This window comes from Furipterus horrens, unplaced genomic scaffold (genome assembly GCF_987537825.1).
Source record: "Furipterus horrens unplaced genomic scaffold, mFurHor1.1.pri manual_scaffold_17, whole genome shotgun sequence".
NCBI classification, from domain to species: Eukaryota; Metazoa; Chordata; class Mammalia; order Chiroptera; family Furipteridae; genus Furipterus; species Furipterus horrens.
The window spans coordinates 14189420-14250383 of NW_028327187.1; the positions used below are offsets into that span (position 1 = coordinate 14189420).

The window sequence follows — 60964 nt, forward strand, 5'->3', positions numbered from 1 at the left end:
AATCTGGGTGGCAGTATGGAAGCTGAGAGAACTAGTCACAATTTGGATACACTTTGAAAGTTAAGAGAATAAGATTTCCTTGCAAAGTGAATATGAATTATAAGAGACAGAGAAGAATCAAAAATGACTAAAATATTATTAACATTTGTTTTCTGATTTATTTCATGGTTATTCACTTACTTATATTTGTAGCTCTTTGGTCATTTATTTTCTTAGAAAACCATTTGATTGAGATTTTCAAATATAATAGCAAAGACATAATATTCTTTACTTCCTCGAATCTCTAACTGTAATTAGACCCACTTTTTCATTTCTAAAATACGTGATGGGTTTTTCTGTGTTTTATACTCTCAACTGGATTATCAAGGCTGTGACTATTTTAACTCACATCTGTCACACCATGTATAAAAGTTAACTATAACAGAATCTGGAATTCACAACATAATACAGGAAACTCCATCATAGTTATATAGGCACTAAAATTATGTCCTTTGAATGTATCAATTCATTCTAGGAATATTTTTGAACTGACTCATGTCCAGAATTTTGGAAGAGAAAGGCAACAAAAACTAATCTTACATGTACATAGCACTTCGTAGATTATACAACGGACATTACATTATTTTCCTGTTATCTTAATTAGCCCATGACAAAATAATTTTCCTCAATGTTTTACATACAAGGTAGAAACTGAGACTCAAAATTGTAAATTCCTTTGCCTAATATTATTCCAGTGTTTGGCAAAACCTATGTTTTTTCCCCCAATAACATTCTGCTTTCTGTATAAGGAAGTATGTGTATGCTGCTGCTGCTGCTGTGTGTGTGTGCACACATGTAGATGTTTGTAGCTATTTATAGTTTTCTCATGATTTTACCATTAAAATATAGATTGCAATTATGGTTTATAGAACCACAGTAAGGATAGAAATAAAAGGTCTCTGATGCTATATAAAATAATTTTCATGTATTAAAATGTCCTGAAATTTCTACTCTTTTTGTATTAAAAACTTATCTATTATAAAAAGCTTTTGGATATTAAATTCCTCATTAAGTATAATAAAGCTATTTGTCATGAAATCAGATTAATTTTAAATAATTATTTAAACCATTGTACCCCTGTTTTATATGTATTTATTTCCCAATGCACCTGAATGGAGATATTTGTGAGTGAAATAAAAACAACATAAATTATTCAGAAGCATATTAGAGTAAAATATGATCCTCATGACAGAGGATACTGTAAAAGCAAAAAGTGAGAGAAGGAAAGACTTGCTTGATTTTTATCAGTCCTCTGTATACATTTATTCTTACTGAATATAGGAAAATAGTGGCCTCGGCACATGACTGGGTCTCATACACCTACAGTTGTAGTAAAGAATGAAAATAAAAAGTATGTTTTTGAAAAAAAATACCTCTTAAAATGATAGCCTTCTTGTATCTTAAGGCACAGTGTGTTTTCCATGCTTGTATTCAGGTTGTTGCAGTTCAAAATTTCCACATGTGTCTAATTCAGTAGAAATTTTAATTTATTTTTAAGATGTTATATGCCAGACAGATACTGCTTCCTATTCAGACATCACAATAGCATCAAACCATAAAATAATTTTATTGTATTTTGGAAAAGACACATAACATACCTGAGTCTGTGAGTTAGAGAACACATTTTGCAAAGAACAAAGCAATTTACAAAAATTATTTTTGCCAATTAGAGGCTACTTTCAAAATTAAAACACATGATCCTCATTTCACATTGTGCCACATACATCTGGCTTATGGTTAGTTACATATAGAGAGCGAAATGACCTAAAATTCTTTGCATTCCACACAGAGACATCACTGATGTCCTTTTAACTGAAAATCTTTATTTGCTTTGTTTATAAATCTTCAGAACTGTAAACAAGACCTACTCACTTATACATTCAGTAGCTGGAAGCCAGTAGGATGTGTAAACCGGCAAGGGGAGGTTTATCTACGTGATGATGGGCATCATACCACACGAACTGTATTAACTGAGATGACTACTTTGTGTAAGATTATGAATAGGGAATAGCCAGCCTCACCAGTACTGTGTCACTGCTGGAGTGATGATGATGTGTGAGAGTTCTCAGAACTATTTTATTAGGCTAATTTCTACTATCAAAATATTCCTGGAAACACACACATACACAATCACTTTTTTAAAAAAATTCATGCTTAGTTAGTCCTCCCTGTGCTTTTTGCCAATAATTCTACCAGCTGGCCTGTGGGAGATGTTTGCAAAAATGTTTGCATTTCCCTTCTGTCCCCTCCAAACCTTTGTTTCACCACAATAATGAAGGGAACAAATGTTCACATTTTCCAAAGGTTTACCATTTTCAAGAGAAACACAAAAGCTCAACTGAAATGAGTGTTCACTTGCTGGGAGGTAGCCAAATACAAACAGATGTTCAGCTTTTGTAAATTGATGTGGTTTTTTTGTTTTTTGTTTTTTCCTTTCTGAACTTGATGCTACTTAAAAGAACACATTTTGGTTTTAGACATGGATTGATTCCTAGTATCAGAATTCTATGTAATGAAAGGGATAATTAACCAACCATATCCTGGCTTATCCAAAAGGTGGTGCACTTCCTGATGTCTGATATTTTAGGAACAAAATTGTCTGTCTTCCCAAGTGGCTGTAGAAAGAGCAGGCCTTGACAAGAGGTCTAGACCCTATTCCTTTGTCACCAACTCCTTGTGCGACTGTGGATAATAATCTTCTCTCTCTAGGTCTTAGTTTCCTAGGTGTGTAAGGACAGATACTATCTAAGATTATGTAAATCTAAAACCTCCTTTTGTGTTGCAATACTCATGGGGAAAATATTGACAGTTTAATATTCATTAGAACTAAATTCTTAATGGATGGGTTCATGTTTATTCTCTTTATCCACAAGGACAACATCTCAGTTTGTGCCTACCACATATAATAAGTAATTCTGAGATTAAATAAGTTAATAATTAGTACAAATACTAAGTTTTTAGAAGTGATAGCTATAATTTCTGCACAATATTATGTGATATGCCAAGAAATTGGAAGTCATATGGAGAATCATGAGGAGAAGGAATGCTCAAAAAAGTTAAGGTGACAAAAAATGCAGTTAGCCCTGGCTGGTGTGGTTCAGTGGACTGAGTACTAGTCTGCGAAGTAAGGGGTCTCCAGTTCAGTTCCCGGTTGGGGCACATGCCTGGGTTGCAGGCCAGGTCCCCAGTTGTGGGTGTGTGAGAGGCAACCATACATTGATGTTTCTTTCCCTCTCTTTCTTCCTCCCTTCCCCTCTCTCTACAAATAAATAAATAAAAATTTTAAATGCAATTATGTTAGGTGCACTATAATGCAACAATAGTACCTTTGTACCATGATCTAATACCACCGCCATTACTTTCTCACAGTATACATTACAGTAAACATTTCTTTTGGACCTACTGTGTGTCAGGCCTTGACCCACAGGGATGCTGTATGCTGTCTCTAACAAGAGGAGTCCAGAATATCATATTCTATTACTGACTCCAAAAGTTTGCTATTGCTTCCAGAGTAATTCAATGTGCAACCTAGTTATATTTATTGAGATTTTATCTACAAATAAATCTTTTGACACCAAGACTACATAAAACTTATTTAACAAGGGGATCAAGAATGTAGAATAACTGAATTTTATCATTTATAATTAATGTATATTCACTGTACTAAGTATTAATCAGGATGTCCTTTCAGTTTTATTCCAGAACTAATCAGTTGGGCTCAATAAAGATAGACGCAAAATTAGCCCTGACCAGTATGGCTCAGGTGGTCGGACATTGTCCTGCAAAGCAAAAGGTTGCTGTTTCAATTCCTTGTCAGGGCACATGCCTGGTTGCAGGTTTGGTCCCCAGTCAGGGTGCATAAGAGAGACAAACAATTGATGTCTTTCTTTTACAGTGATGTTCTTCTCCTTCTCTTTCTCCCTTCATTTCATCTCTCTAAAAGAAAATTAATAAAAAAAATTTTAAAGATAGGCACAAAATAATATTTTCCCCATATGTCAGTAATACTTTTTTAAAATATATTTTAAAAATGTCATTAATAATAACCTAAGCTCTAAAGTTTAACAAGTGATTTCCTTAATAATAAATATGTGAGAATTACATGAAGAAAGGTATAAAACTGTATTGAAACTATCAGGAAAGCTTAAGGAAACAGGAAAACATATATGATATTGAACCGAAGGTCTCCATATTATAAACCTGTTTATTTGTTTCCAAAATAATTAATACATTTAATGAAACCCCAATGAAAATCATCATAGATGTTTTTAAACTTGACAGTTGAATTAAAAAGATCATCTGGAAGAGCAAATAGGTGAAAACTTGCAAAAATAATATTTCTCACTATCTATTTATATATCAAAATAGGAGAGGAGAAGCATGACTAATATGGGATGCTAGAATGTTATTACAACTGCCTTCCTGACACTGTCACATTGCTCTTTATTCACAGAATACATGAAACAACAGAGAAACTATGAATCGATCTGCAGCTCATGCTGAATTGTTGTTGGCAAGGGTGCACTTTCTTCAAAGACAGATGAAAAGGTAGGGGCCCTTGGTGACCAGCTTCTGTTTTTCCAAGAACCTAGAAATGAGCTGCATGTAATCTTGCTTACCTGTTGCTTTTGGTTTTCAATCACTTTGTAAGAGAGGTAAAAATGAAAATTCATCCTAGAATGTTAATCATTGCTCTTTAACTTATTTTTAAACGATTTCATAGATTTGCTGCCTTATTTAATTAATCTTTTTGTTTGTTTGTTTGTTTGTTTGTTTGGCACTGAACAGACTGTAAGACCCTTACTTTGTCTTTCTCTTATGTCTGAGCCCTGAGATTGCAGACAGTATTTGAAATAAATCCTCTAAACCGATGTCTCTTAGCAGGCAGCAGAGCCACCTGGTGTGGCGGTACAGCCATTTCTTTCACTGCACAGCACTAACTCACTATAAGCTCACTTTTCACATAATCAGTAATAGTCTATATGGTTTGTTGTGTGCTGTACCTATAGATTCACTGTCAGGCCTCTCAGGGGAGAGTTCTCCTCAGTTTGAGCACAAACTGATGTAGCAAATATAAATCTCAATGCAAACATTCAAGTATGCAAAAAAAAATTACCTTTCTTATTTCTTTTAAATTAGCTTAATGCTGACATTGAGGCCACATGTTTCTGGGGTGGTATGAAATTACATTTCAATCATTACTGTGATGCTCTTCCCTACTCAGAATACTAGGAGAATCTGGATGGCTTTAGAGTTTATACAGAAAATAATCATTATAACCACCACCACAACTCAGGTGTATATGAAAATTGTTTGTGCCAGGAATTGTTGTATGTGGTTTCTATATATTAATATGCAGGATTCTAACTCAGGTCTGTTGGGATCTGTTATGGGCCGGATTGTGTCCCCCACCCCCAAATTCATATGTTGGAAGTAGTTTGTTATCTAAAAGGAAAGAAAATCATCCTTTGTGTCAGTCACTACACATTTATGATTTTCCTAGAAGAATGGGCTTATTATTTTATTTTCAAAGATTTTATTTTATTTTTATTTATTTTTATAGAGAGAGGGAGGGAGGGAGAGAGAGATAAACGCTGACATGTGAAACATCAATTGGTTGCCTCTTGTATGTGTCCCAACCAGGAACCAAACACATAACACAGGCATGTGCCCTGACCGGAATCGAACAGGTGACCTTTCGCTTTGTGGGACAACCTCCCACCCACTGAACCACACCGGTCAGGATATAGGCTTTTTTCTTCATTCTGTTTTCTGAACCTTACTGTAAGCCTAGAGAAATGTGAAAACCTTCAACAGGATGTGGTATACAAGATATATCATTCTTGTAATAATTTAGCTCTGAGTAGCTCTTGATTGAAAATTCAATCTATAGATACAGGTGGTATGTAGTTAGGTCATTGTGTGTTCTGCTCAGCAAATTTTAAAAGATACTTTAAGGTATTGCTGATTCACAAATGAGATGTTATTTCTTTGAAGGAGAAAGCTGTATCAGACTGCTGCTAATGTCAGAATAGTGATGGACTATTTTAATTATATATATAAAGACATACCTGATAACAAGTAATAGCTGAGACAAGATGGGATTGAACCATTTACAAGTATATATAAAGCCATCTGAATGGTTCAGACATGTTTTTAAAGATGATTCCCTTCTTTCTATGATTTTTGGGAACAAAAAAGGTTGCAAGATTATGAATTAACTTTCCTATCTGTCAGTACTGTATTACAGAGAGATTTGGAAGGCTCAAAGCAATATTTCATTCTCAGTTCAAAATCCACATCAAGGGCACATTCCCATGCTTCTGTTTCTTATGTGGTCAGTATAACAGTAGAATGTGGCACGCTGTTTTTATGGTGCACTTTCAGATTGTTTCTTGATGAAAAACACTTTGGAATTTGGAAGTTAGAACTGTAAAAAGTTTCCAGGTGTTCTTATAAAGGAACTCATGAACTGATAAGATGTAAATGATCCGTCGGCAGCCGTCCGTCTCGAGAGACGATGGTGTAGCTTCTTAAGAGTCTATCTGCACCGCCGAGAATGGCTGTGCAGTCCGACTCGGGAGTGACACGGTATCTGTCTCCTCCCGTGTTGAATCGACATCTTGCGATGACGCTGAAGCTACAGAGCCTGGGCAGGGTGATATGGAGGGTCTGCTGTTGCCCATGCAGCAGACCCCCCCTCTCTTCGCAGCTGAAGGGTCCAAGGGAAAGACGGAGTCAATACAGCTTGGCTTCAGGTGCGCCGCAGGAGTTGCCGGTGTTGACTACAACGTCAAACCGCCTTAGGGACTCCGGCTCCGGATTTTCTGTCGGGGTTTACTCCCTTAGCCTTTCCCCTGAAGAGGTATGCCGCAAGGCAGCGGAGGTTTTTTTAAGATGTAAATGATATTCTCTCACAATCACAGTAAAAACTACTGTTTCCTTAAATCAGTTTAAGGTAAGCAGCATTTTCTATTTTCAACACCTATAACATTTCTCCCACCTTTAACACCTTGACATTTTTGTCCCTACATATTTGTTACATTAATTGGTTCATTGATTCATTCAACAAATGCCTGTTGAACACCTGTGATATTGCAGGTACTATGCTACATCTTAAGGATTCAGCAGTGAATGTGATAGATACAGGCTCAGCCCTAATGGAGTTGTATCTATGTGGGAGAGACTGGCATTAATTAGTCAAAATAATAAGTACAAAATGACAACAAAGGACAGTAGCATGATGCCAAGTGACATGGGGTTAGCAGAGCTTATGACAGGATAATTTGATGTAAGGACTTAGTAAGGAGTCCCAGAAACTAATGTCACTTTATAAGAAAACTGTTCTTTCACTATTGGGACTTTTTCTGACTTTGTTGAAGAAGACTACATTTTTATATATAAAACTAGTTCCCACACATTGATTATAATATAAAAGTTTTAACTCAGGTGTCAAAATTAAAACATAAGGGTGTTGTAAAAATCATTTTATTGAAGTGTACATACAGAAAAGTGCACGTATAATCAAGTATTTCAATGAACTATCAGAAAGTAAACAGACCTGTGTAACCATCATTTAGATCAAGAAATAAGACATGAGTTCCTCAGAAGCCACCTTCATGCCATCTCTAGCTATGTGTTTTCAAAACAATTTTGTGGGTACTTGTGCCTGGGAAACTCAGCCCACAGATGTTTGATTGCCTTCAGTTTACTTGGGCTATGCACACCCTGCTTGCCTGGTCATTTATGATAACACTCAAGATGATAATAAATTGGTCCCATAAGAGACAGGTGTGATGGACACGTATCTGGGGTAGCCTAAGGCACCATGTCCATGTAGTTGATATGGCAGCCCTCAGACCAACCGATGGCCATTTCTCCTGACTAGACAAGAAAAGATTGTTTCCTTGAAAAACCATGAGCTCTCAGACTGGTTTCATCTATCTTTCTTGGCTGTTGGTATACATTTAACTCTACCTGGAGTGGGGGATATTTGTAATCCTTAACTCCTCTATTTGTCTGAGACTCATCTCTTTATTCCATAGGGCCTTGCTTGGGAAGTTGGAGGCAACATCATAGTGTGCACAACTTTTATTGACTCCCTATGATTTTGTTTTCTGGCTGAAAGCTTACTCATTAGAAGGAAAGCAATGTGCTTCTAGCTCCATCAATGCAACTGGAAAATTAGTCCTTTAGCAGTCTAATACACCTAGTCAGGTATGTCAGGGAAAAATTCTTAAGATATGATACCGTAGCTGAGACCTGAAAGATGAGCAAGAGTTAAGGAGACAAAAAGGGAGAGCCTTTTAGGCCATATTGTTATTTTTCCACTTTATATGAACTTGAACAGAAGCCTCCTGCTTAATTTGAGAAAGAACATTTCTGTAAAATGATCAAATTTGTATTTTGAAGCCAATCAATCTGGCTAAAATATGGAGAACAGAATATCAGTGCTTGAGTGTAGAAGTAGCAATAATAGCTAACAAGTATTAAACACTTACTGAGTGATTTATATATATTAACTAATTTAATAGCCTGTGAATAGATTATATTCTTATCTTCATTCAGCAGATAAGGTCACACCAGTAATAAGTAGCAAAGCCATGATTTGAACCCATGCATATGGACTTCAAAATCCATGTATCTAAAAACACTGGGCAGAACTGGTTTACACTCCTTCACAAGTGTGTGCTGACACTCAACATGTGGGAAGCTAAGGAACTTTCCCCATTAGATAGACTCCTCTATTTTTCTGGTGGATTTGTAGAAAAGGGGATGGGTGAGTATACAAGTATGACTATAAAATTCTTTCCAAGGGAGGAGGACACTGGTATGATGACTATCCTTTGTTCCTTTCTTCTGCATGTTGCCTCAGCTTTCTTTTTCTTATATAGTATGGTACAGTGATCATAGGACCAGGGTTATAATGACAACTGCTGGAAACAGGGATGATTTTTTTAAAATTTTAACTTATTTTCAGAGAGAGGGGGAAGGAGGGAGAAAGAAAGGGAGAGTAACAGAGATTGGTTGCCCCAACTGGGGACCTGGCTCACAACCCAAGCATGTGCCCTGACTGTGAATCGAACTGGTAACCCTTTTGTTCTCAAAGCGGCACTCAATCCACTGAGCCACACCAGCCAGGGGAGATGATTTTTAAATAAGAAACTATGACTATATTTTTATTTTTATTTTTTAATATTTGATTTATTTATTTTTAGAGAGAAGGGAAGGGAGGGAGAAAGAGAGGGAGAGAAATATCAATGTGTGGTTGCCTCTCACGCGTCCCCAGCTGGGGACCCAGCCCACAACCCAGGCATGTGTCCTGACTGGGAATCAAACCTGCGACCCCCTGGTTCACAAGCCAGCACTCAATTCACTGAGCCACACCAGCCAGGGCTATTACTATGTTTTTAAACATTTATGTTAAAAGTCTGAAGGGCTCGATGGAGCAAATTGTGCCTTCACTGAGTCTAGCCAAATTGGAGTTGAAGTGGTCAAAGCAACCCATTAGTTCTGTACCTATGTAACCCTACACTACATGAATGGGAGTTGACTGAGGGGAGATACTTGCTAGTGTCAACATAAGAAACATTGAAACCCGTAGAGAATTTTGTGAGCTTAATTGAGCCAAACTGATGGGAAGCAAAACCGCAAAGAGTTGAGATAATGCTCCAGAGAATGACAGTTTAAGCACCTTATTTTATACATTACAATCAAAGGAGGAGTCATAAGGGAGTTACATGAAATCCACTGATGATAGACTAGGGGGGCAGGAAAAAGCAAAGCGTAGTTGGGGGGCACCTCTGGGGCTGGAGAAAAGGTAAAATGATAAACACATACCTCTTTTACATAAGTGAGTAAAGAAAATAGTTAACAGTCAACAATTAACATCATTACAATAACAATGAGGGGATTTGTGGTCTCAGCTTCAGTGAGGTGGTTGTGCCCAAGGGGTTTGAAAAAGGGAAGTTACCTAGACATTCTAAAGGTGTGTTATCATACATGCAAAAAGACAATAGACAGGCTCAGGTGAGGTAAGGATTGACCTTTGTTAGGGAAAAATACTGGCCTAGGACATGACTACCTGCCATGACCACCCTTTGTGATTTCTTTAGGCCTCTGAGTTTATAAGGCCACTACATAGGCCTCTCCTGAGCTGATCAGGTTAATATGTGGCCCCTTTTCTTTCATACTAGACTAGTATTGCCATCTGTAATAAAGACCAGCACAGTGGCTGAACCTAATGTTCCAGCCAGAGGTGGACATGTTTAGATATCATGGAGAAAAGAAAGAATAATAGCTGAGAGTAAAAAACAAATAACTGAGTTCTGTAATGAGGGAAATCCAGTATTGCATTAGCACCTTGAAAGAGGCTCAGGACAAGCCATGCTATAGTCTCTTAGTTTGGTTACTGACCAGAGTTCTGAAAGAGTTATATTACTGAGACCACTCTTGCTTTTGAAATCTGAATGACCTCTCCCTGAGAGACATTTTCACATGATATGGTGATAGACTGCAATAATTAACAATGACTCAATGGGACTACAGTAATGTGCCATTGTCTTCTAATTGTTAAGATCTTTTTGTTATGAAAGATCCGTGGTCAAAGTGTAGGGGGTGGCCTATGGTATAATAAGAAATATGTTTGGTCTTTGATCCTGGTTCCTGACACACAATAACTAAAACTCTCGGTACTTCCTGAATGACAAAAGTATCCTGTTATTCATAACAAACCCCTTCCATCACACCTAAAATAATATTAGGGAGGTAACTCAGGATGGGTCCCTCAATAGCCTCAGGATTAGACTGGTCATGGGAAAGACCAAATGATTAAATTATTTCAAGTTTCAGCCCCACCCACTGACCTTTTGGAAAATGAGGAGGGAGGTCTGGTGTTGAACTCTACAAAAACACACAGTGAGACTCAGAGCTTTCCAGGTTGATGACCACATTGAGGTATTGGGAAGTAACACCCTGAAAAAGGCACAGATGTTTTGCACCCCCAACCCCCACACTTTGCTTGCCCTATGCATCTATTCTATTTGATTGTTCATGAGTCATATTCTTTATAATAAAAAAAATTGATTGGCCATAAGTATATGGATGATTTCTGAACTTTTCCCTGCTTTTAATGGAGGTGTTTAACAAAAGAGTTTGTATCTCTCAGATCAGCTGCACCTCTGCAAGGTTAATCCATTTCAGTGCAATGTGACATTTTATACTGTATACAGCAAGAGCAGAGCAGACTTTCTGGACACCTTTGACAATCCAATACAGAGTCACTGTCAGCCATGACAGTTATGTCAAGTGCTATGTCAAGACTGAGGCAATGGGGTGTAATGGGAACCTCCTTAAGAAGGGCCTAGAACACCCAAAACCACAAATCTGGACACTTTGATAAGGGATTCCATTTGGATGTTGACATGAATGGGACCTCCACCCTCTGTGGACTGTAAGAACTCAGAGCTCCAACCACCCAATGCTGGTGCTTGGTCAAAGCCCTGCTGGACACCTGCTGCCCCTGTAGCTGCCTGGATTGAGACCAACTTCAACCTTGCTACCTACAGAAGTTGCCAGTAACTGGGTCTTTTCATCAGATGGTTGTTCTGCTCACTCTTATCATGTAAGCTCCCCTTCTTAGTGTGTAACTTGCATGCGACTCTATTGACTTATTAGCGAGATCTCCCCTAATACACCTGGCATTGCAGAAAGACACAAACATGTGTGAGAGACTTTTCAGGGATGCTTCCTTGCTCACAACATACATATTTTTGATTAAGGCCTACAGTTTTATTTCTTTTTGTGTTTGTTCTCTCTGATTTTATTCCTCTGTTTCCCCTTATCTGTCTTTTTTTTTTTATTACTTCAGTGTTTTATATTGAATTTTTTAGTATTTATTTAATTATGTGACCTGGCCTTAGTTACATTGCTTTGTATTGGAGAATGATGTCAAATATAATTTGTTATCTTTTAAAATATGTACATCAGTATATATTTGTCCCTTTTTAGTTGACAACTTTGTTCCTTTTATGTTGTCTTATTAGATTAACTTATTCTTAGGAGTATTAAATCGGGGCCATGTATGAGGGAAATTGAATGCTACATTGAGGAGTTTAGATAAATTATTGATATTCAATAAAAGGTTAAGATGATGCATTTCAGATGAATGCAAAACTTTGGATTTAGTTAGGATAGAATAAAATGGGTGGGTGACTTACACAGGATTTAATATCACTGTTACAGTGTTTTAATTCTCCATTTCCATAGCCATTCTTATTCTCTATCAAACTGTTAATTGACAAGGATATCTCTATGCCAATTGTTGGACATTATAAGGCTATAATGTGTTTCTCATTCTGAGGAAATGTGACTTGGCAATTCGAATTGGTACAGTATCTCTTGTTCTATTTTTTATAATATCTTGAGCATCTATATCTACCACCGGGTAAACAAAGTCGAGTCCAGAATCAGTATCTATTCCTGTCAAGACCCAATTGTAATCCTCTAGATCTAAATAATTTACAGGTCAAAGATGAAATTACAATGTATAGAAAATATTTTTAACAAAATAATAATGAAAACAGTGTATTAAAGTTCATGGAACACAGATAAAACAGTACTTAAAGGGCAAACTATAGTTTTAATGCTAATATTTGAAGAAAAAAAAAAAACAATGGCCTACAGTTCAACTTTAATATAATTGGAAAACCAAGTAAAGTAAACCTAAAATTAGTGGAAGGAAGGCAATAATATGATGAAGGCAGAAAACAATGAAATATACAAGAGGAAAATACTAGGTGAAATTGATATAACTAAAAGTTGGTTATTTCAAAAGATCAACAAAATTGACAAATCCATGCTAAGCTAATCAAGGATCATATGAGAATAATATAAATAATTTTGATAACTGTGACAAAATAGACAATTTTTTTGGAAAAGGTAATTAACTAGAATTAACATCTCATTTTGTTGATGATTTTCTTTAAATAAACTGAACTGATCAAAATCCTTCTCCATTAAACAACAACGACAAAAATAAAATAAAAATAAAAAAACTTCTTCAAAAGAAAACTGCTGTCAAACATTCAAAGTTTAAGGAAGAAATAATACCAGCCCTAACATAATTTTAATACCAAACCTTTAAAACTTTTTTCAGAAAAACATTTCAAATCAGAAACCCTCCTAAATACAGACACAAAATTCCTTACAAAATATTGTAAAACAGATAATATACAAAAAAGGTAATGAATCATGAACCAGTAAGGTTTAATCACAAGAATTCAAGGTTGGTTTAACATTTAAAAACTAATCACCATAATTCATCATATTCAGAGAATAAAATTGAAATTCATTATCATTTCATTAAGTGTATATAAAATATTAGACAAAATTTAAAACCCATTTGTGGTAAAATTTCTCACAAAATAGAAATAATACTTTCTTCAAAATGATGGCCATTTATGAAAAATTTACAGCAAATATATTTATTGGTGAAAAAATGGTCTTGTATTATTTGTATTGTCTTCTACAGTGTGATAAAATTATAGAGAATATATATGTTTTATAAACTAAAATTTCAAACCAGTATATTCATCTAGATTAGGAATATTATGTGAACTTGGATCTGATATAATTGTGCATTTACTTACCAGGTATCAAAAACGAGTCACAGAACTTTTCATTAATACAATTTTATGATGATTAATTGTTAACTGGATACCAATTTGCATTTTATTTGTTTGATCATAAATCTGTTTTATGAGTTCTATATAATGACAGACTTATATGCTCAACTAATCTCCAAGTGTGTCCTCCAAGAAGTCATTCACAGATACGTAGGCCTACAAACATAAGCAGATCATTGGAAATGTTTAATTATTTACCTTCTCTGAGGAGGAGTTAAAACTGCTCATTGATAGAGTCACAGACACACATGAATATGAAAAAAACTATAGGTACAAATATACATGTATGAACAACTCATGCAAGCAAAATCAGACAGAAGAAGGAAGCTCTATAAATAAACTGAACCTTGAGAGATTGTATAATTGTTCATTCCAATTTATTTTTTTTAATAGAAGTGTTTATCATTCTTCAGACATAAGAGATAAAGACCACTGAATGACACTAATTTCTCTCCCTTTCACACTGGGATTTTGCAACCACCAACCCACACCATGTCTTTAAAAAACAAACAAACACTTCCAGTCATCTGCAAGTCCACTACTTTACCCCACCTTTTGACATTTCATGGACTTTGAGATACAAACACTAGTGCAACAGCTGGGATACCATGCTCAAACCTTCACTCTTTAAACTAAAAGTTGACTACAGAGGTTTTTCAGACTTCATCTGTAGACCACCTGTGCCAACTGAAACAGATCTTTCAGACTTCTTGAAAGATGATCACCAGGTCCTAATATAAAGATTCCTTAAAGATAGGCTTTGTTATATGGCATCTCTGAAAATATGCTTAATTTGTCTATTCTCAGCTCCCACTCAATAGCTGGTCTTAGTAGCTCTGGAAGAGGGAGGTCAGAAAGGGTTATAGAACCCTAAAGATGCTCCCTGTTATGACATCCTTTGATTGAGGGTTGCTTTCTGCTCTAGTGGTTCTTTAGGTGGAGATTAGATCTAGCTAAAACTGCCAAAAACTGTGAAAGCATATAATTCAATTGTTAAAAACACAATTCTCTTACGAATATATAATGATCATGTGTCAAAGTTCTATTCAATTCATTATTGAAGGAACCAGAAAAATAACATTGAGTTAGTGCCAAAAGAATTTAAGAAACTTGGACTTAGAGAATTCTTGGGGATAGAGATGTTGAAATACATTTGCTGGGTTAGATACAAAACTGATTAGTATCCTCTCAGGGAATAAAACCATAAGCTCTGGTATTATATTCTCCACCAGACAGAAAAAACCATCATCTCACCCTTTCAATGTTCTACAGTTTAAGGTACTGTAGAATATGATGATCAAATAAAGGTGCGTTTCCTGAGAGTCAAGGATTTCCAATGGGCTCAATAAGAATGCTCTAACATGGTTTTAAAAAGTCATATAATGATATTTTTGTTTGTTTTTAAGTTTCAGATTTTTTTCCTAAAAGCTCAGAACAAGTGATTTCTATAGAATGCTACAGGAAGGATAGAGGCAGTTCTCAAATGCATTGTAACACAAATCCCAAGTTGAAAATATTGAATCTTGGGTAGTGTTGAAATGTTTACTATTACTATTTGAAAGGATTTGCAAATATACCTCTAATTATATCACACTTACCTGCATTCTAATATGCATTCTTATGGGGAACAGAGGACTTGAATCAAAATCTCTGGGAGGAAAAAGTATGCTTTGATAGTTCTTAATAGCCCCCCAAGTGACCCTAATGTGCAGTCAGTATCAAAAACATCTTAGAATGAAACACCACCAATTTTGGCATCATGCTGGCCCCTGACTCCACTTACTCTGAAGCAAGACTAATTGTATAAATGTCCCACCGATGGCTTTGTAGTATAGTTTGGTACCAGGTAGCATGATTACTCCAATTTTATTCTTCTTTCTCAAGATTGCTATTGCTACTTGGGGTCTTTTGTGGTTCCATATAGATTTTTGGAATATTTGTTCTACTTCTGTGAAATACACAATTGATATCTTGATAGGAATTTCATTGAATCAGTAGATTGCTTTGGTTAGCATGAACAATTTAATGAGGTTAATTCTTTCTATTCACAAACATAGTATACAAGGTCTGTCCGGAAAACGTTCAGCCATTATTAATATAATGAGACTGGTGTTTGCAACCTCAGTGTAACCTGGAAGCCAATGAGAGTAGACTGGAATGCACATGTGTGAACAGTGATGACTTCACTGTAGTAGTCAGTGGGGGTGGGGGTGGTAGATGCTGTTGAGTGAGCATGCGAGCATGTGTATTATTATGTAGTCATTGCATTCAAAATGACTGGACAAGTTGACCAATGCATCTGTGTCACATTTTGCATTAAGCTTAAATATTCCTCCATGGAAACTATTCAGATGATTCAGAAGGTCGCAGCTATGGGCAACTGGTGACTGGCAGCTTCATCATGACAACACACCTGCTCATACTTCACGTCTCATGCAGAGCTTTTTGGCAAAACATCAAATCACCCAGGTGACTCAGTCCCCCTACAGTCCAGATTTAGCACCCTGTGACTTCTGGCTTTTCCCAAAACTAAAATGACCTTGGAAAGGGAAGAGATTGCAGGCCTTTGATGAGATTCAGGAAAATACAACAGGGCAGCTGATGGCGATTGGAAGAACTATGTGAGGTCCCAAGGTGCTTACTTTAAAGGGGACTGAGGTGTCATTGTCCTGTGTACAATGTTTCTTGTATCTTGTATCTTGTTCAATAAATGTCTATCTTTCATAGTACATGGCTGGATACTTTCTGGACATACCTTGTATGCTTCCACTTATTTGTATCTTCTTCAGTTTCTTTCTTTAGGGTCTTATAATTTTCCCAGTACAGGTATTTTATCTCCTTAGTAAAATTTACTCCCAGGTATTTTATTCTTTCTGAAGTAATTGTGAATGGGACTATTTTCTTAGTTTCTCTTTCTGATAGTTTATTATTGGTGTATAAAAATGCAACTGATTTCTGGATATTTATTTTGTGTCCTGTTTCTTCAGTGAATTCATTTATTAGTTCTAGTAGTTTTTTGGTGAATCTTTATAGTTCTCTATATACAATATAATGTCATCTGCAAGTACCACATAATTTCACTCATATGTGGAATCTAATGAACAAGCTGAATGAACAAGCAAAATAGAGACAGACTCATAAAGCACAGGCTGACAGCTGTTAGGGGAGGATCTGAGTGGGGGTGGTAGAAGGATCGAGAAAAAAGAAAAAAAGAGAAAAAATGCATGGCCACAGACAACAATGCGGTGATTGCGGGGGACTGGTGAGGGGGGCGGTAGAAGAGGGTATGGGAGGATAAATGGTGAAGGATGGAGACGTGATTTGGGGTTGTGAACACACAGTACAGTGTACAGATGATGTGTTGTGGAGTTTTGCATATGTAAACTGTATGATTTTGTTAGCCAGTGTCACCCCAATAAATTCAATAAAAAGAAAAAGAGAAGAAATTTCCCACCCAATACAAAGGGTTCCTAGGTAGCTTATCTATTACAGATTTATTGCTTTGTTCTTAAATATGAACTTGTAATCAAAGTATTTGAGGAAATCCTTCAAACTTTCAGATAAAGACAAAAATAACTGAACAGGAGGGAAATAACCCCACACAGTGGAAAATTTCAGGCAGAGGAATTATAAAATAATTGAATTAGATACTTCAGTGTGCTAGGCAATACTTTAAGAAAAAAAAAAAAACACTACAGAAATCTGAATCTACTGTGCCCTCACCATATAAAATTTTTTCTTGATGTGGAATTAATAAATGTATGGCTATTGTACCTAAACTGATCTGGCCCAAGGAAAACACACCCTCATGCTGTTGCTCATCTTAAAAACATGACCACCAAACTCATGTAGGTCCTTAATATGCCTGGCAGCATGCTCTATTTATTTTCTCAGTCTATTCATTCTGTCTTGCCTCAAATCCCAATGCCTTTTCCCTCATCCTCACTCTCATCTAATGTCCTTGCTGCCTTTTTCATGGAAAAAATTTAAAGAATCCGAAATAAGTTTCCTCAGATACCTAACACCACATCTACCCACCTCTCAGCATGTGTATCCACGTGCTCTACCTTCTTGCCTGATAGGAACTTGACATGTTTCTGTTCAGTCGTGCATTCGCCCCATCCCAGCAGTTCTTCCTTTTTCTCTCTCATTTATTTTAATTTTCTAGGAAAGCATTCTCATTCGAGAAACATGATGTTATTTCTCTCATCAAGCTGTACACACACACACACACATACACACACACACAAACCCCTTCCCTTAACCCCACATCCCCCTTAAGTTACTGCTTCATTTTTTAAAGTAAAACTCTGAAGGAGTTGTCAACACTTCCTCTCTGCATCTCCTCCTGTTCTCCCTTGAACTTTCTCCACTTAGGCATTTATTACCATCACTACATTGAAACACTGCCTGTCAAGGTCACTGGCTGGCACCAATTGCCAAATTAAACATTCCATCTCAGTTTTCATTTTATGTGACCCGTCAGCAGCATTTGACACAATTATCCCTTCTTCCATGAATCATTTTGTTCACCTGGCTTCAGGGATACATCCTCCTAGCTCATTGTTCACTTCTTACTCTTCTTTACTGATTTCTCCACATCTATCTTACTAATAACCACTGGAAGGCCTCTAGACTCAGTCATTGATCCTCTTCTCTTCTCCATTTACCCTCATTCCCTTGATGGTTTCAGCCATACAATTTTATATATCATCTAAAAGTTCCCCATTTTTCTGTACCACAGAAATGACTGAAATTTATATCTCCGTTCTGATCTCCAGAATTCCAAGCACTCATTTCCAATAATTCACCCAACTTCTTCTACTAGGATTTCTTTTCTTGTTTTTTGTTTGTTTGTTTTTGTTAACAATAATGAAACCTTGAGTTTAATATTTCTAATACATTGAACAACATTGAAATGACCATATATCCTGGTTTATGACTGTTGGCTGTTTTTAGTGCTCCTTTCACTATCAAAAGTGTTCCTCTTTGGATAAAAAAAAGTATATGGTTACTCAAGGGAACATAGTTCTGTGTTTCAGACTACTAAATTGATTTCCTACACTGAAAGTAATTAAGTTCATCATAACATTCCTTTTTTTCTTCTCAAAAAGAAAAACAAAATTTAATTTGTTTAATGACATTTAAAACCACTTTTACAATCTTGCTGTATTTAAATGATTTTAACTATTTGATGATGTCTATGAAATATAAGGCTGTAATTTACTTTTTCATAGATTATTTCTTCTAATTCTGCAAGAATTTATACAGTTTTCCCTTGTTCTAAAAATAGTAGCTAGCAAAATTGTTGTTCAATTGATTTTAAGAAATTAAAAAATTGGACTTTTAAAAAGTCCATATCAGAAAATTTAAGATTCCTGACACTACCTGTCACTGAGTCTACAATTGTATAAGAGTGAATGGTTGTCAGTTTTTTCCAGCTTAATTGAAATACAATTGACATATAACATTGTGCAAGCTTAACATGGACAACATGATTATGTGATATATGCATATATTGTGAAACATGTACCACAATAAGATTAGTCAGCATATCAATCACTTTACATAATTACCACTTTTTGTTGTGATGGTGGTGGTGAGAACACTTAAGATATACTCTTTTAGCAACTTTCAAATGTACAATACAGTATTGTTAACTATCATCATCCTGCTGTATATTAGATCCGCTGAACTTATTTATCTTACAACTGGAAGTTTTTACCCTTTGACCATCATCTCATTTCCCCCTTCCTCCAGTCACTGCCAGTCATCAGTCTCTTCTCTCTGTTTTCTCTGAGTTCAGCTTATTTAGACTCCACGTACAAGATCATACAGTATTTGTTTCTCTCTCTTGACTTATTTTACATAGCAAAATGCCCCAAAAGTTTAATCTGTGTTGTCACAAATGGTGGGATTTATTTTTTATGGCTGAATAATATTCCATACATATGATATTTTCTTCTCCATTGAGCCATTGATGAACACTTAGGTTATTTCCCTATCTTAGTTATTTTGAATACTGTTGCATTGAACATGGAACTGCAGAAATCTCTTCAAGATACTTTTAAAATTTCCTTTGGATATATGCCCAGAAAAGGGGTTGCTGGATCATATGGTAGTTCTAGGTAAAAAAAAGAAAAAAAAATTGAGGAATCTATATACTGTTTCCCATAATGGGTATATTCGTTTACATTTCCATTACCAATGCTTAAGAGCTGCCTTTTCTTCTCATACTCACCAGCACTTGTCTTTTTGATAATAGCCACCCTAACAGGTGTAAAATGGTATTGATTTGCATTTTCCTGATGATTAGCGATGCTGCACTTTTTTATGTTTGTTGGCTATTTATCTGTCTTCTTTTGAAAAAAATGTCTATTAGGATACATTGCCTATTTTTAAACAGATTATTTGTTGTTTTTTTAAAGTATTGAGTTGTATAAGTTCCTTATGTTTTTCAATATTAAACCATTACCAGATATATGAGTTGCAAATATCTTCTCCAATTCCATAGGTTGCCATTTTATTTTGTTGATTGTTTTCTTTACTATACAAAAGCTTTTCAGTTTGAAGTAGTCCTGCTTGTTTATACCACTTTTATAGCTTGTGCTTTTGTTGTCATATCCAAAAAATCATTACTATGTCCAATGTTAAGGAGCTTTTCCCATTTTTTTCACAGCTCTATGTTCTCAGATTTTATGTTTAATGTCTTAATTCATTTCAAGTTATTTTTTGTAAGTTATATAAGACAGGGATCCAATTTTATTTTTTATATGTAATTATCCAGTTTTCCCAACACCATTTATTGAAGAGATTGTCCTTTCACCATTGAGTATTCTTGGTCCCCTTGTAAAATATTAGTTGACCGTGCATGTGGGTTTTATCTTTTCTCTCAATTCTGTTTCATTAGTCTATGTGTCTTCTTTTATGCTAGTGTCATACTGTTTTGATTATTATAGCTTTGTAGTATACTTGAAACCAGCAAGTGTGATGCCTTCAGCTTTGTTCTTCTTTCTCAGCATTTCTTTGGCAAAAGCCATGTTAAGAAGAAAGTTAATAGTAATAAATGTGTCATTAAGAAAAAAGAAAGATCTCAAATATAAAACATAATTTTATACCTTAAGGAACTAGAAAAGGAAGAATAAACTAAGACAAAGTTAGAAGAAGGAGGAAAATAACAAAGGTCAGAATGAAAAAAAATAAAGACCAGAAAACAACAGAAGAGGTCAACAAAGCTAAGTGCTAGATGAACAAAATTAGCAAACCTTTATCTAAACTAAGCAAAAAAGAGAGAAAACTGAACTAAATAAAATCAGATATAAAGAAGAAGACATTATAGCTGATACCATAGAAATACAAGATATTATGAGACTACTATGAACAATTATACAACTAATCAGATAACCTATGACAAATGGATAAACTAGAAAATATACAACTTACAAAGACTGAACCATAAAGAAATAGGAAATCTGAACAGACCAATCACAACAAGCCTATTGCTTATTGAATGTTCTTCAACATAGTAAAGGCAATACAAGGGTTGGCAAAAGTAGGTTTACGGTTGTAAGTACACAAAACGCAGCACTAATAAAGCTATTGTCATGGTCATAACTAGCATGTCTCTTTTCATATGAACAACTGTAAACCTACTCTTGTATATAACAAGCCCATGGCTAACATCATACTCAATGTAGAAAATTTGAAAGCTTTTCCTTTAAGATCAGGAGCAAAACAAGAGTGTCCACTCTTACCACATCTGTTCATTTAGGGCATAGGACAAAACAAATGGCCAGATCACAACGAAGAAACCATCTTATGTTTTAAAGTAACTGTCCTTCATTTGTTATAGTCAAATGGTTTCCCATCTTACTTGGAGTAAAATTCAAATACCTTATAAGGGCTTACTTGGCCCTACGTGCCCTTGCCACAGAGTTCCTGTCTGACATCATATCCTACCGTCGTCGGCAGCCGTCCGTCTCGAGAGACGATGGTGTAGCTTCTTAAGAGTCTATCTGCACCGCCGAGAATGGCTGTGCAGTCCGACTCGGGAGCGACACGGTATCTGTCTCCTCCCGTGTTGAATCGACATCTTGCGATGACGCTGGAGTGTCCTCTCCAGTGAAGCTGAAGCTACAGAGCCTGGGCAGGGTGATATGGAGGGTCTGCTGTTGCCCATGCAGCAGACCCCCCCTCTCTTCGCAGCTGAAGGGTCCAAGGGAAAGACGGAGTCAATACAGCTTGGCTTCAGGTGCGCCGCAGGAGTTGCCGGTGTTGACTACAACGTCAAACCGCCTTAGGGACTCCGGCTCCGGATTTTCTGTCGGGGTTTACTCCCTTAGCCTTTCCCCTGAAGAGGTATGCCGCAAGGCAGCGGAGGTTTTTTGGAGTCAGAGTTTTCCTTCTCTGATGTGCCCTGACTGGAAGATCGAACCAGCGACACTTAGCTCGCCGGCCGACGCTCAGTCCACTGAGCCAAACCAGCCAGGGGGAATCCGCAAATAATCTAAACCTATTTAACTGTTAAATAAACGGTTCTTTTTCTTTTCACTGAACTCTAGTACTGAGAGTTGTAATTCTGGCGGCGGGCAGTCGGGCCCGTAACTAAACGGCCTGCGGGTTCTGTTTCCATCGGAGCGGCCGGGGGTTCTGTTACAGTCAGCGGATGTTTTGGGCGTCACGCAGCCTTGGGCAGCACCCGTGGCCCAGGATCCCTGACCTGTCTCCGGCCCCCCCACTCACTGCCCCCCAGGCACCAGGGCATCTGCACCAGGGAGGCCTTGTTGCCCAGCAGGAGCAGTGTCTTCCATGCTTCCATATCCTACCATGCTTCTTCTATATTATTTAATTTAAATTACACTTATAATCTTCAGTTTTCTGATAGACAGTTTCTTTTTGTGGAGCCTTTAGTATTTTCTGTATACAGTATAACAGCATGTCCTAGCCAGAGCAATTAGGCAAGAAAAAGAAATAAAAGACAACTAAATCAGGTAGGGTGGAGGGATTGAGCAAAAAGAAAAACGGACTTATGGACATGGACATATGGTGATTGTTGAAGGGAGGAAGTATAAGGGAACTAAATGGTAATGGAAAAAATGCAATAGATTAAATAAAAAAATAAATCAGATAAGAAAAATAAAATTACATGAAAAATATAAAATTATCCATATTATATAGACCTTCAAAATATGGATAAAGACAAAAATCCTGAAAATTGCCAAATAAGGAAATGACTAAAGATATAAATAACAAATACAGATTTAAAATAAGTGCAAACAATATTATAACAATGTGTTCCAGCTTTCTCTCAAAGGCTTATTTATGGGAGGCAAGTTAACACGAGTAATCATCCATAAACTTAAATAATATGAATCTATTTAATCAAATAATGTAGATCTCTGTATACTTACATGGAAATATGTTCATGATATGTTCTTAGCTACAAAAAAAAGTGATAGAACAATATATGAATTATGTATTTCTTAAGTGTGAATTTCTTTTGTATATCATACTATGTTGCTCTGGGTTTGTTTGATTTTTTTATGATGTGTGAAATACCAGGACTCTTTTTTTTAAATTATTATTCAAATATATTCTTTTTATTTTCCTTGGTTGCAATAAGGCCAGAAGCCCAACTATGAAATATCTTTTTTCCCCTTTTCTCCTCTTCTCCCAGTAGCCCCCTTCCCTCCAGCAATCCAACCCCTCTTAATTCATGTCTATTGGTTGTGCATATAAGTTGTTTGGCTTCACCCTTTCCTATATTAGTCTTAACTTCCCCCTGTCTATTTTGTACCTACCAATTATGCTTCTTAATCTCTTCACCATTTCCCCATTTCTCCCTCTTCCCCCTCCCAGCAGATGACCTTCCCAATGATCCCCATACCTGTGATTCTGTTCCTATTCTGGTTTGCTTAGTTGGATTTTGTTTTTTATTTTAGATTCAGTTGTTGATAGTTGTGAGTTTGTTGTCATTTTAATGTTCATAGTTTTGATCTTCTTTTTCTTAAATAAGTCCCTTTAACATTTCATACAATAATGACTTGGTGATGATGAACTCCTTTAGTTTTAACTTGTTTGGGAAGCACTTTATCTGCCCTTCCATTTTAAATGATAACTTTGATGGATAGAGTAATCTTGGTTGTAGGTCCTTGCTTTTCATCACATTGAATACTGTTGCCAGTCCCTTCTTGCCTGCAAAGTTTCTTTTGAGAAGTCAGCTGATAGTCTTATAGGCACCCTTTTGTAGGTAACTCTGCTTTTTTCTTGCTGCTCTTAAGATTCTCTCTTTATCTTGAACATTTGGCATGTTAATTATGATGTGTCTTGGTGTGGTCCTCCTTGAGTCTAGCTTGTTTGGGACTCTCTGAGCTTCCTGGACTTATGTCTCTATTTCCTTTGCCAAATTTGGGAAGTTTTTCTTCATTATTTTTTCACATAAGCTTTCAATTTCTTGCTCTTCCTCTTCTCCTTCTGGCACACCTGTGGTTTGGATGTTGGCATGTTTAAAGTTGTCCCAGAGTTTCCTAAGCCTCTCCTCATTTTTTTCAATTCTTATTTTCTCATTCTGTACTGGTTGACTGTTTTTTTTCCTTCCTTATGAACCAAATCATTGATTTGAACCCCAGTTTCCTTCCCTTCACCATTGGTTTTGTGTGGGTTTTCCTTTGTTTCATTTAGTGTACCTTTCACTTCTTCCCTTATGCATTTGCCATAGTTAAGCATATCTGTCAAGCCTGTGAGCATCTTTATCACCAGCAATTTGAACTTTATATCTGTTAGGTTGGCTATCTCCTCATCACTTAGTTCTTGCACTGGAACCTTGATCTGTTCTCTCTTTTGGCTCATACTTCTCTGTCTCCTCATCTTGACAGGCTCCTGTGTTTGCTTACCTCTGTGTCTTAGGTAGAGTTGTCGCACCTGTTACACTGTAGGGGGTGGATCCTTAGGTATTTGTCCTTATGGGCCACCCATTTCACCATGTTGTGGCACTGTATGTGGGGGAGGGGTCTGAGAGGAAACAATACTGCTTTCTCAGCACTTCTCCCACTTCTGTATGGGCCTTGTGCCTTTCTAGCTATTGCCCTGGCCATAGTTTCCAGAATGGGTTGGTCTGTGGATGTTCTAAGACCATGGGGCCCCTTTAAATAAGTGGATTCTGCAGAGATACTGGCAGTTTCTTCCTCTGCTCCAACCCCCACTGGTTTGCACAGTCAGAAACAATGAGGCTTTATTTTACCCAGGGCTGGAACCGTGAGCTATGCGATCTGGTCTGGTGTTGAGAGCACTCCCTAGGTATCCCTCCCTGTTTTTTAAAACGTATGACTGCTCTTTCCACTCACCTGCCACTGCCATCACTGCTACCACCACCACACAGCATCCTCTCCATCCCGGCTCCGCCCCTCTTACCTGTCTGGATGAGTATTTCTTCTTTATATCTTTGTTTGTTGGACTAACATGCAGTTCGACTTTCTGGAACTTCTGGTTGTTTCTAGTTTTGAGGTAGTTGTATTTCTTCTTAGTTGTGGAAGGAGGTGCAACGTGTCTGTCTAGGCCTCCATCTTGGTCAGAAGTCCCTCCCAGGACTCTTTTGATGGATGTAATTGGGATTACATTGGGTTTTGTGCCCTTAGTGATCAACCCTTGGGACTATCATTTTTCTAGAAAGAGATTTATTCACTTTTATTTGTTTGAAATGTATACCCCACATACTTTGTGATAAAGAATTTCCAAAGCTTGTAATCAAAACATTGAAAGCAACTAAATATTTTTTTAACAAATAAAAAGGATAAGGAAAAAAGGAAAGAATAATATAAAAGTAAGGATACAACGTTGTCCTTTTTTTTACACTTAATTATTCAGTTTATCTCTAGGCTTTCTGAAAGTCAAGGCAAAATGGGAAATACAGTTTAAAAATAAGGACAAAAGTTCCTGGAGAGCTTGTCTATCCCAGTGGAATTGAGAGCTTTGATTGTAATAATGGAAGGAAAAATGCTTCACACAATTGAAAGTCGTCGTCGTCGTCGTCGTCGGCAGCCATCCGTCTCGAGAGACGATGGTGTAGCTTCTTAAGAGTCTATCTGCACTCTCCAGTGAAGCTGAAGCCACAGAGCCTCGATGAAGCTACAGAGCCTGGGCAGGGTGATATGGAGGGTCTGCTGTTGCCCATGCAGCAGACCCCCCCTCTCTTCGCAGCTGAAGGGTCCAAGGGAAAGACGGAGGCAATACAGCTTGGCTTCAGGTGCGCCGCAGGAGTTGCCGGTGTTGACTACAACGTCAAACCGCCTTAGGGACTCCGGCTCCGGATTTTCTGTCGGGGTTTACTCCCTTAGCCTTTCCCCTGAAGAGGTATGCCGCAAGGCAGCGGAGGTTTTTTGGAGTCAGAGTTTTCCTTCTCTACAATTGAAAGTACCATGTAAATAATTGTAAGGGATTAATTTGACTGAGCCCATAAATTCTTAACTCAGCTTTCTTTGGAAAACTACTAAATGGGCCTTCCTTTGGCTATGAATTACCATTTATGAATGTAATACAATAGAGAAAACCTTTTTAGAGTCTCTTGGGCTCATTCTTTTAGCTACTTACCATACTGCTTTTGCAGAAGTGCTCTTTCAGTCAGTAACTATATGCCCAATTATATCAGGGACTAATGAAATAAAAAGTTCTTGAGAAAGACATCAGTAATTTACATAGCCATTTAAATGAATCTTATTTATGAATGCAATGTGTCAAGTTCAAAGTTTAATGATTATCCTCAAACTGTTATTCTTGACACTTAAAATTTTTACACCATATAGTTAATATCATGGTACTTCATTTGTGGTTGGTATGCTTAGATATGTTGGAATCACTTGAGACTATCAATTATGAAATTCAATTAGTAAAAGAGACAAGACAAATCTCCACTTGATTATTAGTCATTTTCTTCTTTCAACATGAAGCTCCCAAGAGGTGTTCTACAGTTCTGGAATAATCATGTTAAGTAATGATTGAAGCAGTTAAGAGATTTTCTTTAAACTGTATACAAACTCATTAGAAAAATTTTCTTTAGTTGAATACTTTCTGGAGAAAGCCTGGCAGTTTAGACTCCATTTTGTCTCATTAACCAACTCTACAGGACCTTGAGCAAGGACATTAATAATCCTGTGACTCAGTTTTCTCCTATGTAAAATTGAGACAATAATAGTACCTACATTAAAGGCTATTGTGAGGATTAAATGAGACAATACCTAGAATGGCCTTAAAACATGGTGCCTGGCTGCTTGTATTCAATAAATGTTAGCTAGTAGTGACAGTAGTATCACATAGGTGAGAGCACCATAGGTCATGCTCCAGAAACTTCTTCTCTCAGGCTAGGTGGCTACAAAATGTTTTTAATCAGCTTTGTGTCAGAACAGTTTCTCCAAAAGAAGGTTGGCAAAAAAAACCCTGATACCTGGAATTGCTTTGCAGAAAAGAGGAAAAGGAGAGGAGGAGAGGGGAGAAATGGGGAGGGGGGGTGGAAAGGTGAGGACAGAAAAAAAAGAAAAGGAAGGGAGGGAGGGAAGAAGGAAGAAGGAAGGAAGAAAGGAAGGAAGGAAGGAAGGAAGAAAGGAAGGAAGGAAGGAAAGAAGGAAGGAAGGAAAGAAGAAAGAAAGAAAGAAAGACAGAAAGAAAGAAAGAAAGAAAGAAAGAAAGAAAGAAAGAAAGAAAGAAAGAAAGAAAGACGAAAGAAAGAAAGAAAGAAAGAAAAAAGTGAAAGAAACGAAAGCAAAAGAAAGAACAGAAAGTTAAAGAGGCTTCTTAGAGATAGCGAGAGATGAAATAAAAATCATTCAGCCCTGGCCAGGTGGCCCAGTTGGTTGGAGCGTCATCCAATACACCAAAAGTTGTGGGTTTGATCCCTGGTCAAGGCACATACTTAGGTTGCAAGTTCAATTCCCTGTGAGGATGCATACAGGAGGCAACCAACTGATGTTTCTCTCTCACATCGACCTGCCCCCAACACTTCCTCTGTCTCTAAAATCAATAAAACATATCCTTGGGTGAGGATTTAAAAAAAAATTTTTTTGTAATCATTCAATCCACAGGGAAGACATGGGACGTAAAATGGGAGACAAGGGCATAGGTTAAAAGCCAGGCAGAGCTAGAGTGGAATAGAAGCAAATATGAGAATAATAGGATTGCCATCACGTAAGTGTTCAGCTCTCCTCCATTATCACTTGGTACACCCGGAGCCTGAATGAGTTTGGTTAACTTAAAAGTATAAGCACAAGTCTATTTCTTCTTATGGCTAACTTCCACATATTGGTTTAATGGAAAAACAAAATGGTAACTCAGAGTGTGAGGAAATTTAAGGCAAAAGAGGTTTATTTAAGGCTCAGGAAATCTTAGCATGCTTTTAGGAAAAAGAAAAGCAGCCAAAAGCCACAGACTGAAAATGCCAGAGAAAAAAGAAGGATTACAGATTGAATAAATTTCCACAAGAGGCAGGAATGAAGATATTCCTGGTTACAGATGGGAAGAGATTAGTCTGAGAACAGAGGAGTAACGACTCTTGCTTTGAGATAGTCAGGAAGAGTAATAAAGATGAGTGAACATATAAAGAGGTTGTGAATTAAAGTGAGACGAAGAAAGTGCTCACTCTGGATAGCTTCCATCTAAGTCAAGTAAGCAGCAGTGTCAGCTCCTAGTGGCCTGGCAGGAGAGTGGAGAGATTTGGAACAACTGTGGGGAATGTGAGATGAAGTCAACATGAGATAAGAAAAAGGATGAGGGATTGCTGAGCATCAGGAAAGACTTAGTTGAAATGAAATCACAAGTCTAGTGTGGATGCAGTCAAGCTTCCAATTGAATTAATGTATTTCTCTAACACAGTATTTTGCAGTGGTTTGCACTTATTTGCAGTTTTTCATCTGGCTCATATGCTAGAAATAAAAGCTGAGTAAATCGCTGTAGGAGTTTAAACTCCCAAGGAGAGGAGAAAGAAAAATTGAGAGTAAAAAGTGAGAGTCCATAGGGGGAAAAAGTTTTAAGAATAAAAGTTAAGAAAGGAATTAAAACTTTTCATGACTTTTTTTGGCTTTCACTGATTATTTTATATTTTGCTACTTTGGAAATTTAATTAGAATACTTAAAAAAGAAGAATTGCAAAAGGAATTAGCATCTCAGGTAGTTTCCATGCAGAGGTATAACTTTTCCTTTAAAGAGGCGAATGATTGAGATTGGCCATTTGGTTAAACTTTTTTTATCATATAAAGTAAGAGTACATAGAATCATTGTGCCAGCCTTAAATACAAATGGAGAGTGATATATGAGTAAATACCTGCGAACAGAATTTGAATAATAGAATTATTTAAAATATTTTGAAAATATATCATACAAGTTTTAGTGAATTCTTTCAACATTTCATGTGAGACAACAATATTTCCCCAAAGGATTCTGTACCCAGTTCCAGACTAATGGCTGCAAGTGGTATGAAGGTATTGTAAGACCTAGAGCAGTGGTTCTCAACCTTCCTAATGCCGCAACCCTTTAATACAGTTCCTCATGTTGTGGTGATCCCCAACCATAAAATTATTTTCGTTGCTACTTCATAACTGTAATTTTGCTACTGTTATAAATTGTAATGTAAATATCTGATATACAGGACGTATTTTCATTGTTACAAATTGAACATAATTAAAGCATAATGATTAATCACAAAAACAATATGTAAATAAATATATGTGTTTTCCAATGGTCTTCGGCAACCCCTGTGAAAGGGTCGTTTGACCCCCAAAGGAGTCACGACCCACAAGTTGAGAACAGCTGACCTAGAGCCTGGCATTAAGGAGTTCATAGTATAATTGGGAAGATAAAAACCAATATGTTTGAAACAGAGCATAACCAACAGATATGTGACCTATGTTATTAGTAATAAATGCAGTAGGTATTAAAATAATGCCTTAAATATATTAATAATACTTAAGAGTTAACATACCTCTTTTTTATAATAACCTGATTTCACAACAATCCTTAGAGGTAGTAATCCAGTTACCATTGCTAAATAATACACTATCTCACATCTTAGTGGTATAAAACAGTTCTTTTACTATGCTCAAGGATTCGTATTTCAGGAATTTGGACAAGGCTTGAGTTGGCTTTCCTCATGCCTCATGGTGTCTCTTATGCAGTTGCTATCACATGTTGTTTGGGACTTCAGTCTTCTTAAGGCTCTGTTGGTTTGGATGGCCAAGATAGCTCATTCATAAGGCTAGCAGTTTGATGTTGGTTATTGGATGGAATCTCAGCTGGGGCCCTGTCAATTAGACAGACTACATATGACTTGTCCATGTGGCTTGTCCTTCTTCACAGCATGGTGACCTCAGGGTAGTCAGAATTCTAACATCACAGCTCACGGGTCAAATTAAAGTAAACCAACAGAAAAGGTAGCCCTGGTTATCACACAACATCCTTTCTGCTATTATCTGTAGTCACAAGTCTTTGCAAATGCAAGGGGAAGGAGATAAGACCCTATCTCTTAATGATAAGAGTGTCAAAGAATTTCTGGCCTTTTAAAAAAATAACCATAGGTAGTTATTACTACTTCCACACACAGATGAGAAAATTGATGCTCAAAAGAGTCAACAACGTGCTTGGTATTATGCAGTAATAAATGGCAAGGTACAGACTTGAAAGGAGGTCCAGTACTTTTGCCATTACACTATTCTTTATTCTAAGAAGTCAGTGTTAGCAATTTAAAAAAACACCTTTGCCACCTTTCTTGTAAACCTACTCTTTCCACTGTATTTAAATGCCCAAGGCAGAAACTAGGGCTCCTTACTTGTTTTTTCTCTTTATTTCCCACATCATGTCAACACAAGTCTTCCTGATTTCAAGCTCTTCATAGTTCTAAAATATGTCCTTGACTCTTTATATCTTCCTTAGTGTAGAGGCTATAATATCTTTCATTTAGAACAGGGGTTGGCAAACCATGGCCCATGGCCTAGTCTGGCCTACCACCTGTTTTTCTATGTCCAACAACCCAAGGGTAGGTTTTACATTTTCAAATAGTTGAAAAAAATTAGAAGGAGTAATATTTTAATACATAAAGTTTATATAAAATTTAAATTTTAATACCCATAAGGGAAGTTTTATTGGAACATGGTCATGCCCAATCACTTACATATTGACTATGGCTGCTTTCCCACTACAAGGGCAGATTGACTAGCTGTAAATAGAAATGTTTAGCCTGATATGCTTAAAATATTTACCATCTGGTCCTTTAAAGACATGTTTGTCTTTCCTATTTTAAACTACCGTAGGAGTGTCCTAACTGATTTCCCTGACTATGGTCTTGTCCTCCTCTGGACCAATTTCCACACTGCAACCATAGTAATCTATATATAATAAAGCTACTCCCACACATTGAAGACTTCAATGCCTAGACATTGCCTAAAGAAAAAAGGGTGAGATACAACAGCTTTAGGATGGCATGTAAGGCCTTCCTTAATATGATGCCTACTTACTTTTTCAGCCTTATTTTTAGCTACATTCTTACTTGGAATTTATTATTTATTATTAATGAACTGACTGTCATTTCCTACACATTCTATGAAGTTTCTTGCCTTCCCTCATGGGATTCCTTCATCCTAGAACAGCTTTCCTTTCCTTCTTCAAGTTAATTCCTATGAGTCATTCAAGACTAAGTTCAAGTCTTACCTCCTTGGGGAAGGCATTTCAGAAACTATACCCTTATCCCATATGCATACAAGTAAGTGACTCCAGTTTGGAAGCTTTTGCTGTAAATACATTAAACAATAAAAGGACTGAACAACATGGGAAATGTTCTAATGGGTAGTATTATATTAAGTGAATGCAAAGAAAATTTTGAAAGAATAAATGGTAGTAGGTCTTGTTAAGATGCACATAAGGAATAGAAGATAGGGAATAGTGGAAGATATGTCCAAGTTATCTAGCCTGGGGAACTAGAATGATAATTACACCATAACAACAAAAGAACCTTCTATCAATTAGCCACAGCACTATGCCAAAACAAGAGGATTTTCCCTTTTGGCTGAATTTTTTTTTGATGAGCAAATGGAAAGGGAAAGGAAAGCATTTTTAAAGGAAAAGATGAATTGCATTTTTTGACATATTGAGTGAGTTAGAAAATGTGATATCCAAGCTAGTATCTAAAATCATAAGTTTAAATCATGAATAAAAAGCTAAGAATACAGAATCAGTAAGGACAAGAACTATATTTGTCTTATCTAGCAGTCTTATTTTAAGTGCTTAGTACAGAGAGTGGCACGTACTAAGCCAGTGGGTCTCAACCCCAGCAGGGAATGAGAAACACCTGAGAAAATTTTTTGTTTCTTTGTTTTGTTTTAGTATGATTGTCTAGGTCTCACACCAGACTTGAGTTAGAATTTTCAATGGTGGGACTCAGAAATATTGAGTTCTTAAAGACTACAGGTAATTATAATGCACAAAGTTAAGAATCATTGTAGTAAGCACTCAGTAAATATTTGTTGAATAAATGAATGATTACATTCATTCACTTCTTTGGATTCTAGGATGGCATAAGAGGGAAAGTTTTCTTTCCAGTGTAACTATAAGCTGAGAGAGTCAATATAGATGAAAAGAATGACAAAGACAGTAAAAAGAATAAAATGGGATCCAAAATGAGAAAATGAAAATAGAAAAGTTTTCAATAGCAACCTCTTTTCCTCATACCTTCTTTTTTTTTTTTTTTTTTTTTTTTTTTTGACAGGCTTTAGGGTACCAATGGAGCATTACAATGCCATCATCATTACTGTAGACTTCATTTAAAGTTCTTACCTTTTAGGAACTTCCGGCCAAGATGGAGTCTCCCTCCACAACTAAGAAGGAATACAACTACCTCAAAAGTAGAGACATCCAGAAGTTCCAGAAAATCGAGCTGCACAGAAGTCCAACAAACAAAGATATAAAGAAGAAATACTCATCCAGAGAGGTTGGAGGAGCGGAACCAAGATGGAGAGGGTGCAGTTGGTGGCAGCAGTAGTGGCAGCAGTGGCAGGCCCGCAGAAAGAGCATCACAATTTTAAAAAGTAGGGAGGGACACCTGGGAAGTTCTCCTAGCACCAGACCAGACCACACAGTTCATGGTCCCAGTATCAGACAAAATAAAGCCTCATTGCTTCTGACTGTGCAAACCAGTGGGGGTTGGGGTGGTGGAAGAAACTTCCCATCTCTCAGCAGAGTCCACATGTCTAAAGGGTCCCCACAGTCTTAGAACATTTGCAGACCCACCCATTCTGGGAATAACAGCCAGGGCAACAGCTAGAGAGGCGCCAGTCCAATACGGAAGTGGGAGAAGTGCCTGGAAAAAGGATGAGTGCTGAGCAAGCAGCATTATTTCCTCTCAGAACCCTCCACCACATCCAGCACCACAACATGGTGAAACGGGTGGCCTGTGCTGATGAATACCTAAGGCTCCAGCCCTTACAATGTAACAAGTGCAACAGCTCTACCTAAGACACAGAGGAAAACAAACACAGGAGCCTGTCAAGACAAGGAGACAGAGAAGTATGGCCCCAAGAGGGAACGGATCAAGGTTCCAGTGGGAGAACTAAGCGATGAGGAGATTACCAACCTAATAGATGAGGGGATAGCCAACCTAACATATGTAGAGTTCAAAGCACTGGTGATAAAGATGCTCACGGCTTGACAGATATGCTTAAGTACAACAAACACATAATGGAAGAAGTGAAGGCTATGCTAAATGAAATGAAGGAAAATCCATACAAAACCAATGGTGAAGGGAAGAACACTGGGGTTCAAATCAATGATTTAGAACATAAGGAAGAAAAAAACAGTCAACCAGTATAGAATGAGGAAATGAGAATTGAAAAAATAACCCATACAATTATACAAAGTATATAATACCTTATTATGGTAATAAACACTATTACTGACTTATGTGTTTGCTATACTATATATTTTATAATTTTTAATTTTTAGTTACAGTTGATATTTAATGTTATATTAGTTTTAGGTGTACAGCATAATGGTTAGACATTTATATAGCATACAAAGTGATCTCCTTGATAAGTCCAGTACCCATGTAGCACTATACATAGTCATTACAAGATTATGGATTTGTTCTCTATGATACACTTGAAATCCCTGTGACTATTTTGTAACTGCCAATTTGTACTTCTTAATTCCTTCAACTTTGTAACCAAACCCCCCAAGTCTTATTCTGTCTGGCAGTGATCAGTTTGTTTTCTGTATGTATGAATATGTTTTTATTTTGTTTGTTCCTATATTTTGTTTTAAGAATTCCACAAATAAGTTAAATAACATGGTAAAAAAATTTTAAAAAATGAGGAGAGGCTTAAGAATCTCCAGGACAACTTTAAATGTGCCAGCATCCAAATCACAGGGGTGCCAGAAGGAGAAGAGGAAGAGCAAGATATTGAAAGCTTATGTGAAAAAATAATGAAGGAAAACTCCCCAAATTTGGTGAAGGAAACAGACATACAAGTCCAGGAAGCACAAAGAATCTCAATCAAGCTCGACCCAAAGAAGACCACACAAAGACACATCATAATTAACATGCCAAAAGTTCAAGATAAAGAGAGAATCTTAAGAGCAGCAAGAGAAAAACAGAGAGTCATGAACAAAGGGGTGCCTCTAAAATTATCAGCTGATTTCTCAAAAGAAACTTTGCAGGCAAGAAGGGACTGGCAAGAAGTATTCAATGTGATGAAAAGCAAGGTTTTACAACCAAGATTACTCTTTCCAGCAAAGCGATCATTTGGAATGCAAGGGCAGGTGAAGTGCTTCCCAGACAAGGTAGAGGTGAAGGAGTTCATCATCACCAAGTCATTATTATATGAAATGTTAAAGGGACTTATTTAAGAAAAAGAAGATCAAAACTATGAACATTAAAATGACAACAAACTCACGACTATCAACAAATGATCATTTGGAGGGTTATCAGCTGGGAGGGGGAAGGGGGAGAAATGGGGAAATGGTGCAGGAATCAAGAAGCATAAGTGGTTGGTACAAAATAGACAAGAGGATGTTAAGAATAATATAGGAAAGGGTGAAGCCAAAGAACTTATATGCATGACCCATGGACATGAACTAAGGTGGGTGGGTTGCTGCAGGGAAGGGGGGTACTGGGTGGAGGGGAGGAAAAGAAAAAAATTTGGGACTACTGTAACAACATAATCAATAAATGGTACTTAAAAAGCAAAGGAAGAAAAGAAAAAATATAAAGTGCTTACCTTCTACTCGGAGGTGAAATATAATAACTTTTTTATACGTATGCCACTTAACATTAGTAATCTATTCCTAAAAATCAGGCATCCAGCATAAAACACTAACCAGAAGCCTATTTCCCAATATTTTTCTTACCATTTTATTTTTAATACTGGATTACATAAAAATAAATACAGCTATCTTGACATTTAGTTCCTAACTATGTATTTGTACAGTTCTTAAAACTAACAAAATTACATTATGGAGTCAATTAACACTATAACACATGTAAGTTAATAATAATCTTCTACTATTATCCAATAATCAATATGTCTTCAAATTTACCAGTTTTTCCAGAGAAATAGTTCTTTATACCAAGATCTTATTCAAGACCACATATTTTATCTGCATACTATGTTTTTAAATCCTTTTTAATACTAAAACAATCCCTTTTTTAAGACACCAAATGGTGAAGGAATGAGGCTCCCACCATACATGCCAACTCCTGAATTTGGCTGACTGTTTCCTTTGGGTGTGAATGTTTTTCTTTTATGTTTAACAGCTTTTTTTCTGTGGCAAAACTGACATACATTAAAGGGGACATACTTAAAGTTCCCAATTTGATGTGTTTTAACATAAGTATACAGAAGTAAAACCATCAACACAAGATAGTGAATGTATCTTCACCCTTCAATTATTCCTCATATCCCTTTGTTATTCTCTCTTACCCACCTCTGACCCTGCCTGGTTCCCAGGCAATCACTGATCTACCTGCTTTCTGTCACCATCAATTAGTTTGCATGTTCTAGGATTTTATATAAATGAAATCATGTATTGCATACTATTTTTTGGTATAATTCTTATCATTCAGCATAATTATTTGGAAGTCTGTTGATGTTGTTGTGTATAACAGTAGTTTATTGTCTTTCATTGATGAGTAGTATACCAATGCATGCATGCATGACAATATGTTTATTTGACTCTTACAGATAAAGCTGCTATGAACCTTCTTGTCTGTTTGCGGACATATATTTTTTTCTTAGGTAGATTGCTAAAAGGGAAATTCCTGGGATATATACTAGTTGTATGTTTAACTTTTTTAAAAACTGCTAAACTATTTTAGTTAAGTGGCAGTACCATTTTACATCATCACCAGTAGTATATGAGATGCCCCCTTGCTCTATCTGTTCACCAATACCTACATGTGATATGATCAGTCTTTTTTTTAATTTTACACATCCTAGTGGGAGTGTAAGAGTATCTCGATATGTTTTTGTTTTATGTGACCTTAATGACAAATTATGTTGAATATATTTCCATATGCTTACTTAATACATGCTGTATATTTCCTTTACTGATGTATCTTTTCAAATGTTTAGACCATTTTAATGAAATTGCTCATATTTTAATCACTATATAATGAGATATAAGTACTTCATTGGTAATATTTTTTTGCAAATATTATCTCTTATTTAGGGGCCTCATATTTTAATTTTCATTAGTGTCTTTTGAAGATAAAAAATATTTTTATGTTGATGAATTCCTAATGTAGCAATTTGTTTCTTTTATAAAATTTGTGTTTTGTGTTGTATTTAATAATTCTTTGGCAAATGCAAACTGACTATAATTTTCTCTTATGTTTTCTACTAGATATTTTATTGTGTTGGCCTTACTCATAGATATATGAATCATTTTATGTGGGAGACTAGTATGTACGGTACAGAAGGCTATAGCCGCTGTGTGGAGCCGGACTGAAACACAGGCCAATAAGCCTTAACCAGCTGGCAAACGTGCCTCACATACCTTACTGCCGGTCCCACACTCCGAGGGATTTTAGAAGTAGAATAGGAATGCAATGTACTCTTTGAAGCTAATGAAGCCTGCTTGCTCTGTGTAGCTCCAAATTCTTATCAGTAGAATGTGAAAACAAAATGTTTTAAGTAAAAAGAGGCATCTGGATTTCTATGATATGCCTTGGCGCCGCACAGTCTCGCTACCTGTCTCCCTAGGCTGGTTTATGCTTCCCTTTGTTCTTACTCCCAACCATTTAGGGAAGGTCTGCATGCTTACCCCATGCATTTCTGCACGTAGCAAACTCAATAAAAACCCTAACTGAGAAAAGAGTGATCGGTGATATCCTATGAGAAACACTCCTCCTTCTCTCTCTCCTCAGATAATTCATTTCTGAGTCAGTTCTTTCATCTGCACCAAGGGATCTGCGGGATCGGATACCCCCATAATTTTGTGTTCATTTACTACATGGTGTGCACTAAGGATTGAAATTCATGTATGTGTCATATGGCAATCAAATTGGCCCAGCATCCTTTTAATTTAAATATTAATCTTTCCCAGTTGAATTATTTTGGCCTCTTATGGGTTTTTGGTTTGTTTCGTTTTGTTGGGGGGGGGGTTAGAAACTTTATTTTCCGTCTATCTTATTTCCATCCTGTTAAGAGTTTGTGGAAGACCAGCTTAAGACCACTCAGTGGTTGTTCCTACGCATTCAGTGGCCTGTGCAGTGGGGGCTGCAGACCAGTCTTCAGTGGCAGGCTGAGCGCTCCAGTCTTCAGTAGGAAACTGCCGCGTAGGCCCAGAGGGCACCTGCATGCCTTCAGACCAGTCAGTGGCCTCAGGCTGAGCAGCAGTGAACTCGGGAGCTGGAGCAGTCCATTCACCCTGAAACGCCTCCTTGGCCACAGCCTTTTCAGCAGCAGCCTGCTCTTCCTTCTCAATCTCTTCAGGATCTCTGTAAAAGTATAGATCAGGCACGACCTCCTGTGGGTGTTCACAGGAGATGGTGCCATGCATGCACAGAACTCCCCCAGGCCAGCATCCACCCCATCAGACCACTGAGTGAGCCCCCTTGTTGTCGCAAGGGGTGGCGATGTCCACATCACACAGAGGAGAGTGTGTTACACAGAGCCATGGCAGGCAGGTTAATGTAAGATACTTCAGTGAGAAGCTGGTGCTCAGCCCTGGGATCAGTAACCACCTGAAGTCTTGGCTCGTGGAAGGCTGCCTGGATCTGGTTAGTGGAGGTTCCAGGAGTGAAGTGGCAGCAATAGGAGTGGTTCCAGTGGCAGCAGCAAACTTCAGCACAGCTTGCTGGCCAGTATTGCTGAACGGCATGGCACTGACATCAGAGCGGTTTTCTACGGCAACAATGGCACGAGCTGCCCTCAGATGCTTCTCCCAGGTTCTCTTCAGATTTATGAGATGTAGATGCCATCACTTTTCCTTTTGTAGATGTGCTGTTCCATTTGGAAGTCAATGTTAGTGCCTCCTAAGTGGGTTCCTGCTGCAAGGAGTTTGAGGACATCTGCCTCCTTCATTTGCAGGAAGGATATCAAGGGCTCCAGACATTGTGAAATGTTCCCTTTAAGTTACGTGGGAACCGAGAACAACACGTATGGGCCCCTCTGTGGGGAGCACGGAAAGGCTGGCATCTTTATTGAAAATTAATTCACCATGCATATGTGTGTCTAATCCTGTACTCTTTATTTTGTTCCATGGATCTACATGTCAATCTTACCCAATACTACGTTGCCTTGATTACTGTAATGTTATAATAAATATTGCAATCAGGTAATGTAAGTCCTTGAAATTTTTTCTTTATTTCCAAAATTATTTTGGTTCTTCTAGATCCTGTAAATTTCCAAGCAAATTTCAAAATCAGCTACCCAATTTTAAAAAGTATGGTTGAATTTTGATTGAGATTGTGCTAAATCTGTAGTTCAATTTTGGGAAATTGATATCCTAACATCACTGAATCTTTCAATTCATGAACCCAGGCTATCTTTTCATTTATTTAGGCTTTATTTAATTTATTTCACTATTGTTTAGTTTTTGGTGTAAAGGTCTTGCATATCTTTCCTCAGCTTTATGACTGAGTATTTAATATTTTGTGCCATTGTTAATGGCCTACATTTTAAATATTAATTTCTTTTTTCATTTTTTTTTGAATAGCATATTCTTAGTTGTATTTTTTCATTACCATTTACCCCCCATACCCTCTTCCACCTCCACACACACCCACCCCACCCAATCACCACACCACTGTCCGTGTCCATGAGTTTTTTTTCTTTTTTGCTCAATCCCTCCACCACTCAACAACCCCCCCAGAGCTGTCAGCCTTCTCTCTGAGTCTTAAGGCAGTTCCATTTTTAATTTCTAGGTGTCTCCATACTGCCTTCTACAGTGGCTGCACCAATCTGCGTTCCCACCAACAATGCAAGAGGGCTCCCCTTTCTTCACATCCAGGACAACACTTGTTGTTTGTTGATTTATTGATGATGGCCATTCTGACTGGTGTGAGGTGATATCTCATTGTGGTTTTTATTTGCATTTCTCTGATTAGTGATGTTGAGCATCTTTTCATATGTCTATGGGCTATCTGTATGTCCTCTTTAGAGAAGTGTCTATTCAGGTCCTTTGCCTATTTTTTAATAGGATTGTTTGGGGTTTTTTTTAGTGTTGAGTATTATAAGTTCTTTATAAATTTTGGATATAAATCCTTATCAGATATATTTTTGAATATGTTCTCCCACTCAGTGTGTTGTCGTTTCATTTTGTTGATTGTTTACTTTGCTGTGCAAAATCATTTTAGTTTGATGTAGTCCCATTTGTTTATTTTTTCTTTTGTTTCTCTTGCCCGAAGAGATATATCAGAAAAAAATATTGCTAAGAGGAATGCCTGAGATTTTCCTGCTTATGTTTTCTTCTAGGAGTTTTATGGTTTTAAATCTAATATTTAAGTCTTTAATCCATTTTGAGTTTATACTTATGTATGGCATAAGAAGGTGGTCTAGTTTCTTTTTTCTTTTTTTTTTTTTTGCATGCATCTGTCCAATTTTCCCAAAACTATTTATTGACTAAACTATCTTTAGCCCATTGTATGCTTTTTGCCTTCTCTGAAAAATATTAATTGACTATATAGGTGTGGGTTTATTTCTGGGCTCTCTATTCTGTTCTGTTGATCTATATGTCTGTTTTTATGCCAGTATCATGTGTTTTGATTACTATGGCCTTACAGTATCGTTTGATATTAGATAATGTGATTCCTCCAACTTTGTTCTTCTTTCTCAAGATCTCTGTTGCTATTTGGGCTCTTTTGTGGCTCTATATAAATTTTTGGAATATTTGTTCTAATTTTGTGAAATATATCATTGGAATCTGGAAAAGAATTGCATTGGATCTACAGATTGCTTTGGAAAATATCAATTTATTTGTTTAAAGATTTTGTTTATTTATTTTTAGAGAGAGGGGAAGGGAGGGAGAAAGAGAGGGAGAGAAACATCCATGCGGGAGAGAAATATTGATTGTTTGCCTCTTTTATGCACTCTGACAAGGACCAAACCTGCACCCACAATCCAGGCATGTGCCCTGACTGGGAATCAAACCAGCTACTTTTCACTTCATGGGACGATATCCAACTAACTAAGCCACACCAGTCAGGGCTGAAAATATCAGTTTCTGATTGTTCATTCTTAGTACATACAGATGTGATTGATATTTATATATCGACCATTCATTCTGCAACCTTGTTAAACTTATTTTTCCCATAGATTTTTTTGCATATTCATTAGGATTTACTGTAAAGATGATCATGTTATCTGAAAATAAATACAATTTTACTTCTTTTTTAGTCATTATCCCCTTTATTTCTTTTTATAGTCTGATTTCACAACCAGAGCTCCACTACAATATTTACTTGAACTGGTTGGAGTAGACATTCATGGTTTCTATAAATCTGATTTTACAATTAGGTGTATTAGAGATTGCCAGATAAACAGAGCCATAAGAAGTGTGTGTGTGTGTATAGAGAGAAAGCAATAGCTCTCTCTCTATATAGACATATACATAGATATAGACATCTGCATCTATGTTTATATATATATATATATATACTCACACAGGATGGAGGAAAAGTAGGTTTATAGTTATGAGTACATGAAACACAGAGTTTATTCTTGTATTATTATTTGCTAATTATTATATTATTTTTTCATATGGGGGGAAGATTTTTAAGGAATTGTCTTATGCAATTGTAGGGGCAGGAAAATTCAAAATCTGCAGGGCAGTTCCAGCAGGTTAAAAATTCTAGCACGAGTTGTTGTTTCAGCTTTAGTTTGAAGGCAATAGGGAGACAGAATCCCTCTTCCTTTGGGGGGCCTTAGTCTTTTTCATGTTGAGACCTTCAACTAATTGGACAAGGCCCACCATATTATGGAAGATAATCTGCTCTTCTCAAAGTCTACTAGTTTAAATGTTTATCGTGTCTTAAAAAAATACCTTTACAGCAACATGAAGACTAGTGTTTGACTGAACAATTGGATGGCATAGACTAGCCCTTTTGACACATAAAATGAAGCATTCAGCCTTTGTCTTTAAGTACAATATTAGCCTTGGCTGGTGTGGCTCAGTGGATTGAGTGCCAGCCTGCAAACCTAAAGGTTGCTGGTTTGATTCTCAGGGCACATGCAAAGGTTGCAGGCCAGGTCCCCAGGTGGGGGCATACGAGAGGAAACTAATGGATGTTTCTTTCGCACATCAATGTTTCTTCTCCCTCTCTCTAAAAATAAATAAATAAATAAACTTTAAAAATGAATATGATATTAACCATAAGTTTTTCGTAGATGTTATTTATCTGGTTGAGGAAGTTCTTGTCAAGTTCTTTCAAATTTACTTAGAGTGTACTTCAAGAATGTGTTTGATTTTTATATTGTTTTCATGTATCTATTTATATGATTATATGGTCTTTCTTCGTAATCTGTAAATATGGTGACTTACATAAACTGATTTTTAAATATTAAGCAAAGTTCATAATCTTGAGATAAACCCTATTTGTTCATGATGTATCATCCTTTTTATATGCTGGTAGGTTCTCTTTGCTAAAACATGGTCAAATATTTGTGTATGTTCCTAAATGATATTTGTCTGCAGTTTTCTTTTCCTTTAATATATTCTTCCTGGTTTTGGTAACAGGTTAATGTTGTTATCAAAGAACATATCAGGGATTATTCTCTCTTCTTTAACTTTCCAGCAATGCGTATTAGAATTGGTATTTTTTCATTAACTATTAGATAGGATTCCCCAGTGAAACCATATGTGCCTGGTGTTTTCTATCTTTTTATAAATGCTGTATGATTTAGAGCATTTGGGGCTCATTGCAAAATTATGAGGAAGGTAGAGATTTTTCATATGTGCCCTGACTCCACAAATGCATAGCCTCCCCATTATCAACATCACTCACCAGAATTACATATATATATATATGTGTGTGTATATATATATATATTTTCCCCTGAGGATTAGGAACCTACATTGGCAGTTTACTCCTCTGTGAGATATTATAATGCTGAATACACTGCATTAACATTTGTCAAAATTCATAGGACTTTACAAAATTAAGAGTAAACTTTAATGTATGTAAACTTTGAAAGTTGTATAGGATTCCAAAATGAAATGCATAATGTGAGAACATAATCTAACTGTACTACAAATACATGAAGTAAGCTCACAGAAAGAAGGTGGTTGAAGGAATATACTAAGTAACTTTGGAAATGAGTGACTTTAGTAAGACTATAAAAGTAAAAGGAACTCTGCGTAAAAATGACACTCTATTTGATAAAGTGTAGCGCTTCTGAAACCACTTTACATGTATACTGGAATTGAACAGTTGAGTAAATGGATGGTTGATGGTGGGAGCCAGATTTCTCAATGTTGGGATAAGAAGGTTACGGATACTGAAGTAAAGGAGGCTAGAATGATCCATGTGATAAAAGATTAGAGTTGGATACATCAGTGTGAACTCGTGTTTATTTTAATATATGGATGGTTTTATATATAGCAATATGTATACATATGTGTACATACATGAATTAGTATGCACAGTTATATATTCTTTTTTTTTTGTCAAATGAAGGCCCTAGAAACAATGACACTTTGGTAGCAATGAAAACATCTAGTGCCTAGATCTTGTTTCTGATACTGTTCTCCAAAAAGTAAAGCAGCATTCCTTAGAGAAATGGCTGGTTATAGGACCAGTGCAGGGAATATACAAGATGAACCTGGGGCACCTTAAAGTGGCAGAAATAAATGACATGCTAAAAAAATATCAAAATGAATGATGGAGATATGGAAAAGGGACAGAGGAGCCAACTGAAATGGCCAAAGTGAAACAATTTGAGAAACTAAATAAATCACTGCTGAATTATAACTCAAAGCATAAAATCAATATCCATGAGTCCATACTAATATAAAAAATGGCTGAATAAGTAAATTGGGGAGAATAGACAAATATCTCAAGCAGAAGTGTTCCAAATAATTTATGTAGATGATCCACCCTTAAGAATTTGGCCATAACTTTATACACTTTAAGTGTGAGTTGTGCACAGTGAATTTCTTCCAAAGATTGCATCACATAAAGGAAGAAAAAAGGAGTAATTTTACAATGAAGAAAACTCACAAACACTATGATGATCAAAATTAACATCAACATTAATAAATCAGGTGGCTAATATTACCCATGATATGATGTGATCAGAATGACACTTTACCTCTGTGGTTGAACTCTCAGAACTTATGCCCTCAGTTTAATTATGAGGAAAATTTCAGACAAATACCAATTAAAGAGTCTTTACAAAGTACGTTACCAGTTCTTCTTAAAACCTTAAAGGTCGTCAAAAACAAGGAAAACCACAGAGACGGTCACAATCACCAGAAGCCTAAGTAGTCTTGACCAGCATGTGTAATGTGGAACCATGGATGGCTCCTAGAAGAGAAAAGGACATTGGAGGAAGCTAGGAAATCCAAGTACAGTTAGATCTTTATCAATATTGGTTCATTAATTTTGACAGACATACCCTACTAATGCAAACCAAGCAATGCCACTTCTGGGTATTATGCTAAATGAAATAAGTCTGTCACAAAAACACAAACACTGCATGATTTCATTTATATGAGGTATGTAAAGTAATTAAATTAATGGAAACAGAAAGAAAAATGGTGTTTGCCAGCCGCAGGAAGGGGAGGGGAAATGGAAGTTGTTTGATGGGTATAGAGCTTCAGTCCTACAAGATGAAAAAGTCCTAGAGATCTATTGTAATGAACAGTTAAAAATTGTTAAGAAGTAATTTATAATGTGTCTTTTACTACAATAAAAAATGTGGTTCAATTCACTTTAATTTAAAAATGAATACATGTGCTATTATTATTTTATGGGAGAATGGATGATACTGTGTTTTCTAAGTAAATACAGGATAGTCTGAAATCTGTCACTCAATATTTATTGACTATTTCCTATGAATCACCTACCAGATTAGCTTGTAAACATAAATGATTAAAGGCTCAGTACCCACCCTGAAAGAATCTAGTCTAGTGGGAAAGACAGATAAGGAAACAAAGATAGTACCATGCAGCACAAGCTGTGATAGATGCGGATTGCATTGGGAGCGAAGAGGAGGGCATCCTGATCCAGACTTGTGGAAAACTTTCCAGAGGAGGTGATACTTGAGTTGAATCTTAAATGATGAGTATTTTCAGCTGGAAAACGATAGAAGGGAATGCCAGGCAGTGGGAACAACATCGATGAAGTCACAGAAATGTGAAACACCCATATAGATCAGATGACAATTGAAATATGTGTCAGGGAGAGTGTAGAGAATGAGTATAAAGATATGCAGGAAATGGTCTGAATATGGAAAACTGAAAAAGATTGGTAGTTGTTTTTTTTTTCTATGAGGATGACTTATGAGCATAATAGCTAGAAACAATGACCTAGTTTTGGAAACACCGAAGTAAAGATATCTATGTGTATGAAACATCTAAGAAGTTACAGTTATATATTATATATCTCAGTAACCATGTAAAAAGAATTAATGTGCTACCAAGCTTAAGGTCATAATAAGAATGCTTAATTTAACCTCTGTGTCTTATGGATGGAGCTCAAAGTGTTATGATGCAAATGGAACTAAGAAATGAACACAAAGGCACAAGGGAAATTTTTTATAAGAGAAATGGAATATGTTGGATGGCAACAAGCCAGTGGTGATTTATGTTAGTTACCAGTGAGTATTTTGGATAGAAAATGCAGAAAAAAAAGATGACAAAGCGAAATTGAAGTAGAAAACTGTTACAACAATCAAAGATGAAGACAGAACAATTACAATAAAAATTAAGATCGGCAAAGATTTAAAATACTCAGACAAGGTCAAGGCAGGTGACAGCAGGGACTCTAAGCTGAAAAACCATTAATAGAATGTAAAGTCGTATGTCATGGATGGATACATTAATTCTTTGTTCAGAAATAAGTAATTTTCAGAGGAATAGAACTGCCAGATACCATAAAAAATAAACTTGCTAAGCTGAGAAGAAATAGATAAGGAAATCAATATTATACCAGCATAGACAAAACGAAGGGTAAAACAATCATGTTTAAAAATGATTTTGTGATATGCATTTAAAAGCAGAATTACTTCCTTCATTAAGGTGTTGAGTTGAAATAGTGTTAGTATAATTAGATATACTCTATTGTACTAATTATTTTCAGCTTGATCAATACACTCTGCCGTGGAGGTCAGACTATATGTCAATGTGTTTCAGTCAAAGATATCAACAAATAGTTTTGAACCTCATTAATCAAAACCTTCAATTTAAAGTTTAAAAAAATCTTTAAGCAAAGAGGATTTCAATTATTCAGTTTTGAATAGAAGGTAAGCACAGAAAATAAATGTTCACATTGTCTTTAAACTGACAGAATACTACAAATAATAGATTTAATAACATTATAAAAAGTATTTGGTTTAATTTACTCTGCTCTAAAAATCATTTTTTACATTAAATTTAAGATGAAACAGAGTGAAATCTTACTTTAAATCATTGTACAGTAGTTATGATGTTGTATTTAACATTATAAAGGCACAAGATTGAAGTATAAGTGGATTTCTTACTGGTTAATGGTACTATGTGGGAAAGTCAATTATTGAACTTAAATTAATAATAATGAAATACGGTAAAAAAGTTTTATGTTTCTATTCTATTGATAATTTCAATTGTCAATATCTCAAAGTTCTTTTGAGGAGATAAATTTACCTGTTTATGTTATACATTTTTGTTCCCCTTTTTAAGTGAATGACATAAAAAGAATATGATACTTAGAAGTGTCGATGTTTTTTGATAACTGATTTTCAATGATATATTTTAAATGTCACTTTGTGGAAGTGGACCTATACAACTATACATTGCTGAATTGGTGCAATTCACTATGTATGAGTCAGATTAGTATAGTCCATACTTCAGAGAAAGATAAACCTCCAAATCTCAGTGACTTTGCACAAAAGTTTATTTCTTGCTTGCATTACAATCAAATTCAGGTTAGGTAGTCCTCTGCTATCACTACACAGTGTGGCCTCTTAGATTGCATTGACAGGGACACAGAAGTCTAGTTTTTAACTGCCTTAGCCTGGAAATGACACTTTCACTTTTGCTCACAGTCCATTAGGCCGGAATTATTTCTGTGGCCCCAAATTAAATGTAAAGAAGCAGGAAATTGTAGTGCAGCTTATGAAATATTTGGTACACGCTAACTCTCTCCAACTTCCAAGGTGTTATGTTCAACCCATGGACAGATCCCCATCAAAAATCAATTTGGATGTCAAGACTAATGATGTCACATGCCTACCACAGCATGTGAAGACATTTATTACTCACATAATGAGGCTTCTGGAGAGAGCCCAGCAGGCTCCCAAGCAGGTCAGAAAATGCCATGAGTGGCTTGAGAGTGGAAGTGAGTGGCAAGAAAAGGAACTAGTGTGCTTTCTTATCACCTTCTCAGGTATGGGGCACAAAGAAAAGCAGGAGATGGGGCTTGAAAACTGTCAGCAAACAACATAAATGGAGTAAGGCTCTTTATTACACAAGAGAATGAATTATTTCTCTTTGTTATTAATTTTAAACTATTTCTAAAAGCATTCTTTGCCCTGGCCAGTGTGGCTCAATTGGTTGGGTGTCATCCTGCAAACCAAAAAGTCGCTGGTTCAATTCCCAGTCAAGGCACATGCCTGGGTTGCGGGTTCGGTCCCCCGGTGAAAGTTGGGGCACATGTGAGAGGCAACCAATTGATGTTTCTCTGCTTCTCTTTCTCTTTCCCCTCCCCTCTCTCTAGAATCAATAAAAGAAAAAATATTTTAAGCATTCTTAAGCACATTTATGTGCTGTGCTAGGCACTCTTCCCATAAAATTGTCATTTGGATAAATCTTCTACATTCAGGTAATTTTTATTTCATTTTTTTAGTTTCTGCCTTCTCTTATCCTTCTAAGCAAGAGCCATCAGTGCTCTCTACATACATGCAAGATGATTCTTTAAGTATATTTTATTGATTTATTGTTACAATAGTTCCAATTTTTCCCCTTTGCTCCCCTCTGCCCAGTACCCCCCTTCCCAGAGCAATACCACCCCCCTTAGTTTATGTCCATGGGTCATGCATTTAAGTTCTTTGGCTTCACCCTTTCCTATATTATTCTTTTTAAAAAAATAATTAATTAATTTTTTATAACAATAAAAAATAACAATTCTCCCCTCTCAGACTTAAGACCCTTTATAATCTTATGAAGGACAATGGGCGAAGGTCTCTAGCTCCTCTAGCTGCTTCAAGCTGGACATGGTCGTCTTCTTACCTACCCTTGGGTCCAGAAATCCCTAATAAGAGTGGGGGTGTGGAGGGGCGGTGGCCCTCCCACATGGGGAAGGATCTTACATGCAAGATAATTTTCAAAACCAATTCTCACTGGGCCATAACGTAGGTCAGATACTTAAATTTACTATTTGGAGGAAGCACAGTTATCCTGTCATAGATCCAGCCATCACTTTGTCAGGAAGAACATCTTCACTGAACCACAAAATTTTTCCATTTCCAACTTTCTTTCCTACTTCCTAAATTTCTGTGGTTTGGGTATCTCAGGCTCTAGTGTTGCTGTCCTTTCATTTTTTTTGCCTAGACTATAGCAACAACCTCATGTCTCCTCTTCCCAAATTCATTCTGACTCCTTGTCCAAGCCATTCTCTATATAGCTAATCTCTCTAGTTTACTCTTATTCCATGACCTCTTCCATATCTTCCCCCATGCCATGCTGACCTCTTTGCAGTTCGCAAAGACTAGGTATATTCTCTCCCTCCACAGAGTCTCTGTACATTATTCCCTCTTATTGGAATGCACTGTTTTCCCTCCCTTGACAAACTCTTCCTCATCTTTTAGTCTTAACTAAAACATCATTCCTTTAAGCAAGTTTTTCCTCATCTCCTTATAGCCCCAGTCAGTCCCCCTTCTTATAATCTCTTAACTACTCCCTCTACTTTTTCTTCATAGTACTTGCATTGTATTGTGATTGTCTATTTATTACTTGTCTGTCTTCTATACTGTGAGCTATATGATGCAGAGAGTCTAGGGCTTTAGCTATTTTGTTTATCTTGTATCCTCAGCACCTAGGCAGTGTCATAGAGTATATAACAATAATACTCCAGTCATTCTTGAGGATTAAAACCCTACTCTAAACATTGGTACAGCTTATATTGAATTATTAACAGCCATCTTGAAATCTTGGACAGAGTAAATATACCATGAAAGTTTGCTCACCTGAACCTCCATCTGCACTCTCCTGAGTTGTTTTTAGCACTCTTCTTCAGAAATATCAAATACCATGTTTAGAATTTGGTCTTCATCCTAGAGAATTAGTAAAGGGTTAATATATTTTAATAGAAGAATGGTGTGGGTAATCATGTGCTTTTGAAAAACGAATCTTGTAGCAGTTGGTGTAGGGAATGACAAGTTAGCACAGAAGAGATAAGAGGATGAATTTGAGTATTACTATGAAAATATGAGAAGAGAGGGCATGATTGGGTTTAGAAGCAGAATTGGTTCCAAATTAATTTGGGAAATCATGTGGAAGCTTACAAAACAACTTCAAAATTCTTAACACGAGTAACTAGGATGAAAATATTTGCAAACAGTAGGTGAAAAATGATGGCACTAGACAAATTTTCATTGTACTTCTTCTTTGACTCTCTTGGTAGGTACATATAAACACTGACCTGCTTTCTTTCATAATTGGTGTAGTCAATGTTTCTTTCTAGCTCTCTAATGATGGGGAACCCCATGATCTAAAATATAGTTCAGAGATGTACGATACCAGGAAAAAGCAAGTTCAATTTCTGAGTAGGCCAATTCGCACAAAGTGTAGGGATTTTTTTGTTTGTTTGTTTGTTTTCCTTTTTTAAATCACTATTTAATTTCTGTGTATCACTGGAATGAGAACAGTGTAATTGTCATTAGACTTAATATTAAGTCATTAGATGCTAATTATTAAGAAGAAAGTATGATTCTTAAAAAATATTTAAATCACTTACAAAAAGTACCATACACCATTAAAAACAAACAAGTTGACTATATGAAATGTAAACTTACTTCTTCAAAATCATAATTTATATCAGACTTAGAATTTTGTCTAAATAACTAGCTTTCAATGGAAATAATGGGATAAATAGAAACATACTGTGAACTTCCAGATGAAGGTAGTAGACTGACCACACTAAAATTATGGCAAAAGAGCCCTGGCTGGTGTGGCTCAGTGGATTGAGTGCCAGCCTGTGAACCAAAGGGTGACCGGTCAATTTCTGGTCGGGGCACTTGCCTGGGTTGTGGGCCAGGTCCCCAGTTGGGGGCATATGAGAGGCAACCAACTGATGTATCTCTCATACATTGATGTTTCTCTCCCTCTCTTTCTCCTTCCCTCTCCCTCTCTCTGAGAAAAAATAAAAATTTTTAAAATTATAGTAAAAGAATAAAAACAATAAATAAGTTTTTTAAAATTATGGTAGATTGCAGGCTTCACTCTGGAGGCACCAGCCGGTCTGGATCTGATTAGTCGTCGTCGTCGTCGTCGTCGGCAGCCGTCCGTCTCGAGAGACGATGGTGTAGCTTCTTAAGAGTCTATCTGCACCACCGAGAATGGTTGTGCAGTCCGACTCGGGAGTGACACGGTATCTGTCTCCTCCCGTGTTGAATCGACATCTTGCGATGACGCTGGAGTGTCCTCTCCAGTGAAGCTGAAGCTACAGAGCCTGGGCAGGGTGATATGGAGGGTCATGGTAGAAGAATATAAAAATACAAATAAAATACCGAAGAACAAGAATACCATAAAGGGAAACTGCAGAGGGCAGGCAATTTCAACACATTTTGGAGAGATAGAAAGCTGATAGAGGACAAGTAATATGTAGAGGAGACATCAAGGAGAAAAAGCCGTTTACTCCAAGACGGCCAGCAGAGACTTAGGATTTAGTGACACAAAATGAGGCACAGGGAGAGCAAGAGCCAATTTTCAAAACCAGGTCATATGCTTCACTTCATATAACATCTTCCAGTATTCCTGCATTTTTTTATTTACTGAGGATGTTTATTTGAACCTCTTCTTCTAGTTCCATATCTCTAAGACAGAGATAATATTTGTATCTTTCTTATATTGTTTATGGGAAGAATAAATGGGTTAATATATGTGAAGCATTTAGCACAGTATCTAGCATATGAGATTATTTATAATTAGCTATATTTTATGTGCTGCCATAAAACAAAAAGGATTTTTTTAAAAGAAACAGAACAAAGAAAAGATATTCAAAATGTGATAACAAATTTTAAAAGACAAATTCAATAGAGAAATTAGGGAGAATACTAAGGATTCTTCCAGAAAGGAAAGTAAATAGACAAAGACTTGGGGAATATGAAAGAAAATATAAGAATCAGACAAGCCCTGGCTGGTGTGGCTCAGTGGATTGAGTGCCGGCCTGAGAACCAAGAGGTTGCCAGTTTCATTCCCAGTCAGGGCACATGCCTGGGTTGTGGGTCAGGTCCCCAGTTGGAGGCAAGCAAGAAACAACCGATCCATGTATCTCTTGCACATTGATGTTTCTCTCCATCCCTTCCCTTCTCTCTAAAAGTAAATAAATAGAATATTTTTTAAAAAAAGAATCAGACCAGTTAGTCCAACATCCAAGTAACAGGAGTTCTGTTAAGAGACAACAAAAAAATGTAAAGAAGGAAATTATCAAAAAAAATTAATTGTTCAACCTTATGTCTTCAAATTTAAAGGTCCCATTGAACATCTAGCAAATGAAACAAATAAAAGACTAATATCAAGCCTCATGGCGAAATTTCAGTACATGGGAGAAGAAAAAGACATAAAAGATAGTCACATCACAAAGGACGGGCGTCAATTGTAATCATACTTCTTCCAAGCAATACTAGCTGCTAGCAGAAAAGGATGCCAATGCCTGCAAAAATTCTAAGGAGAAGTGACTCATCCAATCTAATATTCAAATGTGAGAGCCAATAAAAACATTGCATAAATCAGAGGACTCATTCATTCACCTCTCCTACATCCTTTCTCAAGAAGGCACTAGAACATGTGTTCCAGTCTGCCAAGAGAGTTTAACAAAAAGAAGATACAATGTTTAAGCAACAGTAGGCACAGAATGGAATGCCACTGAAGAGAAGCCCAATGACCACTGTGCAGCAGACCTAGAGAACAACCAGGCCAGATTGGAGCAAATGCTGGCAGATTCCAGGAATCTGGCCAAATGCAGATAACAGATAAACTGAAGAGGAAAGCTCAGAAGTTTCAGTAGCAGCACATATGGCACATCAAAATGCTGGATCTACCCTGGAGAACGTGACACCACTAAAAAGGATCTACATTATTCAGTAGCCTCTAAAATGCTAAGCCTGGAAGTAAAAGGCAGATGCCCTTGACATCTCACAGCTAGGTACTCTCCTATTACACAGGGTGTTGCAAAAGTAGATTTACAGTTGTTAGCACACAAAACACAGAGTTTATTTTTGTATTATTATTTATTAATTATTGTATTATTTTCTATACCAACAACTGTAGGCCTACTTTTGCCCCACCCTATGTATCTTAGCAGAAAGTGTTACCGATCGCAGGTCTGGCTACCTGCCACAATGTAAACCGAACTAATGAGAAGGGAAGAAGTTTATCTCATTGTGGGCAGAGATTTGTTTAAGGTGGGAGAGGGAAGGCAGAAGAGATCAAGGGGAGAAGGTGGAGAGTTCTCCATTGAGGGGACTATATGCAGACCAGCAGTCTGTTCTGACATGGACCTGAAATTGGTCAAGTGATGGTCTGGTGTGTGTCATCCTGGTTTTACACCACCACGGGTTTTTTTTAAAAAGATGTTATTTATTTATTTTTAGAGAGAGGGGTAGGGAGGCAGAAAGAGAGGAAGAGAAATCTTGATGTGTGGTTGTTTCTTGCACGCCACCAACTGGGGACCTGGCCCGCACCCAGGCATGTGCCCTGGCTGGGTATTGAACCCATGACCCTTTGGTTCACAGGCCGGCACTCAATCTACTGAGCCACACTAGCTAGGGCATCATCATGGTTTTTGTCATCATGGTTTTATAGTTGAAGGTCAACAAATCTTGCAGAGCTGAGATGACTGAATGTTGGAGTCTGTATCTTTGAAGTTAGTCCCTAGGATTCTTATACAAACATGCTGTTTATCTACAAGCTACCTTATTAGTCAGAGTCAGCATTTACAGAAACAATATCAAAAGAATGGTGGGGTGGATTACAGTTCCCCACTGTTACAAAAGGACCCAAAACTTTACACAGACATAAGCACAGTGGTGTGGGAAATAAACTATTTTTGTGCTTTCAGTTCTGGCTATAGAGTATAACACATATGTGATTGTTACAGAAAAACAGATAAAGAAAGACAAATTGTATTTGGTAGGATAAGAAATCTAGTTTCCAGTACATTATTTGAAGTCACAAAGGTGACTTAAAAGAAAAGGATTTTTATTGGGAAGTATCAGAAGGGGAGGTAGAAGATATAAATGTGCTAAACTTCAGTTATCATAAGAGGAGGTTGATAAATGATGTTTAAAGTTGATACATGAATAAATAGCAATTTAAGTCTTACATTTTGAGATATGGCAGTAACCAGCAAAAAACTTTTAAAAAAGAGTTTAAAATGGATTACCTCTGAATAACAGACTGTGGGTGACAAAACCTTGGTAAGATGGCTCTTTCCTTTTATTCATTGAAAGCTTTTATGTACAATTTGATTTTTTTTACCCTGGCATGTATTATTTTGATGAAAGTAAAAATATTTATTATACCTCCTTATTATAAATATATAAGCATATTCATTTTTTTAATTCAAAAATGCAGGAAAACAAATTTTAAAAATAAAGCCGTTAACACATAGATGTATGTTACAAATTGAATTGTGTCCCCCCAAAAGTCATATGTTGAAATACTAGCCTCCAATATCTCAGAATGTGACTTGATTTGCAGATAAGGTCTTGATAGAGATAATCAAGTTAGAGTAAGGTCATTAAGGCGGGCCCTAATGCAATATGATTCATGTCCTCATAAAATGGAGGAACTTTGGACACAGAGGCAAGCATAGGGGAAGATGATGCAAAAAGACACAAAGAGAAAGTGGCCATCTACAATCAAGGAGAGAGACCTGGAATAGATTTTTCCTTCATAGCCTTCAGAAGGAACCCACTCTCCAGACATCCTGATGTCATAGCCTCCAGAACTGTGAGACAATTCATTTCTGTTGTTTAAGCTATTCAGCTTGTGGTAATTAGTTAAGACAGCTCAACGAAATAAATACAATGTGTTTCCTTTCATTCCTTCATTCAACAAATATTTATTGAACACATACAATGTGTCACGCACTGTTCTAGGCACTAGAGATGCAAAATGAACAAAACAGACAAAAACCTTTCTCTTGACTTGTGGAGTTTATATTAATATGAGATAGAGGTAGATAATAGACAAGGAAAAGAAGTAAAAGTTTAAGAAATATTTGTAAAATATAGCAAAATATGTATACATTTAAATTCTGATTATCACAATGTAAACTATGCATATATCAAAGTGATACGCAAAAATGAACATATGGGGTAAAAGCTAAAATACTGTAAATATTTTTCTGGTCAATAGTAATTGTTCTTCTAAAACAGAATATAAATTGGCTAAATATTTGATTATTTAGTATTTTCAAATGTTTTTATTATAAAGCTGCTATGGAACTGAATTGTGTCTTTCCAAAGTTCTTATGTTGAAGCCCTATCCCCCAATGTGATGATATTTGAAGGTGGGGCCTTTGGGAGCTAATTAGGATTAGATGAGGTCATGAAGGACAGCCTTCATGATAGAATTAGTGTGCTTATAAGAAGTGAAAGAGACAGCCAAAGAGTTCACCCTCTGTCTCTGTGCATGTACAGGCCGTGTGAGCCTACAGGGCGAAGGTGGCCTTCTACAAGCTAAGAAGATAGCTCTCATGAGGAACCAAGTAGACTAGCACCTTGATCTTGGGTTTCTAGCCTCTGGAACTGTAAAAAATAAATCTCCGTTCTTTAAGCTATTCAGTCTATGGTATTTTGTTATAGCAGTCCCAAATGATTATAACAAAAGCTGTGATGGTAGTGTTTTACTTTTTAATATATTGGATTATTTCCTTAGTATAAATTTCTAAGAGTGCAATTGATATATGTATTACTGTTTTTAAGGCTTTTACACAAATTAAATTTCCAGCTTTCCCTCCAAGTGATACCTATTTATACTCCCACCAGAAAGAAGTGCCTTCAGAATTCCTCTGCTAATTTAAATTTGACATTTTGTTTAGATTTTGGAGGAAGTTGGTGAGTTCAATGCCTTTGAATTTCCATCTCAACAAGAATCTCCAAGAAATAAGTGTATTTTAACATTTTATTAGATAATCATTTATTCACTGTTTACAGTCAATATGCCTCCCTAAATGTGTTTATTTAAAAACACCTTCAGTCAATGCTAGAACAACCTGAACTAATGAGGAAGACACTCCATCAAAAAATGGCACAGAATACAATAAACAAGTGCTGGAAGCAGCCCAAGTGCCCTCCAGTAAATGAGTACATCAAAAAACTGTGGTACATGTACACCATGGAATACTACACGGCAGAAAGAAAGAAGGAACTCCTACCTCTGCAACAGCATGGATGGAACTGGAGAGTATTATGCTAAATGAAATAAGCCAGGGGGCAAAAGACAAATGCCATATGATCTCACCTATAACTAGAATCTAATGAACAAATTAAACAAGAAAAAATAGAACCAGAGACATGGAAACATGGAACAGACTGACAGCTGTCAGAGGGGAGGAGGGAGGAGGAAATAATGGAAGGAAGGGGAAGGGATTAGTCCAAGAACATGTATGAATGAGTCATGGACAATGGAGAGGGGGGGAACTGACTGTGGGTGAGACAGGTGGGCTGGGTAGAGGGGGACAGAAGGAGAAAAAATTGGGACAACTGTAATAGAATAAACAATAAAAATAAAGTAGAAAAAATAACTGATATTAAAAAAGAATAAGTAAAATCTTTTAAAAATGACACAGAAGCCATATTAGATGAACATACAAGTTAACATTTAGGCCAGATTAGCTATAGTTGTGACTACGGTTCATCAGATCCTATGGTCACCTTCTAGCGAAATTTGAGAGATCACATACTATACAATCAAAAGAAGTATCACCAAATTCTCTTGGCTTTTAAGATCGGTGCCTCTTGTGTGTTCTAATTGTCACCTATCTTACTAATGGGGGTGGTTTCTACACATGAAATGGCTGTGGAAAAGTACAGATGACATAAGAGTACAGAAGCAGGGGTCAATAGTTGTCAATCTGAGGATAGATCATCCAGAAACTCAATGTGTAACCTATGGCACTGCTCTAGGACTTGGTTTCCTCATCATTCATTAATTTACTGTTTTCCTCCTAACCCTTTATAAGAAGATCTGGTGAACAGTAAAACAACTGGCAATTTCAGCTTTTTCTTCTACAAAAAAGAGACTATTTAAAACTACTGATACATCAAAAGTAAAGGTTGAAAAAGCACTTGAATTTGGCTAATAGTATAAATATCACTTTTGTTTATTCATCTCTTTGCAGGTACCACCAGATTTGAACTTGTGTTCCTGAACGTAAAATCTAGATCTTATTTACCTAGAAATTTGAGATCTAGTTTTCTACTCTATTTGTGTACCTGAGTACATTTTTATATATATCCAAATACAATCACATTCTTAGATACTTGGGATTAGAACTTCAACATGGATTTTATAGGGACACAATTCAGTCCACAACATGTACTACGGACGGGAGGGAGTGCATAGATATTGTAGGATGGCTTCCAGACTGACTCTATGTTAAATGGAATCCTGGAAAGTGAAGAAGAATCAGCAAAAGAGTGACAATCAAGAGCAGAGGAGGAGATAGGCAAGTATTATTAGATAGAAGGAAGAGCATATACACTGGCTCTTTTGAAATAGTATATTATAGCTAGAACATAAAGATCAAAGGGTATGTTGCTATTAAGTGAGCAGTTAGACATACAGGTCTGGAGATATTTTCTTTTCTTTGTCCTCCTCCCATCCTTTATACTTCCAGAGTGATCTCATCCATTCTAGTTGTTCCAGGTAGTTTCAACTATACTAATAATTTCTGCTTTTCTAAGTCTCTCTCAGATCTCTCCATTGAACTTCAGGCTCTTCAGTCAACTGCCTTTAACATGTCAGTTTTGGGATAAACCACAGGCACCTCAGACTGAAAACTGAAACATCAAAAAATTCATTCTCTTTCATTCTCTCTCTCTCTTTCTCTCTCTCTCCACCCCCCAAATCTGTTCCTTCTTGAGAATTCCTTTCCTTATCAAATGTACCCCCATTTACTGAATAACTAAAACCAGAAACTCAGATATAATCCTTAACTAATTATTCTTCCTATTCATTTCCAGTAAATCATTAAATCATATGGATTATACTTAATGTTTTTAAATCCATCTCCACCTCACCATCCCCACTTACTGCTAATCTTCAAGTACCTTTGCCTTTAGGCAAATTGGTTGACTAGCAGGTCCAGCAAGGATCTGATTGATTGATTGAGATTATGCATTCCACCAAGGTGCATAGATAAAGAGTTCTAGAACCTACATGAGTATATGATGATGTGATGATGTTATTAAAATTTAATTATTAATGACTACCATTTATGGAATTCTCATGATGTGCCAGGTACTTTATAAACACGTAAGCAACTCTATAAGTTGAAAAGTATCTCTGTTTTAAAGAAGAATTTACTCAAGCCTAGAAATGTATAATAATTTTCCAAAAGGCACACAGCTAGTACAGCAAAACTGGGGTTTAATGGGATTTTGAATTCCATGCCCTAGTTACCAAACAAGATATCCACCACACTTAATCAATTATCACTATGTATAAAATGGTGAAAAAATTTCATGCCAATGGAAAAATTGAAACAAAAGTTTGTCTCATTATAATACTATGGTATATTACTATAGTTCAAGAAAGGCAGTAATTTTTTTCTGACCTGAGCCATGATTATTCTGTCTACACTATAGAAAACTGCAATCTTAAATTTAGCCAGTGAAGCACTATGAAGAAGATAATTTACAAGATGGATAATTTCATAATAAATATATCAGCTTAAGTGCCTTAAAATTGGAAATTAGTTTTTCCTTGGTGGAGGAATCAAAATGGAGTATAACATACATAGATGAGGAATAGCAGTTCACAGCCTGGCATCCCCAATTTTACTGAGAATAGTTTCCCCTAAAATTACTTTTGCAAAAGTCAATAATAGAAGCTATTTGCTGCCAGTAATATATTTAGAGAAACTGCTATTTATTATAATTAAAGTGATTTATTTGCTTGCTAGTTTATTTGGCTGAGGGTTTTCTTGAAATTGAGGACAAACTGGGAATGTAATTTACCAATATGTGTATACAGTATTACAGCATATTTCATATTCTGAGGCTTTTTAAGTGTTTTTCAAATATCGGTGGTAAAAAACTACCCTGTTTACACTAAATATTGAAAATGTGGGTTATTTAAAGCAGAGCTGTGTGTCAGAATTTGCTCTAAAGCTGGTATAAGTGGTTCAGGGATGGCACTAGGAATTTAATAATCTTCACTCATGAGAAGATCAACAAGAAAGTAAATTCCATGGGACATTAAGGATTCTTCTGTGCTGGTCACTTATCAACTTCAAGAAGAAAATTCAAAGATAGTTGTTGCACTGCGTATGCTTCATAAACATAGAAATCAAGTTTGTTTGTTTTTCTGATGGACATATGAAGTTTCTATGAACACTCAGTTTGAAAATGGATGATGCGGTCTGACGATGCAGTTTTAAAGAAGGGACGTACCTTGCTGCTTTGAAAAGGAAGGCTCTCCATGTGGATTACAAAGGACTAACCATGCAGTTTACAAGGAGGCTGAGAATCCACGAGGTTCTGGATTAAAAGCTGATGGACACCATAACACAGATGAGGTCTCCCCAATCAGAATTGAATGATTGGCAACTACAGCTTGGAAGCTCCATCCTGCAAGTGAGCCAGAGCAAGAGTGATCAGACCAGGTGGTCTCAGCCTGCTATGCGTGAACTACAGCCTTCATTCACTCTGTGAACGGTGGAGATTGGAAGCCCCCAGCCTCTGGTCACACAAGCCAGGAATTTAGTCTCGGCAACACTGTGTTGGAGGGGATGAGAAATGTAGGTGAAAGATGAGAGAAGAGGAAGCCACATCTTATTGGCCATACCCACTAGTAGTGAAGCTCCTGTCAAAATGAACTAGTTGAGAAATCCTGAGATACCCATGTACCCGCCCATCTGCACAGCTTTCAGAAATTCCTTCCCTGTGATGAGTTGTTGCTCTGTATACAGTACTTTCAGTTTCACATTACTGTAAGTTCCTGCACTTCCAATTAAAGGTGTTTAGGAAATCCAGAAAGCCTCATGACATCAGACAGGTGAGTTAAAAACCCATCCATCCAGTGAAAGACAGACAAGTAACAAAGCCTCCAACCTGAACTGAGGAGAAAACAGATAAAGTGACATTTTGGACATGGCCTCAGAGATGCACATTCCAGGCCCAGTGTGTCTCATTGAGAACACGAAAGGGAAGCTGTTAGTTAATCCAGAAGCTCTGAAGATCCTGTCTGCCATTACCCAGCCTGTTGTCGTGGTGGCCATAGTGGGTCTCTACCGCACTGGCAAATCCTACCTGATGAACAGGCTGGCTGGGAAGAACAAGGGCTTCTCTCTGGGCTCCACAGTGCAGTCTCACACCGAAGGTATCTGGATGTGGTGTGTGCCTCATCCTAGGAAGCCAAACTACACCTTAGTTCTGCTTGACACGGAGGGCCTAGGAGATGTAGAGAAGGGTGACAACCAGAATGACTCCTGGATCTTTGCCCTGGCAATACTGCTGAGCAGCACCTTTGTGTACAACAGCATGGGGACCATCAACCAGCAGGCCATGGATCAACTGCACTATGTGACAGAGCTGACAGATCGAATAAGGGCAAAATCTTCACCTGGTGCAAATGAGGTCGAAGATTCAGCTGACTTTGTGAGCTTCTTTCCAGATTTTGTGTGGACGCTGAGGGATTTTTCCCTAGACTTGGAAACAGATGGACAATCCATCTCACCAGATGAGTACCTGGAGAATTCACTCAAACTTAAGCAAGGTACCAGTCAAGAAGATAAAAATTTTAATCTTCCCCGACTCTGTATCCGGAAGTTCTTCCCAAAGAAGAAATGCTTTGTCTTCGACCGGCCCACTCACCGGAAGAGGCTAGGCCAGCTTGAGACCCTACATGATGATGAGTTGGACTCCGAATTTGTGCAACAAGCTACAATCTTCTGTTCTTACATCTTCAACAGTTCCAAAGTTAAAACGCTTCCAGGAGGCATCAAGGTCAATGGGCCTCGACTGGAGAGCCTGGTGCTGACCTACGTCAATGCCATCAGCAGTGGGGACCTGCCCTGCATGGAGAACGCAGTCTTGTCCTTGGCCCAGATAGAAAACTCGGCTGCAGTGAAAAAGGCCATTGCCAACTATGACCAGCAGATGGGTCAGAAGGTGCAGCTGCCCACGGAAACCCTCCAGGAGCTGCTGGATCTGCACAGGGCCAGTGAGAAAGAGGCCATTGAAGTCTTCATCAAGAATTCCTTTAAGGATGTGGACCATTTATTCCAAAAGGAATTAGTGGCCCAGCTAGAAAAAAGGCAAGATGACTTTTGTGAACAAAATATAAAAGCATCATCAGATCGTTGCTCAGCTTTACTTAAGGATATCTTCTATCCTCTGGAAGAAGAAATAAAACAGAAGATTTATTCTAAACCAGGAGGATATTATCTCTTTATTCAAAAGATGAAAGAGCTGAAGAAAAAGTATCTTCAGGAACCCAGGAAGGGAATACAGAGTGAAGAAATTCTTCAGACATACTTGAGGTCCAAGGAGTCTTTGATTGACACAATTCTACTGACAGACCAGACTCTCACAGAAAAGGAAAAGGAGATTGAAGAGCAATGTGTGAAAGCTGAATCTGCAGAGGCTACAAAAAAAAAATGTTGGAGGAAATGCATATAAAGAATCAGCAGCTGTTGGAGCAGAAAGAAAAGAGTTATCTGGAACATGTGAAACAACTGACTGAGAAGATGGAGGCAGAGAGGGCCCAGTTAAAGCAAGAACAAGAGCAGGCTCTCACTGTTAAACTTCAGGAACAGGCCCGGTTACTAGAGGAAGGGTTCCAAAGGGAGAGCAAACAACTTCATAAAGAAATAGTGAACCTCCAGAACGACTTGAGAAGAAGCAGGAAGAAATGCATCTTAAGCTAAAGACCTAATGAACAGAGGTTTCCTGTTCACTCTTTACTGAAGGCATAACTCACGCAATTGGAAAAATGTCATGACACTTGAGAAAAAGTGACCTTTTAACTGGGTATGGGAAGCCAGTGTGCTTGGTGGTGGCAAATGTAGCTCAGCCCCAGATTTGGAAAACCACTAGGAGTGTGGTGGCACACAGGACCCACTCCACACACTGGTTTTCCCGTGGGGAACCAGGTCTATACTTCTACAATAGCTAAAAAGCTTGCTT

The 60964-nt window shown here is 36.9% G+C and overlaps 2 pseudogenes; one reads left to right on the forward strand and one right to left on the reverse strand.

Moving 5' to 3' along the window:
- Window positions 1-37412: 37412 nt before the first annotated feature.
- Window positions 37413-38303, reverse strand: LOC149990578 (small ribosomal subunit protein uS2 pseudogene; annotated as a pseudogene).
- A 20624-nt stretch (window positions 38304-58927) lies between these two features.
- Window positions 58928-60745, forward strand: LOC149990579 (guanylate-binding protein 1 pseudogene; annotated as a pseudogene).
- The last annotated feature ends 219 nt before the right edge of the window (window positions 60746-60964 follow it).